The sequence below is a fragment of the Erythrolamprus reginae genome, chromosome 13 (assembly GCF_031021105.1).
Source record: "Erythrolamprus reginae isolate rEryReg1 chromosome 13, rEryReg1.hap1, whole genome shotgun sequence".
NCBI classification, from domain to species: Eukaryota; Metazoa; Chordata; class Lepidosauria; order Squamata; family Dipsadidae; genus Erythrolamprus; species Erythrolamprus reginae.
The window spans coordinates 7,032,473-7,086,995 of NC_091962.1; the positions used below are offsets into that span (position 1 = coordinate 7,032,473).

The 54,523-nt window shown below is 44.6% G+C and overlaps 2 protein-coding genes across 3 annotated transcripts; both read right to left on the reverse strand.

The window, feature by feature from the left end:
• Positions 1-4,936: 4,936 nt before the first annotated feature.
• On the reverse strand, positions 4,937-19,306 carry RNASEH2C (ribonuclease H2 subunit C). 2 transcript variants are annotated; one of them, XM_070766357.1, is made up of 4 exons: positions 18,541-19,306; positions 13,976-14,088; positions 10,400-10,519; positions 4,937-5,232 (listed from the first exon to the last, which is right to left on the reverse strand). In XM_070766357.1, exons 1-4 carry the CDS (start codon positions 18,878-18,880, stop codon positions 5,203-5,205), a joined length of 603 nt encoding a protein of 200 aa, XP_070622458.1. In that variant the 5' UTR covers positions 18,881-19,306; the 3' UTR covers positions 4,937-5,202. The 2 variants fall into 2 exon arrangements, with proteins under 2 accessions (XP_070622458.1, XP_070622459.1); XM_070766358.1 differs by lacking the exon at positions 18,541-19,306 and adding an exon at positions 16,743-16,947.
• AP5B1 (adaptor related protein complex 5 subunit beta 1) lies at positions 18,798-23,857 on the reverse strand. Its single transcript, XM_070766348.1, has 3 exons — positions 23,777-23,857; positions 22,714-22,874; positions 18,798-21,485 (listed from the first exon to the last, which is right to left on the reverse strand). Exons 2-3 carry the CDS (start codon positions 22,864-22,866, stop codon positions 18,915-18,917), a joined length of 2,724 nt encoding a protein of 907 aa, XP_070622449.1. The 5' UTR covers positions 22,867-22,874; positions 23,777-23,857; the 3' UTR covers positions 18,798-18,914.
• Positions 23,858-54,523: the final 30,666 nt, after the last annotated feature.

Sequence of the window (54,523 nt, forward strand, 5' to 3'; positions counted from 1 at the left end):
TCTCTCTTTCTATCCCTCTTTCTTTCTCTTCCTTTCTCTCTCTCCTCTTCCTTTATCTCCTCTTTCTCTCCCCCCTCTCTCCCCCTTTCCCTCTCTCTTTCTCTCTCCCTCTCTTGCTATCTCTCCCCCCTTTCCCTCTCTTTCTCCCTCTCTTTCTCTCTCTCCCCCTCTCTCTTTCTCTCTCTCTCCCCCTCTTTCTCTCTCTTCTTCTCACTTTCTCTCTCTTGTTTTCTTTCTGTCTCTTTTGCTTTCTCTCTCTCTCTTTCTCTCGTGTTTTGTTTCTCACGCTCTTTCTCTCTCTTGTTCTCTCTCTCTTGCTATCTCTTTCTCTCCCCCCCTTTCTCTCACTCTCTCTTTCTCACTTTCTCTCTATCTTGCTGTCTGTTGCTTTCACTCACTCTCGTTCTCTCTCCGTTCTTCTCAGCGGTGACGCGCGCACGCCCTGCCCGCCTCACATTTGCCGAGAGGACTTTCGCCCCGGGCTCTCAGCAAGGGGGTTTGCATGAGAGGCGGGGCCGGCGGAAGGTGATATTCAATGTCGGGGGCGCACGGGCGGTCTTGTGCGCGCTCCCTATCTCCCTGCTAGCCCACTCGGAATACGTATTCAAAATAAGAAAAGCCTTTGCCGGCGAAGGCTTTTCTTATTTTGAATACAGTATTCCGAGTGGGCTAGCAGGGAGATAGGGAGCGCGCGCAAAACCGCCCATGCGCCCCCGACATTGAATATCACCTTCCGCCGGCCCCGCCTCTCATGCAGCCCCCTTGCTGAGAGCCCGGGGCGAAAGTCCTCTCGGCAAATGTGAGGCGGGCAGGGCGTGCGTTCCGGGTGCGGGAGGAGCTGCGGTGAAAGGCAGGAGGTGGCAGAGGAGCAGAGGGGGCAAATCGGGCGGGCGGTGGGCAGCGCGGAAAGGCCGAGGGGGCCCTGGCGCCGCGGACCGGCTGAAAACCCCCAGCGGCCCGGTGCCGGTCCGCGGACCGGCGGTTGGAGACCCCTGTTCTAGAATTTTCTAAAATGTTCTAGAATTTTCTAAAATGTTCTAGAATTTTGTAAAATGTTCTAGAATTTTGTAAAATGTTCTAGAATTTTGTAAAATGTTCTAGAATTTTGTAAAATGTTCTAGAATTTTCTAAAATGTTCTACAATTTTCTAGAATTTTCTAGAATGTTCTAGAATTTTCTAAAAGTTCTAGAATTTTCTAAAAGTTCTAGAATTTTCTAAAAGTTCTAAAATTTTCTAAAAGTTCTAGAATTTTCTAAAATATTCTAGAATTTTCTAATGTTCTAGAATTTTCTAAAAGTTCCAGAATTTTCTAGAATTTTCTAAAAGTTCTAGAATTTTCCAAAAGTTCCAGAATTTTGTAAAATGTTCTAGAATTTTGTAAAATGTTCTAGAATTTTCCAAAATGTTCTAGAATTTTCAAAAATGTTCTAGAATTTTCAAAAATGTTCTAGAATTTTCTAAAATGTTCTGGAATGTTCTAGAATTTTCTAAAATGTTCTAGAATTTTCTAAAATGTTCTAGAATTTTCTAAAATGTTCTAGAATTTTCTAAAATGTTCTAGAATGTTCTAAAATGTTCTTGAATTTTCTAGAATTTTCTAAAAGTTCTAGAATTTTCTAAAAGTTCTAGAATTTTCTAAAATGTTCTAGAATTTTCTAATGTTCTAGAATTTTCTAAAATGTTCTAGAATTTTCTAAAAGTTCTAGACTTTTCTACAAAATTCTAGAATTTTCTAATGATCTAGAATTTTCGAGAATTTTCTAAAAGTTCTAGAATTTTCTAAAAGTTCTAGAATTTTCTAAAATGTTCTAGAATTTTCTAAAATGTTCTAGAATTTTCTAAAATGTTCTAGTTTTCTAAAATGTTCTAGAATGTTCTAAAATGTTCTTGAATTTTCTAGAATGTTCTAGAATTTTCTAAAAGTTCTAGAATTTTCTAAAAGTTCTAGAATTTTGTAAAATGTTCTAGAATTTTGTAAAATGTTCTAGAATTTTCTAAAAGTTCTAAAATTTTCTAAAAGTTCTAGAATTTTCTAAAATATTCTAGAATTTTCTAATGTTCTAGAATTTTCTAAAAGTTCCAGAATTTTCTAGAATTTTCTAAAAGTTCTAGAATTTTCCAAAAGTTCCAGAATTTTGTAAAATGTTCTAGAATTTTGTAAAATGTTCTAGAATTTTCAAAAATGTTCTAGAATTTTCAAAAATGTTCTAGAATTTTCAAAAATGTTCTAGAATTTTCTAAAATGTTCTGGAATGTTCTAAAATGTTCTAGAATTTTCTAAAATGTTCTAGAATTTTCTAAAATGTTCTAGAATTTTCTAAAATGTTCTAGAATTTTCTAAAATGTTCTAGAATTTTGTAAAACGTTCTAGAATTTTGTAAAACGTTCTAGAATTTTGTAAAACGTTCTAGAATTTTCTAAAATGTTCTACAATTTTCTAGAATTTTCTAAAAGTTCTAGAATTTTCTAGAATGTTCTAGAATTTTCTAAAAGTTCTAGAATTTTCTAAAAGTTCTAGAATTTTCTAAAAGTTCTAAAATTTTCTAAAAGTTCTAGAATTTTCTAAAATATTCTAGAATTTTCTAATGTTCTAGAATTTTCTAAAAGTTCTAGAATTTTCTAGAATTTTCTAAAAGTTCTAGAATTTTCCAAAAGTTCCAGAATTTTGTAAAATGTTCTAGAATTTTGTAAAATGTTCTAGAATTTTCAAAAATGTTCTAGAATTTTCAAAAATGTTCTAGAATTTTCAAAAATGTTCTAGAATTTTCAAAAATGTTCTGGAATGTTCTAGAATTTTCTAAAATGTTCTAGAATTTTCTAAAATGTTCTAGAATTTTCTAAAATGTTCTAGAATTTTGTAAAATGTTCTAGAATTTTCTAAAATGTTCTAGAATGTTCTAAAATGTTCTTGAATTTTCTAGAATTTTCTAAAAGTTCTAGAATTTTCTAAAAGTTCTAGAATTTTCTAAAATGTTCTAGAATTTTCTAATGTTCTAGAATTTTCTAAAATGTTCTAGAATTTTCTAAAAGTTCTAAAATTTTCTAAAAGTTCTAGAATTTTCTAAAAGTTCTAGAATTTTCTAAAAGTTCTAGAATTTTCTAAAATGTTCTAGAATTTTCTAAAATGTTCTAGAATTTTCTAAAATGTTCTAGTTTTCTAAAATGTTCTAGAATGTTCTAAAATGTTCTTGAATTTTCTACAATGTTCTAGAATTTTCTAAGTTCTAGAATTTTCTAAAAGTTCTAGAATTTTGTAAAATGTTCTAGAATTTTGTAAAATGTTTTAGAATTTTGTAAAATGTTCTAGAATTTTGTAAAATGTTCTAGAATTTTCAAAAATGTTCTAGAATGTTCTAAAATGTTCTTGAATTTTCTAAAAGTTCTAGAATTTTCTAGAAGTTCTAGAATTTTCTAAAAGTTCTAGAATTTTCTAAAATGTTCTAGAATTTTCTAATATTCTAGAATTTTCTAAAATGTTCTAGAATTTTCTAAAATGTTCTGGAATTTTCTAAAATGTTCTAGAATTTTCCAGAATCTAGAATTTTCTAAAATGTTCTGGAATTTTCTAAAATGTTCTAGAATTTTCTAAAATGTTCTAGAATTTTCTAAAATGTTCTAGAATTTTCTAAAATGTTCTAGAATTTTCTAAAAGTTCTAGAATTTTCTAAAAGTTCTAGAATTTTCTAATGTTCTGGAATTTTCTAAAATGTTCTAGAATTTTGTAAAATGTTCTAGAATGTTCTAAAAGTTCTAGAATGTTCTAAAAGTTCTAGAATTTTCTAAAATGTTCTAGAATTTTCTAATGTTCTAGAATTTTCTAAAATGTTCTAGAATTTTCTAAAAGTTCTAGAATTTTCTAGAATTTTCTAAAATGTTCTAGAATTTTCCAGAATCTAGAATTTTCTAAAATGTTCTGGAATTTTCTAAAATGTTCTAGAATTTTCTAAAATGTTCTAGAATTTTCTAAAAGTTCTAGAATTTTCTAAAAGTTCTAGAATTTTCTAATGTTCCAGAATTTTCTAAAATGTTCTAGAATTTTGTAAAATGTTCTAGAATTTTCTAAAAGTTCTAGAATTTTCTAAAAGTTCTAGAATGTTCTAAAAGTTCTAGAATTTTCTAAAAGTTCTAGAATTTTCTAGAATGTTCTAGAATTTTCTAAAATGTTCTAGAATTTTCTAAAATGTTCTAGAATTTTCTAATGTTCTAGAATTTTCTAAAATGTTCTAGAATTTTCTAAAATGTTCTAGAATGTTCTAGAATTTTCTAAAATGTTCTAGAATTTTCTAAAATGTTCTAGAATTTTCTAAAATGTTCTAGAATTTTCCAGAATCTAGAATTTTCTAAAATGTTCTAGAATTTTCTAAAATGTTCTAGAATTTTCAAAAAAGTTCTAGAATTTTCTAGAATTTTCTAAAAGTTCTAGAATTTTCTAAAAGTTCTAGAATTTTCTAAAATGTTCTAGAATTTTCTAATGTTCTAGAATTTTGTAAAATGTTCTAGAATTTTGTAAAATGTTCTAGAATTTTGTAAAATGTTCTAGAATTTTGTAAAATGTTCTACAATTTTGTAAAATGTTCTACAATTTTCTAGAATTTTGTAAAAGTTCTAGAATTTTCTAGAATGTTCTAGAATGTTCTGGAATTTTCTAAAATTTTCTAAAATGTTCTAGAATTTTCTGGAATTTTCTAAAATGTTCTAGAATTTTCTGGAATGTTCTAGAATTTTCTAAAAGCATTAAACATCCCGTCCTCCTTGGCCAGAATTACAATTCACACATTTTTCAAGTGAGATATTTGATGTTACAAAAACAAGAAAGTCAACAAGGCTAGGCTAATTTTTCATTAAAAAGATTGGGGAAGGGGGTTTTAGCCTCCCCCTCCCCATTCTGGCCTTGAAACAGTCGATAGGAAGAGCGTAAAGCAAGACCACCACTACTTTCAAAACAATGAAATGTTTTATTTGTGGGATTTTTTTGATTTTAAAAAAAATGCCAGAAGTAGTTAATTAAAACTCGGCCCGAGAGCCACAGAAAGCTGCAGTTGCACAAATTTCAAATAAGAGTTTGGAAGGAGAAAGAAGCGAAGGGATTTTCAGATGAGGCTGAAGTTTCGTTCCATGTTCTTTTCTTCGCCCCAAGTTCTGCATTTTAAGTCTCAGCACAACGTATTTTTTCCTCGAAGACGCCTTTGCTCGGCTCTTCCTCACTCCTCGTCGGTCACTGGGCCGTGGATCTGCAAAGGGACCCACACACAAAATCAGCACCTTCAGCCGTGCATGCAGGTAGTCCTCAACTTACGATCACCTGAATTCCATCACTGAGAAAAAGCCACTTAACACAGTCCTCACACTTATGACTAACACACCATCCCCTTAGTCGGGGGGGGGGGGGGGGGCTTAACCCGTTCCAAAGGAAAAAAACCCAACACAAAACCTGGGTGGGAAAAAAAAGAACACCTCGGTGTCAGGCCCAGGTTAATATGTAAATTCCCTGTAAGGGAGGGAGAGATAGAAAGGAAAGAAGGGGGGAGGAAAGGGAGGGAGAGATAGAAAGGAAAGAGGGAGGGAGAAAGAGGGAGGGAGAGATACAAAGGAAAGAAGGGAGGAAAGGGAGGGAGAGATAGAAAGGAAAGAGGGAGGGAGGAAAGAGGGAGGGAGAGATAGAAAGGAAAGAAGGGGGAGGAAAGGGAGGGAGAGATAGAAAGGAAAGAGGGAGGGAGGAAAGAGGGAGGGAGATAGAAAGAAGGGAGGGAGGAAAGAGAGAGGGAGAGATAGAAAGGAAAGGGAGGAATGAAAGAGGGAGGGAGAGATAGAAAGGAAAGAGGGAGGGAGGAAATGGAGGGAGAGATAGAAAGGAAAGTGGGAGGGAGGAAAGGGAGGGAGAAAGGAGGAGAGATAGAAAGGAAAGAGGAAGGAGGAAAGGGAGGAAGAGATAGAATGGAAAGAGGGAGAAAGGAAAGGGATGGGAGGAAAAAGGAGAGATAGAACGAAAGAGGGAGGAAAGAGGGAGGGAGGAAAGGGAGGGAGAGATAGAAAGGAAAGAGGGAGAAAAGAAAGGGAGGAAAGAGGAGGGAGAGATAGAAAAGAAAGAGGGTGGGAGGAAAGAGGAGGGATAGAAAGGAAAGAGGGAGGGAGGAAAGGAGGTAGAGATAGAATGGAAAGTGGGAGAAAGGAAAGGGAGAGATAGAAAGGAAAGAGGGAGAAAGGAAAGAGGGAGGACACAGAAAGGAAAGAGGGAGGGAGGAAAGAGGAGGGAGAGATAGAAAGGAAAGATGGAGGGAGGAATGGGAGGAGAGATAGAAAGGAAAGGAGGGAGAGATAGAAAGGAAAGAGGGAGGAAAGGAAGAGATATAGAAAGGAAAGAGGGAGGGAGGAAAGAGGGAGGGAGAGATAGAAAGGAAAAAGGGAGGGAGGAAAGGAGGAGAGATAGAAAGGAAAGAGGAGAAAGGAAAGGGAGGAGGAAGAGGGAGGGAGAGATAGAAAGGAAAGAGGGAGAAGAGGGAGGAGAGATAGAAAGGAAAGAGGGAGGGAAGAAAGGGAGGAGAGATAGAAAGGAAAGTGGGAGAAAGAAAGGGAGGGAGGAAAGAGGGTGGAGAGATAGAAAGGAAAGAGGGAGGGAGGAAAGGGAGGGAGAGATAGGAAGGAAAGAGGGTGGGAGGAAAGAGGGAGGGAGAGATAGAAAGGAAAGAGGAGGAAAGGGAGGGAGAGATAGAATGGAAAGTGGGAGAAAGGAAAGGGAGGGAGGAAAGAGGAGGGAGAGATAGAAAGAAAGAGGGTGGGAGGAAAGAGGGAGGGATAGAAAGGAAAGAGGAGGGAGGAAAGGGAGGTAGAGATATGAAAGTGGGAGAAAGGAAAGGGAGGGAGGAAAGAGGGAGGGAGAGATAGAAAGGAAAGAGGGAGGGAGGAAAGGGAGGGAGATAGAAAGGAAAGAGGGAGGGAGGAAAGAGGAGGAGAGATAGAAAGGAAGAGGAGGGAGGGAGAGATAGAAAGAGGAGGAGGAAAGAGGGAGGGATAGAAAGGAAAGAGGAGGGAGAAAGGAGGGAGAGATAGAAAGGAAAGGGAGGGAGGAAAGAGGGAGGGAGAGATAGAAAGGAAAGAGGGGGAGGAAAGGGAGGGAGAGATAGGAAAGAGGGAGAAAGGAAAGGGAGGGAGAGATAGAAAGGAAAGAGGAGGGAGGAAAGGGAGGAGATATAGAAAGGAAAGTGGGAGGGAGGAAATGGAGGGAGAGATAGAAAGGAAAGTGGGAGGAGGAAAGGGAGGGAGAGATAGAAAGGAAAGAGGAAGGGAGGAAAGGGAGGAGAGAGAATGGAAAGAGGGAGAAAGGAAAGGGAGGGAGGAAAGAGGAGAGATAGAACGGAAAGAGGGAGGAAAGAGGGAGGGAGGAAAGGGAGGGAGAGATAGAAAGGAAAGAGGGAGAAAGGGAGGGAGGAAAGAGGGAGGACACATAGAAAGGGAAAGAGGGTGGGGGAGATAGAAAGGAAAGAGGGGAGAGGAAAGAGGGAGGGAGAGATGGAAAGAGGGAGGGAGGAAAGGAAGGGAGAGATAGAAGGAAAGGGAGGGAGAGATAGAAAGGAAAGAGGGAGGAAAGGAGGGAGATAGAAAGGAAGAGGGAGGGAGGAGGAAAGAGGGAGAGAGATAGAAAGGAAAGAGGGAGGGAGGAAAGGGGGAGGGAGGGATAGAAAGGAAAGGGGAGGGAGGAAAGAGGGAGGATAGAAAGGAAAGAGGGAGGAAGGAAAGGGAGGGAGAGATAGAAAGGAAGAGGGAGGGAGGAAGGGAGGGAGAGATAGAAAGGAAGAGGAAGGGAGGAAAGAGAGGGAGAGAGAAAGGAAAGAGGGAGAAAGGAAAGGGAGGGAGGAAAGAAGGGAGGGACACATAGAAAGGAAAGAGGGAGGGGAGATCGAAAGGAAAGAGGGAGGGAGAAAGGGGGAGGAGGGATAGAAAGGAAAGGGGGAGGGTAGAGAAAGAGGGAGGGAGAGAAGAAAGGAAAGGGGGTGGAGGAAAGAAGGAGGGAGAGATAGAAAGGAAAGAGGGACGGAGAAAGGGAGGGAGAGATAGAAAGGAAAGGGAGGAATGAAAGAGGGAGGGAGAGATAGAAAGGAAAGAGGAGGAGGAAAGGGAGGAAGAGATAGAAGGAAAGAGGGAGGGAGGAAAGAGGAGGGAGAGATAGAAAGGAAAGAGGGAGGGAGAGAATAGAAAGGAAAGAGGGAGGGAGGAAAGGAGGGAGAGATAGAAAGGAAAGAGGGAGAAAGGAAAGGGAGGGAGGAAAAGGGAGAGATAGAACGGAAAGAGGGAAGAAAGAGGGAGGGAGGAAAGAGAGGGAGAGCCGAAGGAAAGAGGAGGGAGGAATGGGAGGGAGAGATAGAATGGAAGAGGAGGAGAGGAAAGGGAGGAGAGATAGAAAGGAAAGAGGGAGGAGGAAAGGGAGGGAGAGATAGGATGGAAAAGAGGGAGAAAGAAGGGAGGGAGGAAGAGAAGAGATAGCACGGAAAGAGGAGGAAAGAGGAAGGAGGAAAGAGAGGAGAGAGAAAGGAAAGAGGAGAAAGGAAGGGAGGGAGGAAAGAGGAGGACACATAGAAAGGAAGAGGGAGGGGAGATCGAAAGGAAAGAGGGAGGGAGGAAAGAGGGAGGGAGAGATAGAAAGGAAAGGGGGAGGGAGAAAAGAGGGAGGGAGAGATAGAAAGAAAGAGGGACGGAGAAAGGGAAGGGAGAGATAGAAGGAAAGGGAGGAATGAAAGAGGGAGGGAGAGATAGAAAGGAAAGAGGAGGGAGGAAAGGGAGGAAGAGATAGAAAGGAAGAGGAGGAGGAAAGAGGGAGGGAGAGATAGAAAGAAGAGGGAGGGAGAGATAGAAAGGAAAGAGGAGGAGGAAGGGAGGAGATAGAAAGAAAGAGGGAGAAGGAAAGGGAGGGAGGAAAAGGGAGAGAAGGAACGGAAAGAGGAAGAAAGAGGGAGGGAGGAAAGGGAGGGAGAGATAGAAGAAGAGGGAGAAAGAAAGGGAGGGAGGAAGAGGGAGGGACAATAGAAAGGAAAGAGGGTAGGAGGAAAGAGGAGGGAGAGATAGAAAGGAAAGAGGGAGGGAGAAAGGGAGGGAGATAGAAGGAAGAGGAGGGAGGAAGAGGAGGAGAGATAGAAAGGAAAGAGGGAGGGAAGGGAGGGAGAGATAGAAAGAGGGAGGGAGGAAAGGGAGGGGAGATAGAAGAAAGAGGGAGGGAGGATAGAGGGAGGGAGAGATAGAAGGAAAGAGGAGGAAAGGGAGGGAGAGACTAGAAGGAAAAAGGAGGAGGAAAGAGGGAGAGATACAAAGGAAAGAGGGAGGGAGAGATAAAGGAGGAGAGGGGGGATAGTAGCCAGTAGGATAGGGAGAGGAAAAGGGCTTGGAGAAAGGCAGGGAAGAGAAAGATAGAAAGGAAAGAGGGAGGGAGAGATAGAAAGGAAGAGGGAGGGAGGAAAGAGGGAGGGAGATTGAAAGGAAAGAGGGAGTGAGAAAGGAGGAGAGATAGAAAGAAAGTGGAGAAAGGAAAGGGAGGGAGAAAGAGGGTGGGAGAGATAGAAGGAAAGAGGGAGGGAGGAAAGGGAGGGAGAGATAGGAAGAAAGAGGGTGGGAGGAAAGAGGGAGGAGAGATAGAAAGGAAAGAGGGAGGAAAGGTGAGGGAGAGATAGAATGGAAAGTGGGAGAAAGGAAAGGGAGGGAGAAAGAGGGAGGAGAGGATAGAAAGGAAAGAGGGTGGGAGGAAAGAGGGAGGGATAGAAGGAAAGAGGAGGAGAAAGGGAGGTAGAGATAGATGAAGTGGGAGAAAGGAAAGGAGGAGGAAGAGGGAGGAGAGATAGAAAGGAAAGAGGGAGGGAGGAAAGGGAGGGAGATAGAAAGAAAGAGGGAGGGAGGAAAGAGGAGGGAGAGATAGAATGAAAGAGGGAGAAAGGAAAGGGAGGGAGGAAAGAGGGAGGGACACATTGAAAGGAAAGAGGGTAGGAGGAAAGAGGGAGGAGAGATAGAAGGAAAGAGGGAGGAAAGGGAGGGAGAGTTAGAAAGGAAAAAGGGAGGAGGAAAGAGGGAGAGATACAAAGGAAAGAGGGAGGGAGGGAGGAAAGAGGGAGGGAGACATAGAAAGGATAGAATTATGGATGCAAGAACTCGCTCATGTGTGATAGCGCACGCCCACACTTACTTACTTACTTACTTTATTTATTTATACATACTTATATGCCGCCCAGTGCCAAAGGGACTGCCGCTCAGACACTATACTTTTCCGCTTACCCCGAAAAAAAATTAGAGGGAACACTGGAGTGAACCCTTCAGCCAGAGCGGACTTCAAGTCCCAGAAATCTCAAATTTAGACTGAGGGAATCCTGGGAGTTGCCGTCTGGAGGAGCTTTCTGGACGCTGAAGTCAACCGACACTCACCCCTCGAGCGATCGCTGGCCAATCAAGCGCCATGACAATTTCGTCGCTGTTACTTGGCGCCCGTTCCAGGTTCCACACCGTCAGGGAATCAAAAGTCGACTTCACACTCACTTCCCGTTCCTGGGGGGGGGGGGAAAGAAAAGGGGATGCGGTTGGTGGGGAGCAATAGATTTATTTGCCCACCTTACCCCAGTGTGAGCTAATGACAACGAGATGAGCTCATTCTACATGGTAAAGCTACGTTGGAAGAATCGTGCGGGCCTGAAAGTACAAATCTCCCACCGTCTCCTCTACAGCCTGAGAATCTAGGGACGATCCCTTCCGAGCTCTTTCTCATCCATTATGCAGCTGAGGGCTAAGCTGCCTCTTATCTGACGGTTGCCTGATAGAATCTAGCACATCTGAAAATATAAATATCTACTGTAAAGCCTGATAAACTAGGGAGGGACCCTTCTGTTGCCCTGACTACAGTGGTACCTCGACATACGAGTTTAATTCGTTCCAGACCCGAGCTCGTAAGTCAATCAACTCGAATCTTGAACAAATGCCTTTAGACGTTGTTTTTCGCGCCGAGATAACCGGAAGCAAGGAGATTCTTGCGCCACCTAGTGGATGCTCGGCTCATATCCCGAATTTGAGCTCGGGTGTCGAACAGAAATTTCGCTCGTGTCGCGGCTCGTAACTTGGAATACTCGCATGTGGAGCAGCTCGTATCTAGAGGTACTACTGTATTTTTGGGTGTATAAGACGCACCCAGATTTTAGAGGAGGAAAACGAGGGAAAAAGCATTCTGAACCAAATGGTGTAATAGCATATTGTTTAATAAAATACCAGTGTAGCAGAACACTTTTTAAAAAAATGTATACTTTTTTTAAAACCACGTACACCTTTTACAAACTTCAAACTTGGCAGCTTCAAGACTTGTGGACTTCAACTCCCAGAATTCCTCCACCAGTCATGCTAGCTTACAAATGGGAGTTGAAGTCCACAAGCCTTAAACTTGCCAGGTTTGAAGTCCCTTGCTCCTCCTAAGTGCAAGTTGGGAGACTTAGGGGTCTTCCAACTTGCAGCTTTTAAGACTTGTGGACTTCAACTCCCAGAATTCCTCCACCAGTCATGCCAGACTCGGCTCTCCTCCTGGTTCCGCCCCCCCCCCCCATGACAGCTCCAAGCTCTGAAGACATAGCAGCTGTGAGTGGGAAGCCAAGCCCAGCTGAGGAGGATCTGAGGAAGGCTACGCACTGGAGTGTGAGTGCAGATGGGGGCGGCTAGCTTTGCACCTGGTTCTTTTCTTTTAAAGAGAGAAAGAGAAAACGGGGCGGGCCAATAACCAACTTCTCTAGAGAAAGAAATATGTATCTCCCATCAATTGCAGTGCAATTCTGTCTTTCTTTCTGTCTCTACACTGCAATTGATGGGAGATACACATTTCTTTCTCTAGAGAAGCTGGTTGTAAGAAAAGAACCAGGTGCAAAGCTAGCCACCCCCATCAGAACTCACACCCCAGCCGATCCCAGGTTCGTCGCCTTCCTCAGATCTTCCTTGCATTGCAAGTAGACCAATGGGGAGGGGAAAAACCCTGCGTAGACTTAGGGCTTATAAAACCTTCTTTGCAGAGAGCCACACCTTCTGAAGTCTCTCCATAGATTTATATCTTCCCCTTTTATAGCCTGAGAAATGGGACGGTGCCTTCGGAGCCTCTTTTCTCGTGTTATGCAGCCGAGGGTCTTGTCTGATGGGATATCCCCTTGGCAAGGTCTCCCCGCCCACTTCCAAAGGTCTTACCCACATAGTACAGTGATACCTTTGTCTTACAAAGTTAATTGGTTCCGGGACGAGGTTCGTAAGGTGAAACGTTTGTAAGACGAAACAATGTTTCCCATAGGAATCAATGGGAAAGCGATTAATGCGTTCAAGCCCAAAACTCACCCCTTTTGCCAGCCGAAGCACCAGTTTTTGCGCTGCTGGGATTCCCCTGAGGCTCCCCTCCATGGGAAACCCCACCTCCGGACTTCTGTGTTTTTGTGATGCTGCAGGGGAATCCCAGCATCACAAAAACGGGTGCTTCGCTGGCAACGGAAGTCCAGAGGTGGGGTTTCCCAGCGAAGGGAGCCTCAGTGAAATCGCAGCATCGCAAAAACACCGAAGTCCTCGAAACTCCACCTCCGGACCTCTGTGTTTTTGTGATGCTGCGATTTCACTGAGGCTCCCCTTGCTGGGAAACCCCACCTCCGGACTTCGGTTGCCAGTGAAGCGCTCGTTTTTTCGATGCTGGGATTCCCCTGCTTGGATTCCCCTGCAGCATTGCAAAAACACAGAAATCCGGAGGTGGGGTTTCCCATGGAGGGGAGCCTCAGGGGAATCCCAGCAGCGCAAAAACGGGTGCTTCAGCTGGCAAAAGGGGTGAGTTTTGGGCTTGCACGCATTAATCGCTTTTCCATTGATTCCTATGGGAAACATTGTTTCATCTTACAAACTTTTCACCTTACAAACCTCATCCCAGAACCAATTAAATTCGTAAGACAAGGTATCACTGGATTGTTGTGGTTACCTCTGGCCCAGCTCCTGCCCCAAGGATTGTGGGTGTGGGGGAGACATCCACATGCTGCAGGCCTGTTTTGCCCCCGGTGGAATCTGATGATGAAGACTCCTCTGACCAAGAAGACATGAGTGACAGGGAGGAGGAGAGTGTGGCAGACAGCTCAGAAGGAGATCAATTATCTAGCTCCTCCTTGGATTCGGAACAAGAGTTAATGATACAGCCACGCATGCGGAGAGCGATGCATAGGCAACAACAACTGAGAGATTATTATCAAAGAAAATGAGGCCACCTGTGGTTGGGTGGGGCTGTGGTAATTAGTGAGGCTGCTATAAAGAGCAGCCTGTGGGTTTGGCCCTTGTGGAGGGTTATCTGATCGTTGTGTTTCGTGACTGCTTTACCGATTTTGACTTTGTGTGTGCTGATTTTTCCCTGCTTTGAAACTAAACCAGAGCAAAGTGTTTCACTTTGTGAAAGAAGAAGGACTGTGAATTGCCTCACAGCTGCAAGCTAAGTATCACAGAACTGATAAGGGACTTGTACAAATTACCAGTTTGTTTGGAGACGAGTGCTCTTTGCTATACCAAAAGAGGGCTTGATTTAAGTGAATTTTCATTATAAAGAACATTGTTTTGAATTTTCAAACGTGTGTGTGTCTGAAATTTGTACCTGTGAATTTTTGGGAGGAGTCTACCAGAGAGCCCGACAGAACATGTATATTATAGCATCTCCTTTACAGCCCGAGAAACCAGGGAGAGTTTATTTTGAGCCTCTCGCCACGCCTTATACATCTGAGGGTTATGCTGCCTCTTATCGGGCAGGGTCTCTTTGGTCCTTCTCCCAAGGTCTTCCACACATATCCTTGCACAACCTGAACTCATTCCATAGATTTACATTCTCTCTTCCCACCCTCCTTTATAGGCTAAAAAACTAGGCAGGATCTCATCTGAAACGCTTTCTCCTAAGGGCTAAGCTGCCTCTTATCTGATGTCCCTCGGCAGCCCTTGTCTTCCCCACATGCCATTCCAGGAACAAACCTCGGATGTCGGGCCCAAGTTGGTCTCTTCCAGCACTAAGCCAACGTATCCTTTGGGAAGAGAGCTTTCCTTCCCCTTCAGGCTTCGGCCCCGGAAGGACACGGAGGCCTCACCTGGATGAGGGAGAGAGGTAGGAGAGAAACCACAGGGATGCAATTCAAACAGGCTGTGGCTGCGTTCACAAGACCCCCTCTCTTTCCCACAGCCTGCTAGCCACAATAAGAATACAAGAACTGAATCCAAACGCCCACAGTAAAATAGAAATACAAGCATACTAATTAAATTGGGGGGTATCCACACAAGATAGGGATAATGATGATAATTATTATTGTTGTTGTTTTATATTTGCAAAAAACCCAGTAATACACAGCAAATGAGATTGATATGCTGGATTTTGTATCACAATATCACAAGTCAAATTCTTTCCAAGCAAGTGTTGGTTATGACCTACAAAGCCCTTCATGGCATCGGACCAGAATATCTCCAGGACCGCCTTCTGCCGCACGAATCCCAGCGACCAGTTAGGTCCCACAGAGTTGGCCTTCTCCGGGTCCCGTCGACTAAACAATGTCCTCTGGCGGGACCCAGGGGAAGAGCCTTCTCTGTGGCGGCCCCGACTCTCTGCAACCAACTCCCCCCAGATATCAGAGTTGCCCCCATCCTCCTTGCCTTTCGCAAGCTCCTTAAAACCCACCTCTGTCGTCAGGCATGGGGGAATTGAAATTTTCCCTTCCCCCCTAGGCTTATAGAATTTATACATGGTATGCTTGTATGTATGATTGGTTCTTTAAATTGGGGGTTTTTAGATTATTTTTAATATTAGATTTGTTTACATTGTCTTTTTATATTGTTGTTAGCCGCCCCGAGTCTTCGGAGAGGGGCAGCATACAAATCTAATAAATAAATAAATAAATAAATAAATCTAGGACTGTGTGATGTATTTTTGTACGATGCGCGCAGATCCAAGTACAGTGGCTTTTTGCAACTGACAGATCGTGATTTCATCAAGGTTTGTTGTTTCCAAATGCCAGCAGAGGTCTTTTGGCACAGCACCCAATGTGCCGATTACCACTTGGGCCACCTGCACTTATTTATGCCAGAGTCCTTGTAATTCGACTTTAAGACCCTGATATCAGCTAAATAACAACAACAACATAACAGGGTGTCCAGGGGGAAAGCATTTTGAAATTCCCTGATGTTTCCCTCACAATTTCCTGTAATTTGCTATCTAATTAAAGCATGGTCCTGGATGACGTCATACCAAAGGGCTAAGCCATGGAGCTGAGGAAGCAAGTGGTTGCCACATTAATGCTCATTTTTGCTTGACTCTGCCAGGCAGCGCGATCCGTGTTTTTTTTTAACATGTTTTCCCCCTGACTTTTAAACATTTTCCATAGTTTGTTTCCCCCCCGATTTATTCAGTTTTTTTTCCACGAATTCCCTGATTTCCAGGTTAGCTGGACACTCTGAAAAACAACAATAATAATGATGATAATAATAATAATGATAATAATAATAATAAACAATCTCAAATAATTATCTGTCAGTTACAAAAATCCAGCATATCAATTGTTTGCTGTGTGACTGCTTTTTGCAATAATAACAATAATAATAACAATAACAACAACAATCTCAAATAATTATTATTATCTGTCAGTTACAAAAGGCCACCGCACTTGGATCTGCGCACATTATACAAAAATACATCACACAGTCCTAGATGCTTGGGAAGAGTTCAACTTATGATATTGTGATACAAAATCCAGCCTATCAGTTATGTTTGCTGTGTATGACTGCTTTTTGCAACAACAATAATAATAATAATAATAATCCAGAATGAATTGATCCTCGTTTTAGATTTGTATTGCAGACAAGGACTTGGGAAAAAGGTCACCAAATAAATAAATAAATAAATAATAAAACATAAATTAAGGTTAGCTTCAGCTATTGAGGATGTTGTGTGAATGCAGCTCCTAGGTTGCACCAGCCTAGGCCGTAACCTTCACTTCTGGTGGGCTTTTCCTTTCGGCTGGATGCTGGATATATTATTTGTAAAATGGGGGTGAAGTTGATGGTCATGTCTCAGGAACCCCCTTTTTAAAAAAATTAGGGCTCGTAGTTTTCAGGCAGGGACCAGATTCCACAGTGAGGGGAGAAATAACATCTCCGTAACTAAATAACCACCTTCAGGACTGGGTGGCATAGAAGTCTAATTAATTAATGGAATATTTAAAAGTGCCAGAGGTCAGCAAACGGGGAGGCATTTGAGAGACACCCCAAATGTTTCCAGGACACACAAGAGGTCCCAATTCTGAAAAAGTAAGCCAGGATTAAACCTCAAATCTGCATACAAAGGAAAGCTGCTGCCCCCAATAGTTTTCCTCCGGCTTGGCGGCTGGAAGAAGGGGGCACTTCAAGTCCCATTTGCTGGCTGGAGGATGATGGGAGTTGAAGTCCACCCACCGGCCAAACTGGAGAAACGCTGCACTAACCAACATGGAGGTCTGGTTCACACTCAGCCCAACAAGCTCAGATTCCCAAGGTGGATCCCCAGAAGGGCCCACATGGGTCTTGTAGTCCTCCCTGAACTGGGGAAGGCGAGGCGAGCGCCCGCTTGCAGAAACTCCCTCCCGGGCCTCTTTGCGCACTGCCCTCCTTCCCCCTCTGCGCGCAAGAGGGCGGTGTGGGTGGGGGGGCAGTGGGTCCAGGCTCGCAGCCTTCCCGCCTCCTGCAGCCCCGGCCCCGCTTGCAGCCCGCGTGCTTTTACCCTCGGGCGCCTCTGGGTCGCGGCGGACGGCGGGCGCAAAGTAGCGCGCAACGGCGGCGGGCCCGTCGTGACGGATGGAGCAAGGGAGGAGGTGCAGGGCGTCTCGGGGAGCCCCCGGCAGGGAAGCCAGCGCCAGCCGCCCCGGGCCCCGCTCTCCGCCCCCTCCGGCCATAGTGAGTCTGGCGCGCTTCCCACGCTGCACGCCGGCCCCGCCCTGGGCTCCACCCCTGCGAGGGAGGGAGGGAAGGAAGGAGGGATCCACCCCCAGGTGGGAGGGAGAGTCTCACCCAGAGATCCATCTCAGGTGGATGGGGAGATCCTGACCCAGGGATCCACCCCCACCTGGGAGAGTCTCACCCAGGGATCCACCCCAGGTGGGAGAGTCTCACCCAGGGATCCACCCCAGGTGGGAGAGATCCATGCCCAGGGATCCATCCCCAGGTGGGAGAGATCCATGCCCAGGGATCCATCCCCAGGTGGGAGAGATCCATGCCCAGGGATCCATCCCCAGGTGGGAGGGAGGCTGGCCCAGGGATCCACCCCGGCCCCGGGTGGCAGGGAAATCTTCACCCGTGGATGCACCCCTGGTGAGAGAGATCCTTCTCCTGGGGTCCACCCCCAGGTGGGAGGGAGGAAAGGAGAGATCCTGGCCCAGTGATCCAGCCCTGCCTGAAAAAGAAATTTCTCACCCAGGGATCCACACCAGGTGAGGGAGAAATCCTCATCCAGGGATCCACCCACAAGTGGGAGGGTGAGATCCCCATGCCCAGGTGGGAAGGAGGGAAGGAGAGATCCTGGCCCAGGAATCCACCTCCACCAGGGAGGGAGATTCTCACCCAGCGATCCACCCCCAGGTAGGTGGGAGGGAGAAATCCTCCCTTGCCAGGGATCCAGCCCCAGGTGGGAGATCCTCACCCAGGGACCCACCCCCAGGTTGAGAGGGAGAGATTTCCCTTGCCCAGGGATCCACCTCTCCCCACCCTTTGGGAGGGAGGGATCCTTAAGATAACATAGAGGAGAACCATAGGGCTGGGGGGAGGAGGGGGCCTGGGAGATGAAGTCCAGCTGTCTTACAATGATCTTATTTTTAAAATCCCTGTTGCGAACCCTCCAAGTCCTCAGAGAGGGGTGGCGTACAAATCTAATAAATTATTATTATTATTAAAATAAAAAAAACCCACCACTCTAAATCAAACTGATCGCTTCCCTTGGAACTTTGTTGGTGTGGTTTTGCAACACTAAGCAACATCCTGTGGTGTAATTCAAGCTGTGCCATCAACACACAAGTTTGTGGGTTTGACTGCCACACACCGCTCCGTTCCCCATTTATTTTCTCCCACTTATATCACAGGGATCCGATCTTGGTCATTTTTAAGACTTGTGGACTTCAACTCCCAAAATTCCCCAGCAGGCATGATGACTTCCTGCTGCTGCTGACTCCGCCCCGGCTATGCAGCCACGTCAGGAAATGCTCCCTCGGAATTCTGGGAGTTGAAGTCCACAGGCCTGAAACTAGCCAAGGTTCGACCCCTCCGGCCTATATCAAATTGAAATACAAAATGGCCTCCCCAAATATCTTATTTGTTTGTTTATTTAATTTGACTTCTATGCCGCCCAATCCCGAAGGACTCAGGGCAGCTCACAACAGTATAAAATTATAAATAACAGCAAGGATAAAAAGAAGTCAAGAAAAAAATGAACTAATTTCTAAAATCCTAATTAAAACTTGAAACAGTTCAACAGCATACATACTAGCCATTCATACCCATGGACAAGCTAGTGGTTAATTTAGGCCTACCGTCATAGCCAGGTCTTCGTGGCCTTACGGAAAGCCAGCAGGGTGGGGGCCATACGGACCTCGGGGGGGAGTTGATTCCATAAAGCCGGGGCAGCCACAGAGAAGGCCCTTCCCGGCGTTGTTTAGCTGACAGGACCTGGAGGAGGCCAACTCTGTGTACTCTTATTGGTCTCTGGGAGGTATGTGGCAGGAGACGGTCCCATAAATAATCTTCCTCTGTCCCTGTCCAATTTATCACACGGAGTTTGCAAAAGGTATATACTGTACTATATATATTTTTATTGGGAACATTTCTGAGAAGTTCCACCCAAAAGTTGGTGAGTGACAGCCCCATCCCCATCCATTCCCCCTTCACCCACAGGACCGTTGTGCTCTCAACTGCCCTTCACCAGACCCTGCAAATAGTGGTTAAGCGAGGGGAGGAGCTTCCAGTTGTCGGTGCGGATAGTCACCCGGGCCGCATCGTCCACACTCCGCACCCGTAAGAGGATGTGATCCCGAGGCGGTAAAGTCAGGGCGATCCCGTACTCATTGCCTTCCTCGGACAGGATGTACCTGCCGAATTGCTCACGCACTAAGCCTTCTAAGGATCGGGGCGGCAGGGGCCAGACGGTGAGGCTCTCGGCGTGCACGTCTTTGGTGTCAGGGCGGAGGCGCTGCCAGAGCACATCGAAAAGTTGCCGACGTTTCTCGGAAGACCAGTCGGGGATCGGTAGGGGTAAGAAAAGATCCGGAAAGGCCAATTCTAGGTTGTCGAGCTGACTCCAACGCGTCAACCCATCCTGCGTCGTATAAAGGGCAGAAACGTCCAGCCGTGTCGGGTACGGGCAATGCGGCCGTAGCGTTAGCCTCACCGTCGGGGACGGGCGATGTGCGGAAAGGCACGGAATGCAGATTTCGGGCACCGGCTCATAATGCCGGCTGGTGCAGGCGAATCGAAGCACCACGCAAAGGAGGAGATCGTAGGGAGGCGTGCCAGGCCCCGCGTGGACCAGCTGGTACGCCAAACTGAGCCACGAGGGAGAGCGGTCGGCCACCAACCACTGGCAGTAGCCGTCCAGCTCCCGCTCGGTGAGAGGAACTGCCGGGGCATCGCCGGTAATCTCAACACGCTGTAGCTTCAAAGGAGCCGGATCCACCGAGTGGACCGACAATGCCGTGACGAAGCTTTCGCTGTCGGCTACGATGGACGAGGACAGCGACCGTGTCTTGATGGGACCTTCGGGAACCAGCACGGATCTTAATTTTTCACCGGAAAGGTTGGTGAGCAAGGTGTAATAAAAGCCAGCACGGTCTTGGACATCGATATCGGTGTGGCTCTGGGAGATGGCATGCAGCAGGGCTGCCAACTGGGACAGGGCGGGCGAGGGGTCAAGCATCATCAAGTTCTGGCAAACGCTGAGTAAGATCTGGCCAGAGCGCCAGTCATCCAGTTTCCCCGAGCCAACCAGACGAGCTAAGAAGTGCATGGTGCTACCTTGAGGAACATCCTTCTCCTTTGCCAATCGGGCCAAAATCTTGAGATGCCAACTTAGGTCTTCCTCCTGCAAGGGGACGCTCACGACCAATTCTTGCAGGGCCTGGGCGAGGGTCCTGGACCAGCCGGACTCATCCAGCATCTTCCATGTCTCGTCCAAGAGGTTGATGACGTTTGGGGCCAAGGTGCAGTTGCGACGGTAGAGATCCAGCAGGCACCGGGTCAGTTCCGCCATGGGCTGCGCCTGCGAGCCAAAATATCGGGCGAAAACGAAGGCAGCTTGGAAGAAAAGACGCGTGGCATCCGATCCTCCGTCCCGGGCCACGAGGCCTCCGAGGGCCAGGATATGCTCCAGGAGGTAGCCCGCCCCACGCTCGGCACTGGGCCCTTCGTTCTCCACACACACGAGGCACAGCAAATTCATCCGGGCCAGGACGGTCCCCTGATCTTGGAAGAACCCGGGGAAGAGACCCGACGTAGCGCGGGGCGTGAGCAGTACCGGTAGCCGTTCGTCGGTTCCTGAGACCAGCGGGCGGTTTTCGGGGAAGTGCAAAAGACAATCCAGGTAGAAAAGCTTGACGGGATCCGGGAGAGCCGGGTGCTGCGCCAGTCCCACCAAGTGCCGGAGGAGGAAGGCCTCGTCCTCGCCGGTGAAGAGGCTATCAGTGAAGAGCGACTTCAGCTGCAGGATGGCGTGTTCCAGAGTCACGCTGGCTGTGCCGAAGAGACGGACCAGCTGGGCTTTGAAAATCGCCGGCGACTGGGTGCGCACCACGCTCACCGCCTGAGCCAGGTGGCACAAGAGGTGGCTCTGCGCCGCGGAGGTTAAGAGGTAGCTGCTCTCCAGAAGGGCCGAGAGCAGCAATTTGAGCTCCTTGAGGTCCGCGGCGGAGGGCAAGAGCACCAGCTGCTCGAGGGCCACCGGCGAGAGCTTGCCAACTTCCTTCGTAGCCTCCCACACCAGCTCTCCGTTGCTTGCCAGAAGGTCCCCCAGGCAGCCTTGCCCATCGCGGGCCAGGAGGAAGACGGCGTTCCGCAGCGCCACGCCGTACAGCAAGGTGTAACCCTGGTGGACGCTCGAGACCTCCTGCTGTTGCAGAGACCGGAGGATCTCCAGCCGGTGCAACAGGAACCCCGAGTAGCAGCTCTCCAGCTCTCGGAGGCACTCGCAAGCCGCGGCGCGGATAGGCCGCTCGGCGACTCCCCCGTGGCTGTCGTTCAGGTCGGACACCAGGTGGAGAAGCACGGAGAGGAGTTCGTGTGAGGTTGGGCAGTCTTCGCCCAAGCTGTCGGTCGCTACCAGCACCGTTTCCGTGGCGAAGAGTAGGGAGCAACGGAGGCCGACGTGCTTGGGGGAGAGGCTGAGCTGGGCGAAGAGGGAGAGGAGGGAGGCCGCGGCTTCCTGGCCTGCCTTGGCATCGGGGCACAGCAGGGTGGGGTATTCCAAGAAGAGAGACAGGATCGAAAGCTGTAAGGCAAGAAAAAGAAGGTGTCGGGGACGGTGGGGAAAGAATATCGAGGCAGCCAGAAAACGGTGAACCTCGAATGCAGTGGTTCTGAACCTCAGCCGCTTCAAGAGGGGAGGACTTCAACTCCCAGAATTCCCCAGGCTTTAATGTCTGGACATCAACTCCCAGAATTCCCCAGGCTTTAATGTCTGGACATCAACTCCCAGAATTCTCCAGTTAGTATGCTTTAATGTCTGGACTTCAACTCCCAGAATTCCCTAGGCTTTAATGTCTGGACTTCAACTCCCAGAATTCCCCAGGCTTTAATGTCTGGACTTCAACTCCCAGAATTCCCCAGGCTTTAATGTCTGGACGTCAACTCCCAGAATTCCCCAGGCTTTAATGTCTGGACTTCAACTCCCAGAATTCCCTAGGCTTTAATGTCTGGACTTCAACTCCCAGACTTCCCCAGGCTTTAATGTCTGGACATCAACTCCCAGAATTCCCCAGGCTTTAATGTCTGGACTTCAACTCCCAGAATTCTTCAGTTAGTATGCTTTAATTTCTGGACTTCAACTCCCAGAATTCCCTAGGCAATTTGGTTTAATGTCTGGACTTCAACTCCCAGAATTCTTCAGTTAGCATGTTTTAATGTCTGGACTTCAACTCCCAGAATTCCCCAGTTAGCATGTTTTAATGTCTGGACTTCAATTCCTAGAATTCCCTAGTTAGTATGCTTTAATTTCTGGACTTCAACTCCCAGAATTCCCTAGGCAATTTGGTTTAATGTCTGGACTTCAACTCCCAGAATTCTTCAGTTAGCATGTTTTAATGTCTGGACTTCAACTCCCAGAATTCCCCAGTTAGTATGCTTTAATGTCTGGACTTCAATTCCCAGAATTCCCTAGGCAATGTGCTCCGAGTCTTCGGAGAGGGGCGGCATACAAATCTAATAAATTATTATTATTATTATCATCATCATCATCATCATCATCATTATCTGGACTTCAACTCCCAGAATAAACCTCTGCATGCAAAGCCTCCTGCACATGTGCAGATCAGTTTAACCAGGGAGTGATGGGGGTGCGGATGTGGGCATAGCTCTCCCCTGTGCGCAAAATACATACTTCCGGTGTGACCCACGAAACCGCTAAGGGAAGTAAATAGGACCGGCCCCTGAAATCCACCTTCCTTAAAGTTTCTACACGTGTACTCTTTTTGTAACCTAGACGGAGGGCGTTTGCGTACCTTAACGGCTTCCCCCAACTTTTCGCTCCGCAGTTCGTTCAGCAGCTCAGCCGCCAAGGTGTCTCCGGCTCCACGGGATAAGAGGAACGCCGTGGGGGACGCCCGGAAAGCATCGATGGTAGCAGTCCAGCTCTCTCCGCCTTTTGACCCCATGGTGAAAACTGGGAGACCGACCAGGGGAATTAAAAAAACAATATCAGAGATTGTTACGGGAAGGAAGCCAGCAGATCTCTGCCGAAAGTGCAGCTAGTCCTCAGTGTACAACAGCCCATTTAGTGACCGTTTGAAGTGACGACACTGAAAAAAAGTTACGTACGTCTGTTTTTCATCATTATGACCTTTGTATAGGATCCATAGGATCACATTTTCAGACTGTCGCTGATCCCCTTTTGCGATTTTCAGAAAATGCGGGGGAAACCTGATTCACTTAACCAGGTTAAATCACGTCAACTGCGATGATTGCCAAAAAAGGGTCATAAAACTGGACAAAACTCAACCCACAACGTTGGGGGGGGGGTCCGTTGTGGTCGTAAGTCAAGGACTATCTGCGCTCGGGGTTTTTTGAGGGGAATGTGATCCAGAACAGTGGCAGGACCACCACCCCCCCCAAAAAAAAAACACGTCCTACTGGAATCTCGCTTCGGATTTCTTTGCAGGGATCGATCGCCTCGTTCTAGATCGCTCAAGGAAAGGGAGTCGATCGCGAGAAATCCAACTGGACACCCGCCCCCATCATCAGCCCGGGGAGGGGGCGCCCAAGGCTTCCCCTGCGCTTTCAAGCCAATGCAAACCAGGTGGAGCGGCTGATAGAAGCGCTAGGTGAGACCCCTGCCCGGTTTCAGACCCATCCCTCGCTTCTTTGGACCCCACCCAAGTTAACGGGGTTTGGGAGTCCCGGAGTGCAAATCTCCAAAGGTTGCAAAACACCCCGCTGGCCTTTGCAATGCAGCCGCCGGGCCTGGAAGACCCCCGAGGCCCTCAGAAGCTTCCCGGGCCTTTGATGCACCGAGACCCTGGCGCTTTCCTCGCCCCCCGCCCCGCAAAAGCCACGCATCGTCCTCACCTGGCCGCCTCGCCCCCTCCCCGCCGCCGCTCGCTTGCTTTTGCAAGACCGCCGCCGCTTCCGTGTTCCTTCGGCCGGCGATTCCCGCGGCGGCCGCTAGAGGCCGCGCGAGGAACGGGGAGCCGGCTTAAAGTCGGATTTCGCCAGGCGGGATTTTTTTTAAAAAAATATTTATTTATTTTGTCCAATACACAATGAGGGTTTTAGTGGGTATACACACACACACACACACACACACATAGTAAAATACATGATGAAGGTTATGGAGGAGATACTCATAGTAAAATATAGAAACATAGAAACATAGAAGACTGACGGCAGAAAAAGACCCCATGGTCCATCTAGTCTGCCCTTTTACTATTTCCTGTATTTTATCTTACAATGGATATATGTTTATCCCAGGCATGTTTAAATTCGGTTACTGTGGATTTACCAACCACGTCTGCTGGAAGTTTGTTCCAAGGATCTACTACTCATATATTTAAGAAAGAATAGAAAAGAAGGTATAGTAATAGAACATATCAATGAAAGAATAGAAGAAGAGATATAGGAATGGAAGAAAGGTATAGGAGATATAGGAGAGCAATAGGACAGGGGACGGAAGGCACTCTAGTGCACTTGTACTCGCCCCTTACTGACCTCTTAGGAATCTGGATATGTCAACCATAGATAATCTAAGGGTAAAGTGTTGGGGGTTTGGGGATGACACTATGGAGTCCGGTAATGAGTTCCACGCTTCGACAACTTGGTTACTGAAGTCATATTTTTTACAGTCAAGTTTGGAGCGGTTAATATTAAGTTTTAATCTTGTGTGCTCTTGTGTTGTTGTGGTTGAAGCTGAAGTAGTTGCCGACAGGCAGGACGTTGCAGCATATGATCTTGTGGGCAATACTTAGATCTTGTTTAAGGCATCTTAGTTCTAAACTTTCTAGGCACAGGATTGAAAGTCTAGTCTCATAGGGTATTCTATTTCGAGTGGAGGAATGAAGGGATCTTCTGGTGAAGTATCTTTGGACATTTTCAAGGGTGTTGATGTCTGAGATGCGATATGGGTTCCAAACGGATGAGCTGTATTCGAGGATGGGTCTGGAAAAAGTTTTGTTAAGTAGTGTGAGATTGCCAGAGCAGAAGCTACGTAGGATTAGGTTTACAACTCTTGAAGCCTTCTTGGCTATGTTGTTGCAGTGGGCTTTGGCACTTAAATCTTTTGTTGTTAGTATAGCAAGGTCTTTAACCGACTGGGGATTATCTGTGATAATTTGATTATTCAGTTCGTATTTGGAGTTCAGATTCTTCTTCCCAATGTGTAGGACAGAGCATTTGCTAGTTGAGATTTGGAGTTGCCGTGTGTTGGACCACTCAGAGACAGAGTTCAGGTCTTTTTGGAGAGTAGTTGTGTTATTGGTGGTGTTGAAGATTTTTACATCGTCGGCGAAGAGGACACAGTTGCTTGTGATGTAATCGCAAAGGTCATTGATGTAGAGAATGAAGAGCGTTGGTCCCAGTACACTACCTTGGGGAACACCGCTTTTAACTGGTGGATATGGTGCTTCCTATTTTGACCACTTGTTGTCCATTTGACAGGAATGCTGTAATCCAGCTGTGGAGGGATCCTGAGATGCCATAGGATTTGAGTTTTAGGAGTAGTTTGTTGTGGACCACTGAATCAAAGGCTTTGCAGAAGTCGATATAAATTGCATCTATAGATTTCCCTTGATCTAGATGAGTTGTCCATATATTTTTGCAGTTAATTCGGATTTTAAAATAATAATAAAAGACAATCAAGAAAATTGAGTGGTTCGCACGGCATCCGTTGCTTTTTGGTTTGGAGAGACAATTTTTAATGTTTGGATCAAGGGAGTCCTCGACTTGTGGCCGCAACTGAGCCAACGTTTCTGTTGTTCAGTGAAAACATTCGTTAAATGGGATTTGTACGGCTTTTCTTGTCGCGGTTGCTAAGCGAAATCTGCTGTTGATAAGTGAGTAACCCGGTTGTTAAGTGAAGCAGGCTTCTTCCCTTTTGATTTTGCGCCAAGTCAAAGGGAAACGGCGACCGACCGTCGTCAATGTGAACCGGGCAGCTGAGTATCCAAATTTGGATCGCATGGACCAAGGATTGTGCGGTCATTAAATGTGAAAATTATTATTATTATTATTATTATTATTATTATTATTATTACTATTATTATTATTATTATTATTATTATTATTAAGATTATTATTATTAATTAGATTGTTATTATTATTGTTATTGTTGTTGTTGTTCTTCTTCTTCTTATTATTATTATTATTATTAATTAGATTTGTATGCCGCCCCTCCCCAAAGACTCGGAGCGGCTGGTCGTAAGTCGTAAGTCCCTTTTCTCTCCCCCCCCCGGTTCCGTTGCAACTTTAAACGGTCACTAAATGAACTGTTGGGAGTTCGAGAACGACCTGTATTTCAGGCGGGGTTCTATAAATATTAATCGGTTACTTTGCAACTTCATAAGAAAAGGTTTCACGGCTCATTAAGAGGATAATGTATGTATGAAGCATTTTGGGAGAGTCATCTCTATGCTGGCCTAAAACCGTAATATTATTTATTTAATTTATTAATTGGATTTGTATGCCGTCCCTCTCTGAGGACTCAGGGAGGCTCACAACATATCAAAAAACATAACAATACATCTGGAATCCAATTAATATCACTAGACAAACTTTAAAAAATTCTAATATAATTTTAAAAAGCTTGTTACCACTCACTCTGCAGAGTGAATAATAATAATCACTTTATTCAACTGCTTCCCAATTTAAGAATGCTGTTTTTCAACGCCACACCTCTGTTTATTTCTCACTGGTGTATTTGGTCATACAGTGTTCCCTCGATTTCCACGGGGGATGCGTTCCGAGACCGCCCACGAAAGTCAAATTTCCGCGAAGAAGAGATGCGGAAGTAAATACACCATTTTTGGCTAAGGACAGTATCACAAGCCATCTCTTAACACTTTAAACCCCTAAATTACCATTTCCCATTCCCTTAACAACCATTTACTCACCATTACTACTGGTACTCACCATTGAATAAAACACTTAGTGATCCTGATATTTATAAACATAATTATTTATTAACAATATATTTTTTTTGTTATTTATTTGCAAAAATTATTAGTTTGGCGATGACATATGACGTCATCGGGTGGGAAAAACCGTGGTATAGGAAAAAAACCACGAAGTATTTTTTAATTAATATTTTTTGAAAAACCGTGGTATAGGCTATTCGCGAAGTTCGAACCCGCGAAAATCAAGGGAACACTGTATTTTAATCCATTTCAGATTTGCCCATTACGTTTCACGCAGAACGTAGTGGCTTTGCAGTTATGTTCTGCACAGGGGTGGGCTACTGCCCGGATTTGGGGGGGGGGACGCAGTGAGATAGTAAAAATGGAGCTCCACCCCAGAGCACCCAATTTACACTGAAATTTACACAGTGTGGTAGTAAAAATTTGGGTAGCCCTTCACTGCTTCTGCGGGAAACTGGACCAGACGTTGCTCTAAACCAGTGATTGCTAACCTTTTTTTTTGTGATATGCCACAACATGCACACATGACTTAAAATTGTTTGTTTAGCGATGGTTATAAGATATAACAACACTGGAAAAAGTTATTTGTAACCAGTCCTCACACTTATGACCATCGTAACATCTCCAGTTGCATGTTCAAACTTTCAGGGTTTGGTAACCAGTAAGTATTTTTTAAAACATACTTAGTTTTTTTTTTACCAAACTTATTTATTAGATTTGTATGCCGCTCTTCTCCGTAGACTCGGGGCGGCTCACAGCAACAATAAAACAATGTACAACAAATCTAATAATTTAAAAAACACTAAAAACCCAAGCAAAAATACGCACAACCATACCATGCATAAACTATATAGGCCTGGGGGAGATGTCTCAATTCCCCCATGCCTGACGGCAGAGATGGGTTTGCGAAAGGCAAGGAGGGTGGGGGCAGTTCTAATCTGGTTCCAGAGGGTCGGGGCCACCACAGAGAAGGCTCTTCCCCGGGTCCCGCCAAACGACATTGTTTAGTCCATACCATAATATCATAACATGCATCGTTATACATTTCTGTCCAAAATGCCGTAAACATACATCCTTAATTTGCTTCAGTTTATACTTTTATTTTCCTTCTATATTTCATACTACTCTCCTCCCTCTCTCATCTACCTTTCTACTTCCTCTTTCTCCCTCTTATCCTTCCCGGAATACATCTAATCATAATCCGTTTTATGGTTAACCGAGGAGCAATTCAGAAACCCTGACTCCATTCCAACATCGGAGCTATTCTTAAACATATCTTTCCCTTTATCTATATTTAAATACACTTCTCAAAAAAATAACCCATCCTAGATCTGAATGAATGAAATATTCTCACTGAATCCTTCGTTCTCTACAAAGTTGAATGTGCAGAACAGCAGGTGAAATTGAGTGTCAATCAGTGTTGCTTCCTAAGTGGACAGTTGGATTTCACAGAAGTTTGATTTACTTGGAGTTATATTCTGTTGTTTAAGTGTCCCCTTTATTTTTTTTAAGCAGTATATGTGTATATATTACATTCTTCTAGGTATATCTGCTATTATTCTAATGCTGCCTCCTTCCTCCTATTTTTGTCGCCTGGGTCTACCACCTTTAATTCCTCTTGCAAATTACATCGTTATAGCTTATTCTTCCAGAAACATTCATAGTCTCTTGTAACTTCTTAATTTTCGACCCTACTCCTCCCTCTCCTCAATTTATATCTTTACTCATCTCCCCCCCCCCTATCATTTCCCATCATAGCCCCAGCTGATGAATGAATTTACCTGTATGATTGCGTGACTGTGAGCGACTGGTTTTAAGAAATTGAGGGTTTTAGAATGTTTTTAAATTCAGATTTCTAGATGTTTTTGTATTTATTCTTGTTGTGAGCCGGCCTGGAGAAGGGCTGCATGGAAGTCAAATGAATGGATGAATGGATGAATGAATGAATGAATGAATGAAGGAAGGAAGGAAGGAAGGAAGGAAGGGAGCAACAAACAAAACCAAATAAACGAATGAACAAGCAATAGAAGTCAAACAAACAAACAAATTTCTAAAATATTCAAAAGCCCAATACAGTGTATTACTTAACTATACATATACTGACAGCTGCCCGACTAGCAATTGCATAAATGTGGAAAAACAAAAATATGCCCTCTGAAACAATGGTAATTAATAAACTATTGGAATGCACAGAAATGAGTAAATTTCACCTTAGAATTACAAAATGAGCAAAGGAAAGAAATATATATTATATGGGAGAAACTGTACATATGGCTTGAAAAGAGAAAAAAAATTATAAACTTAAAAACTATAAAACTATAATGAGGTATCTGTAATATGGTAAATGATTTAGCTTTACTAGATAAATGGTCAAAGCAATGGAAACTGCAGTTTAATGTTTCCAAATGTAAAATAATGCACTTGGGGAAAAGGAATCCTCAATCTGAGTATTGTATTGGCAGTTCTGTGCTAGCAAAAACTTCAGAAGGATTTAGGGGTAGTGATTTCTGACAGTGTCAAAATGGGTGAACAGTGCAGTCAGGCGATAGGGAAAGCAAGTAGGATGCTTGGCTGCATAGCTAGAGGTATAACAAGTAGGAAGAGGGAGATTATGATCCCGCTATATAGAGTGCTGGTGAGACCACATTTGGAATACTGTGTTCAGTTCTGGAGACCTCACCTACAAAAAGATATTGACAAAATTGAACGGGTCCAAAGACGGGCTACAAGAATGGTGGAAGGTCTTAAGCATAAAACGTATCAGGAAAGACTTCATGAACTCAATCTGTATAGTCTGGAAGACAGAAGGAAAAGGGGGGACATGATTGAAACATTTAAATACGTGAAAGGGTTAAATAAGGTCCAAGAGGGAAGTGTTTTTAATAGGAAAGTGAACACAAGAACAAGGGGACACAATCTGAAGTTAGTTGGGGGAAAGATCAAAGGCAACATGAGAAAGTATTATTTTACTGAAAGAGTAGTAGATCCTTGGAACAAACTTCCAGCAGACGTGGTTGGTAAATCCACAGTAACCGAATTTAAACATGCCTGGGATAAACATAGATCCATCCTAAGATAAAATACAGAAAATAGTATAAGGGCAGACTAGATGGACTATGAGGTCTTTTTCTGCCGTCAGACTTCTATGTTTCTATGTTTATAAAAAGATTGTAACAAAGAATGTATAATTCCGATATCAAGAGAAAAGGAAATATATTTATTTAGATATACGCAAAATGTATATTGACATAACTAATTACAGTCATATACTGATGTCAAACAAGCAAATATTAGTGATAAGTAATTAACAATGTTGGATATTGTATTGGTTTTTTTTGTTGTTTGCTTAGGTTTTATTTTTCTTTATTATTTTCTTTTCCCCCTTTTGTTATATGTATTTATCTCATTGTTTATTGTTTTTATGTATGTATGTAAAACTTTTCAAAACTCTAAATAAAATAAAAAATATATAAAAAATTATAAATACCCTAAATTTCTAATTTCTTTTAAGTTGGAAGCAAAGACCATGCGGGAGGCCAGATTCGTTTAATAAATGCACAATTCATTTAACAACTGCTTCGATTCGCTTAACAACTGTGCCAGCAACAGATCGATAAAACCATGGCTGTCTTTAAATTTTTCAAAATATCTCTTTGCTGACGCTGCTGGGACAGGACAAGATTCACCCGAGGGCGCCCTGCACATGTGCAGAGTGCAAACCACGGCCTGTTGGAGCCAGGAACGCTTGTCTGCCTGGGTTTGGGAAGTGGGGAGAAGCCTGGGAAAACGGTTTTGTGAACTGTTAGCAGCAGGCCGTACGCAACGATACTGCTGCAAGCCACGGCTTGTTCCGTCGTCACCTGCACCCGGGCCCAGGAGGCATGTGCCGGTTTTTAATCGACAGCTCCAGCCCGTCTGCCTGGCATCAACCTCGCGGCAAACGGGACTTCTGTTCCGCACAAAACGGCGTTTCCTAAAAACCGAGGACCGCAAACTGAGGTGTGGTTTCGCACAAGATGTCCCCGTTTTAGAGATAGTCCTCCACTTACAGTTGTCCGTTTAGTGAACGTTCCTTTTAGTGACCGGCACTGAGGGGGCAGGAAAAAGCGATTTACAATGGCTCCTGCCACTTACAACCGACGATCCTGTGATCAGAATTCACGTCTTTGCAGCCCGTTTCTATTTAGTGACGGTTGCAGGAACGCCTGGTTGCCAATGGCGGCTTTCACTCGTTGGGGCGAGTCTAGATTCATTTAATAACCGTGTGATTCCCTTAACAACGGCAGGGCTTGGCTGAACTCTGGCTAGGATGTTGTCGAATCAGGCCCGCCTCCCTTAACTGGCAGGAATTGCGATCTCAACACCGCTTCCCCCCTCACTGCAGCGAAAAAGACGGCCAAACAAGGAAACCGGAAATTCGGAAAAACGGACTTCCTGTTTGACCGTTGTGCTGTTTTTTGCCCTCAGGAGCCTTTCGGGAAGCTGCCCTGGAGCCTCTGCGGTGCAAAAAACAGCACAACGGGCAAACCGGAAGTCCGTTTTTCCAAACTTCCGGTTTGTCCCTTGCATAGGGAGTTTTTTTGCATCCTTCCCTGGGGCATCCGGAGGGTAAAATGGCCCTTTGCAAGGCCGAAAATCAGCTGTAGCTGCCATAGGGAGACATCTCGTGCGCTCTCTGATTATGACTCTGGGTGCCACCTATAGCATGCGTACCATAGGTTTCGCCATCCCAGATCTATACTAATGTCCAATTCACTCAAGTCAGGTGATTTGGCCATCTTTCCGCCAAGATACTTTGGCTTCATTATTATCTGTGAAATAAGCCCCCCCACCCCGATCTCAAAATCAGAAGCTACGGGCCGCGTTTGACAAACCCCAGAATATTTCCGGGACCGCCTTCTGCGGCATGAATCCCAGTGACTGGTTACGTCCCACAGAGTCGGCCTTCTCCAGGCCTCGTCGACTAGACCAGTGTTTTTCAACCAGTGTGCCGCGAAGCTCAGCAAGAGAGAGAAAGAGAGAGAGAGAGAAAGAAAGAGAGAGAAAGAAAGAAAGAGAGAAAGAAAGAAAGAGAGAGAAAGAAAGCAAGAGAGAAAGAGAGAAAGAAAGCAAGAGAGAAAGAGAGAGAGAGAGAGAAAGAGAGAGAGAGAGAAAGAGAGAGAGAGAGAGAAAGCAAGAGTGAAAGAGAGAGAAAGAAAGAAAGTAAGAGAAAGAGAGGCAGGAAAGGAGGGAGAGGTAGAAAGAGAGCAAAAAAGAGAGGAAGGAAGGAAGAGAGAAAGAAAGAGGGATGGACAGAGAGGGGAAGGAAGGAAGACAGAGAAAGAGGGAGAGAAATAGAGCGAAAGGGAGGAAGAGAGAGATAATTATTTTTGTCCAAACTTTTTTTAGCCCCCCCACTCCCCCCCGCTCAATGTGCCCCATGATTTTGTATACGTAAAAAATGTGCCGCAGCTCAAAAAAGGTTGAAAATCACTGGACTGGACAATGTCGCTCGGGGGGGGGGGGGCTAGAGGAAGAGCCTTCTCTGTGGCGGCCCCAGCCCTCTGGAATCAGCTCCCCATGGAGATTCGCACTGCCCCACCCTCCTTGCCTTCCACAAGAGTCTCAAGACTCACTTATGTTGTCAAGCTTCGGGCCATTAGATTCATGTCCCCTGGCCGATGAATGGACTGAGAGAAGCTGATTGAATGGGAATGACTGGATTTTTTAATGGTTTTTAGTTTTAGATTTTATATTTAATTACTGTAATTGGACTCGAAATGTTATGTATTATTTTTATTATATGTTGTGAGCCTCCTCGGAGTCCTCGGAGAGGGGCGGCATAAAAGTCCAATTAATAAATAATAATGAATAAATAAACCGCTGGATTTACCCGCTGCGTGCATGAGCCAACGTTGTTGTTTTTTTGTCTGTGACAACACAACCACACAAAGTTGCAATCTGGCTTTTTGTTTAATAGGCCGACCAACTCCTAAATGACTCAGGCCGCCTGAAAAACAACACCGCACAAAAGAATACAATCCACCGGAAGACTAAAACATCTAAACAAACCCCAAAAGAGATTACAGCTAAGCAAACAAAAACTAGCTGGCATTTAACCACGCGTTTTTCAGCTGAGCGAGTTGCATCAACCGAGCCCCGGTTAGTTTGTGGAGCCAATTATGGTTAAGGAGGCCTCACGGCGGAAAGTTCTTTGTGTCCTTTGATGCGCTGGGCTTACACAGCAAAGAAAGGGAATCAGCAGTAGCAGTTACCCGAAAGAGTTTAAACCCTGGCCACTTTTAAGATGGGTGGACTTCCCCAGCCAACAGGTTTTTAAGGTTAGATGGACTCCAACTCCCAGAATTCCGCAGCCAACAGGTTTTTAAGGTTAGATGGACTCCAACTCCCAGAATTTCGCAGCCAACAGGTTTTTAAGGTTAGATGGACTCCAACTCCCAGAATTCCGCAGCCAACAGGTTTTTAAGGTTAGATGGACTCCAACTCCCAGAATTCCGCAGCCAACAGGTTTTTAAGGTTAGATGGACTCCAACTCCCAGAATTCCGCAGCCAACAGGTTTTTAAGGTTAGATGGACTCCAACTCCCAGAATTCCGCAGCCAACAGGTTTTTAAGGTTAGATGGACTCCAACTCCCAGAATTCCGCAGCCAACAGGTTTTTAAGGTTAGATGGACTCCAACTCCCAGAATTCCGCAGCCAACAGGTTTTTAAGGTTAGATGGACTCCAACTCCCAGAATTCCGCAGCCAACAGGTTTTTAAGGTTAGATGGACTCCAACTCCCAGAATTCCGCAGCCAACAGGTTTTTAAGGTTAGATGGACTCCAACTCCCAGAATTCCTCATCCATCATGCTTTAACAACTGGACTATAACTCTTGTAGTTCCTACCACACCCCTGGTAATGCTTTAAAAAGGGCTGAACTTCAACTCCCAGAGTTCCCCATTCAGCATGTTATGAGATAGGTGGACTTCAACTCCCAGAATTCCCCAGCCAGCAGGCTTTTAATATGTTTGGTTTTCAACTCTCACTTAATTTGATTAAATTTGTTGCTTAAAATTAACAGAAAGTAAGCTGGCTGGGGAATTCTGGGAGTTGAAGTTCCTCATTTTAAAGCATGTTGGCTGGGGGATTCTGGGAGTTGAAGTCCACCCATCTCAAATCAAGCTTCCTGAGGAATTCTGGGAGTTGAAGTCCAAACATCTTAAAAAGGATGCCAGCTAGGGAATTTTGGGAGTTGAAATTCAACTATCTTAAAGTTACCAAGATTGACCAAAAAAACCCCCAACAACACCGTTAGCCCAAATGGTTTGTTAAGAATCCTGGTTGGTGTTTTGTTGTGATTTGATTTTTTTTAATAAATCCAGGCTGTGTTTTAAAGTCCTTTGGGCGACCCAACCAAGGCAGCTGTTGCCGAAGTCTGCCAGGGGCTGATTTGAGCTGGCGGCTGCACCCCGTTTGACCCACCTCCGTTTCGGATTCTCCATCGCCTGCTGGCGCGGACCCGCCTTGCAACTCATCCCGAGACCAGTTTTCCAAGCCTGTCCCCACCCATCCTGCCTCCAAGATTTCGGCTCCAGGCAAAGGCAAGGACTTCCAGCTTGACTAAACACTTCTGTCCATCAAAACAAATTTGCCTCGGAAACAGCCAGGAGGGCAAAATGGCGGGAGAGGGGGGGGAGGAATTCCCACTTTTCTGGGTTCTGTCTCCAGGATGGGGTGGACAGCCTGGTGTATTTTTATTTTTATTTTATTTTATTTTATTTTATTTTATTTTATTATTTATTTTATTTTATTTTATTTATTTTATTTTATTTATTTTATATTATATTTTATTTTATTATTTTATTTTATTATTTTATTATTTTATTTTATTTTATTTTATTATTTTATATTATTTATTTTATTTTATTTTATTATTTTATTTCATTATTTTATTTATTTTATTTTATCTTATTTTATTTATTTTATTTTATTATTTTATTTTATTATTTTATTTTATTTTATTTATTTTATTTTATTTTACTTATTTTATTTCATTTTATTTTATCTTATCTTATCTTATTTATTTTATTTTATTTTATTTATTTTATTTTATTTTATTTTATTATTTCATTTATTTTATTTTATTTTATTTATTTTATTTTACTTATTTTATTTTATTTATTTATTTATATTTTTATTTTATTTTATCATTTTATTTTTTATTTATTTTCTTTTATTATTGTTTTCTTTTATATTTTCTTTTTTTATTTTCTTTTATTATTGTTTTCTTTTATATTTTCTTTCATTTCATTTCATTTTTTCATTTTATTGTATTGTATTGTATTGTTTTACTTTACTTTTTACTTTACTTTCGTGCCTAAGGTGGGACTAGAACTCACCGTCTCCTGGTTTTTAGCCTGGTGCCTTCACCACTGGACCAAACAACTGGAAGAAATGCTGTCACGTGATTGGGAGTGAGCTTCAAAAAATGGTCCTAAGTACCTTTTGGGGATCTGTCATAACTTTGAACTGATTGTAAGTCAAGGACTCCCTGAAATCTATCATAGGAAGACACCACTCAGCTTCCCTTCCAAGATTTGGTGTCTGACAATGTCGGGAATTCCCCTCTGGAGCCAACCCTAAGCACTAACCCTGATTCGTGGTTTGGCTGAACCCGTCTTCCTTTTTCCTTGGGGGAGTTTTAATGGAACCAGGTTAGATTTCTACGTCCTCCTGTTGCCGTTGCTTCCTTAGGGGTTATGCAAAAAACAGCCTTTGGCTTTGCATTAACGCACTTACTCGGGGTTTGCTAACAGTGGTTCACTTTGCCAACGCAACAGCCTACGTTTGCACAATCGCACACAATTTGGGTTGACAAGAAAGACCAGACGAACGAAGCTAAAACGGTTCTAGTTGGCTGTCGGGGATACTTTACTTGTTTGGGCCCGACGGGTGGCGGGAGAGGGCGCCTCTGAGGATGTGCAGAGCGCTCTCTCTCTCTCTTTCTGCCACTAAAGCATGGCACACGTGCGAACCCCGAGGATTAGCCAATGGTCCTCTCAGGTGGCTGGGTGTAGGAGTCAAAAGGATAACATCAAGTACTGATATACCTTAATTAAGGCCAAACCTATTATTGTGTTTGTGAAAGCCGATTTGGGAGAGCAGGGATTGGTGCAACACAACGCCTCACCGGGCCCACAAACACCTGACACACGTCGAGGGACTTCGCTCGTCATCAATAAACCAAGATCAGACGGCGTCTTTGATCCAGATTCCCCACAATTGCGGTCCCAAGTTTCTAGTCCATAAGGCGACAAAAATACGGGTGGGCCCTCGGTTGACCACTGTAACGGAGTGCCGCATTTCCGTGGCTAAGGGAGTGGGATTGTTAAGTGCGTTTTCCCCCGTTTTACGACCTTTCTTGCCATGGTTGTTAAGTGAATCACCACTGTTGTGAAGTTAGACGCACGGTCCATCAGTCAATCTGGCCTCCGCCTCAACTTCGCTTGTCAGAAAGTCGCAAAAGGTCAAGGTCACATGACACCCCCTTTTCCCGGGACATGGTGACCATCTGAATTTTGATTCCTAGAGAGGCCCCACGGAGGCTTCTCCCCGCCTTTTCCGGCCCTGTTTCCTCCCAGGAGATTCCTGATGAAGTGGACAAGGCCATTGGAGCTGTGAGTTCCGCCACCTGTTTACTGGATCCGTGTCCCTCCTGGTTGGTTTCGGCTAGCAGGGAGGTGACACGGAGCTGGGCCCAGGAGATTACCAACGCTTCCTTGGGGAGGGGAGTTTTTCCATCACTCTATAAAGAAGCGCTTGTGCGCCCCCTCCTCAAGAAGCCCTCCCTGGACCCAGCCGTACTTAACAACTATCGTCCAGTCTCCAACCTTCCCTTTATGGGGAAGGTTGTCGAGAAGGTGGTGGCACTCCAGCTCCAGCGGTCCTTGGAAGAAGCCGATTATCTAGGTCCCCAGCAGTCGGGTTTCAGGGCCGGTTACAGCACGGAAACCGCTTTGGTCGCGTTGATGGATGATCTCTGGCGGGCCCGGGACAGGGGTTTATCCTCTGTCCTGGTGCTCCTTGACCTCTCAGCGGCTTTCGATACCATCGACCATGGTATCCTTCTGCACCGGCTGGAGGGGTTGGGAGTGGGAGGCACTGTCCTTCAGTGGTTCTCTTCCTACCTCTCTGGCCGGTCGCAGTCGGTGTTAGTGGGGGGCCAGAGGTCGACTCCTAGGTTTCTCCCTTGTGGGGTACCTCAGGGGTCGGTCCTCTCCCCCCTGCTATTCAACATCTACATGAAACCGCTGGGCGAGATCATCCAAGGACATGGGGTGAGGTATCATCAATATGCGGATGATACCCAGCTTTACATCTCCACCCCATGCCCAGTCAACGAAGCGGTGGAAGTGATGTGCCGGTGCCTGGAGGCTGTTGGGGCCTGGATGGGTGTCAACAGACTCAAGCTCAACCCGGATAAGACGGAGTGGCTGTGGGTTCTGCCTCCCAAGGACAATCCCATCTGTCCGTCCATCACCCTGGGGGGGGAATTATTGACCCCCTCGGAGAGGGTCCGCAACTTGGGCGTCCTCCTCGATCCACAGCTCACATTAGAACAACATCTTTCAGCTGTGGCGAGGGGGGCGTTTGCCCAGGTTCGCCTGGTGCACCAGTTGCGGCCCTATCTGGACCGGGACTCATTGCTCACAGTCACTCATGCCCTCATCACCTCGAGGTTCGACTACTGTAATGCTCTCTACATGGGGCTACCTTTGAAAAGTGTTCGGAAACTTCAGATCGTGCAAAATGCAGCTGCGAGAGCAGTCATGGGCCTACCTAGGTATGCCCATGTTTCACCATCACTCCGCAGTCTGCATTGGTTGCCGATCAATTTCCGGTCACAATTCAAAGTGTTGGTTATGACCTTTAAAGCCCTTCATGGCATCGGACCAGAATATCTCCGAGACCGCCTCCTGCCGCACGAATCCCAGCGACCGATTAGGTCCCACAGAGTGGGCCTTCTCCGGGTCCCGTCAACTAAACAATGTCGGTTGGCGGGCCCCAGGGGAAGAGCCTTCTCTGTGGCGGCCCCGGCCCTCTGGAACCAACTCCCCCCGGAGATTAGGACTGCCCCTACTCTTCCTGCCTTCCGCAAACTCCTTAAAACCCACCTTTGCCGTCAGGCATGGGGGAACTGAAACATCTCCCCCTGGGCACGTTTAATTTATGCATGGTATGTCTGTGTGTGTGACTGTTAGCATATGGGGTTTTTTAAATATTTAAATATTTTAAATTTATCTGATTGCTTATGATTTGTTTTTTACATGTTGTGAGCCGCCCCGAGTCTTCGGAGAGGGGCGGCATACAAATCTAAGTAATAAATAAATAAATAAATAAATTCCTAGAGAGGCCCCACGGAGGCTTCTCCCTGCCTTTTCCGGCCCTGTTTCCTCCCAGGAGATTGCTAAAGAGGCCCCAAGGAGGCTTCTCCATGCCTTTTCTGGTCACAGTTTCGGAGGCCCGGGTTTGTAAGTGGAAAACGGTTCTTGAGAAGAGGCAAAAAAAATCTTGTGTGCTGCGACGATCCTAAGTGTGAAAAAATGGTCGTAAGTCACTTTTTTTCTAGTGCGGTTGTAACTTTACACGGTCGTAGGTCGAGAACTCCTCATATGTTTGGCTGGAAGCATTTTTTTCAGGCCCAAACAAGATCCAATTTCTCCCTCTTAACGGCCCGGAGCAAACAGGAGCTGGGGATGATGGGTGCTGTGGTCCAACGCCTCTAAGGGGGCATGCCCGGGCGAGGCGGATGTGAAACGGGTCACCCTCCAGCTTTCTCGTCACTCCGTGCCGGATTTGGTGTTGAGCCCCACGCGGGGTGAAGGTGCTGAGCCGTCACTTCTTTGGCCTGTTGTTTTGTCTGCCCTGCCTCAGTTTCCCTCCTGCGGAGTCGAGGCTAATTGCACACCTCCCGTCCCCAAGGAGGGGGCGGCAGTTTCACTAGCCAACCCAGGCCAGGAGATGAAAGCACTTCGCGGAGACACGACGCGCAGCAGTGGCCTGTTATTAAATTAATATCCTTCGGGATGCCTGGATGCAGGGCGATGCCCTCGCCAAAGTCAGGCCCGGAGCGCCCAGGGAGGCTTAGAGGAGGTCCCGCCAGCTTACGGGGAAGGGGGGGGAGGGAGATTGGCAGGCACTTCCCCCACTCCCCCCCGGCTCCAAATTTGGAGTCGGTGGGTTGCAAAACTGGGGTCTCTCTTTGTGAGCTTGGACCGGTCCCCTTACTAAGCCTTTTTCTGTAGGAAAATGTGGAAATTGTAGTGGAGGGGGGAAGAGGGAGAGGGAGGAAATGAGAAAAGAAAGGTGTAAGGGTGGGTATAGAATAGAGAGAAGGAGGAAAAGAAAAGTGAGAGAAGGAAGAAGGAAGGAAGGGAAGGAAAGGAGGATTGATATAAGGAGGGAAGGTGGAAGGAAGGAAGGAAGGAAGGAAGGAAGGAAGGAAGGAAGGAAGGAAGGAAGGAAGGAAGGAAAAAGAAGGGAAGGGTAGGGAAGGAGAATTGTTATAGGGACGGAGAGAGAGATGGAGGGAGGGAGGAAGGAAGAAGGAAAGAAAGAAAAAGAAAGAAAGAAAGAAATGGAAGGAAAGGAAGATTGAGAGGGAGGAAGGAAGGAAGGAAAAAGAAGGGAAGGGTAGGGAAGGATAATTGTTATAGGGAGGGAGGGAGAGATGGAGGGAGGGAAGAAGGAAGGAAGAAGGAAAGAAAGAAAAAGAAAGAAAGAAAGAAAGGGGAGGAAAGGAAAGGAAGATGGATAGGGAGGGAGGGAGAGATGGAGGGAGGGAAGAAGGAAGGAAGAAGGAAAGAAAGAGAAAGAAAGAAAGAAAGGGGAGGAAAGGAAAGGAAGATTGATAGGGAGGGAGGGAGAGATGGAGGGAGGGAAGAAGGAAGGAAGAAGGAAAGAGAAAGAAAGAAAGAAAGAAATGGGAGGAAAGGAAAGGAAGATGGATAGGGAGGGAGAGGGAGAGGGAGGGAGGAAGGAAGGAGGGAAAGAAGGAAGGAAGGATTGCTAGAGGAGAGGAAGGGAGCAGGGGGGGGAAAAAGGAAGGTGAAAGAGAACCAAGAAAAGCAATAAAACACCTTTTGCCCTTTCAAAGTTTCTATGCCCCATTTCCACCCTTGATGGGAAACCTCCCCCAAGCCAAGACAGGGAGCACTTTGGGAGTGCAAAATCCTGTTAACTTCCCAGTTGTGCCTACAACCTCACACGCCAGCCCGGGTGTCATTCCTGTTAGTTTTCTCCCTTCCTCTCCTCCTCCTCCTCCCGGTATTTGGAAGAACCTGTTACTCTGGAGTCACAACTAAACCCTTCGGGCAGGAGCTGCGTCGCTTCATCCATCGACACTCCGCATTTCTGGCTGACGGGCCGGGCCAGGCTGGGCCAGGCCAGGCAAGGAAGGTTGTACACGGGGTGGGGAGGCTGGCGGAGTGGGGGGCAGATGGACAAGCAGAATGGAAGCTGAATAGCCCCCCGCTGCACCCTCCAAGTCCCTTGCCCCCCCTTCCCCATTTTAAAAAGTGTCCTGCCTGTCCTGAATTCATACGGGCTGCAAATATCCCGAGAACCTCCAGGGGGCACCAAAGTGGAGCGATTTTTGCCTCTCTATGGTGCCCTCTGGTGGCTGTCTGGAGTTTTGCAGCCAATATCTGTTTCTGAAATTAAGGATGAAGAAGCAAAACGGGACCTAACTCTCTTTGCGACAATCTCGCTCAATTCTGGCTCCCTTGCAATTGTAACTTGAGGGGCCCCTGTACTTCTAATCGGTATTCATAAGTAAACTGCTCCTAAACAAGGAGTCTCGACTAAGATGGAATGACTAACGGCTGACAATGCGGGCAGTCCTCAACTTACAGCGGTTGATTTAATGACCATTGGAAGTTATGACAACGCTGGGGGGGAAAAAGTGACTTGTGGTCATCTTTCACACTTAATGTCTCGCCCCGAGAGGGTTCCCTTTTGCGGCAAGCGATTGGGAAGCCAGATTCACTTAACAACCGTGGCAAGAAAGGCCGTAAAAAATTGGAGTAAGGCTCCCTTAAAAAAAGGCCTCGTTTAACAACAGAATTTGGGAGGGGCAATGGTGGTCGTAAAGTCGAAGACTACCTATATTCTGGAACAAAGAAACTTTCTTCTTTGAATTGGGAAAAGGGGGGGACATGATCGAAACATTGAAATATTTCCTTCCTTCCTTCCTTCCTTCCTTCCTTCCTTCCTTCCTTCCTTCCTTCCTTCCTTCCTTCCTTCCTTCCTTTGGAGTTTTTTTATGCCGCCCTTCTCCTTAGACTCAGGGCAGCTTAGTACATGTTAGCAATAGCAATTTTTTTTAACAGAGCCAGCCTGTTGCCCCCACAATCCGGGTCCTCATTTGACCCACCTCGGAAGGATGGAAGGCTGAGTCAACCTTGAGCCGGTGATGAGATTTGAACTGCTGACTTGCAGATCTAGCAGTCAGCTTTAGTGGCCTGCAGTACTGCACTCGACTCACTGCGCCACCTCGGTTCATCCATGTTAAAGGGTTAAATAAGGTCCAGGAGGGAAGTGTTTTTAATAGGAAAGTGAACACAAGAACAAGGGGCCACAATCTGAGGTTAGTTGGGGGAAAGATCAGAAGCAACGTGAAAAAATATTGACTGAAAGAGTAGTAGATGCTTGGAACAAATGTCCAGCAGACGTGGTTGGTCACTGAATTTAAACCTGCCTGGGATAAAACCTAGATCCATCCTAAGATAAAATACAGGAAACAATATAAGGGCAGACTAGATGGACCAGGAGGTCTTTTTCTGCTGTCAATCTTCTATGTTTCTATGATACTCTAAATTGTTTAAGACAAAAACGCCCAGCTAGATTCGACCGGCTTTTGTCATCCAAATAAAACAGAAAAAAATCATCTTTCTCATTAAAAACGAAGATGTGGTTTGTACCATGGGTGGAAGATAAGGGCTGAGTTGACACCGAACTGCCGATTGGGGCAAAAGTTGGCCTTCGAGTGATGAATCCTTTGTTCTTTCCCTTTGGAGGCTGGGAGGGAATGGCCACATCTTGTACCCATGAGTTCCGAAGATTAACAATGGGGTGAGTCAGGGCATGCCTTCCTTTGCTGGGGTTGGCTTGAGCAATCCAAGGTTTACGCCTAGCGCTGATAGCATCCAGGGAAGGTTTCTTTCGGATTTACAGGCAGTCCTCGACCTATGACAAGTCCGTTTAGGTTCAAACTTACAACGCCGGTGGTGGTGGTGGTGGTGGTGGTGGTGAAGGACTTGGGACTGCTTTTCACACTTATGACTGTTGTGGTATCCCCACAGTCATGTACAGGGAGGCCTTTACTCACAACGGTGCGTTTGAAGTTGCCACGGCGCGGGAAAAAGGGACTTGCGGCCATCTTTCACATTTACGACCGTTGCAGCCGGGATCAAAATGTAGAGGCTGGGCAACTGACTTACAATTGTGACCTTGGGACAAGCGGAGAAGACGGCCATCTTGTTTTTCCAGTGGAACGTTCAAATGGTCCCTAAATGAAACGGCTGTAATCCAGGACTGCCTGTATTTTAAACGCAACCGGCAAAGTTCTCCGAAATTCTACTCTTTAAAATATTCTTTGTGTGTGTGTGAATGGAGCAAAGCCTGTACAGGTGAGATTAGATTAGAGTTGGAAGGGGACCTTGTAGGTCATCTAGTCCAACCCCCTGCTCTAGCAGGAGTCCCTACACATTTCTGACCGAAGGTGGTCCAATTTCTCCTTGAAAGCCTCCAGCGATGAAATTCCCACAACTTCTGTTCCATTGTTCCATTGTTCTCACTGCCAGAAGATTCCTCATTTCCAGGTTGAATCGCTCCTTGATCATGTTGTTTTATTTGTTTGTTTGTTTTGTGAAGTACGTATTGGTGGTATACAAAGATATAGCAATGTTTATATACATGATAATATTAAGAAAGAAACATTAGGACAGGGGACGGAAGACACGCTGGTGCGCTTATGCACGCTCCTTACTGACCTCTTAGGAATCGGGAGAGGTCAACAGTGGACAGTCTAAGGGTAAAGCCACCCCCGAGTCTATGGAGAGGGGCAGCATACACATCTAATTAATAAATTAATAAAATAAAATAAAATAAATAAAATAAAAAAAACAAAACAAAATAAATAAAACAAAACAAAATAAATAAAATAAATAAATAAAATAAAATAAAAGGTTATCACACTACAGGTAGTGAGTTCCATGCATCAATTACTTGGTTACTAAAGTCGTATTTCCCGCAGTCGAGTTTGGAGCGTTTTACTGAAAAGTTTGTATCCGTTGTGTGCTCGTGTGTTGATGTGGATGAGGCTGAAGTAGTCGTTGACAGGAAGATACGTTGTAGCAGATGATTTTATGGGCTATTCTTAGGTCGTGTTTAATGCAACGTAGTTCTCAGCTTTCTAAACCTAGGATTGCAAGTCTAGCGTAGGGTATTGGGTTGCGAGGGGAGGAATGGAGGGCTCTTCCATCCATCTTCCTTGTCTGGACTTAAGGGCTTTGAAAAATAGCTTGAGCCCCTTCCTCCTCTCTGTGGCAGCCCTCAAATACTGGAAGTTGTTATCTCCTCCTCCCCTTCTCCTTCTCCACTCCACAATCCCCATTGCCTTTCAACATTAGCTGGGTCATGGAACAGCTTTGTGATCCCGCGGTATAGAGCGCTGGTGAGACCACATTTGGAATAATACTGTGTTCAGTTCTGGAGACCTCACCTGCAAAAAGATATGGATCAAATTGAACGGGTCCAAAGACGGGCTACAAAAACGGTGGAAGGTCTTAAGCATAAAACTTACCAGGAAAGACTTCATGGACTCAATCTGTATAGTCTGGAGGACAGAAGGGAAAGGGGGGACATGATAGAAACATTTAATATGTGAAAGGGTTAAATAAGGTTCAGGAGGGAAGTGTTTTTAATAGGAAAGTGAACCCAAGAACAAGGGCCCACAATCTGAGGTTAGTTGGGGGGAAGATCAGAAGCAACGTGAGAAAATATGATGTGACTGAAAGAGGAGTAGATGCTTGGTAAATCCACAGGAACTGAATTGAAACATGCCTGGGATAAACATAGATCCATCCTAAGATAAAATACAGGAAATGATATAAGGGCAGACTTGATGGACCAGGAGGTCTTTTTCTGCCCTCAGTCTTCTATGTTTTTATGTCTGAAAAGATATGTAATATAATAATGTATTAAAATGTATATGCCACCGGACTGCAAGCAACTCGGTTCCATTATATTGTTTGTTACCCATTAATTCTAGCTCAAAGTGGGAAGGGGAGAAACACGCTAACCCAATTCAGGATTGTGTGACCTAAAACTAGCCAACTCCAGATGTGAAATGCCTTGAACTGTTTAGCTACGTTTTCATCCAAAGATTTATTTTTTTTTTAAAAAACCCAGCCTGTTTTATGTAGAAAACCTTTGCTTTTGCCAAACCGCCAAACCAACAAACACTTGGCTCTATTTCTTTATGAGTTGGCATCTCTGGGCCCAGTTCCACGGAGCCACAAAACCATTATCACTCCTAATGCCTAAGTGAAGGTGAAACCGAAACATAGTTTTGTGGGTAGCGGGTAACTTTTCCGGGGAGCCGTTTTATAGCTGTCCCTGTTATCAGCCATTCCTTCCATCTGGCAAGGCTTCGATTCCCAGCCTGGATGGCCTGCTTCTCCCATTCAGACGCCGAGATAGATGGTCAGATTTCACAAAGTTGGAAGGGACCTTGGAGGTCATCTAGTCCATCCCCTACACTCAAGCAGGAAATCCTACACCATTTCTGACAGAGGGTAGTCCAGCTTCTTCTCCTAAGCCTCCAGGGATGAAAAGCTCCCATCACTTCCAAATACAACTTCTGCTCCTTCAGTTTGTCTGTCTGTCTGTCTGTCTGTCTGTCTGTCTATCTATCTATCTATCTATCTATCTATCTATCTATCTATCTATCCATCCATCTGCCCGCCCGCCCACCCATCCATCCATCCATCCATCTGCCCGCCGCCCGCCCGCCCACCCACCCACCCACCCGCCCACCCACCCACCCACCTATCTATCTATCTATCTATCTATCTATCTATCTATCTATCTATCCATCCATCCATCTGCCCGCCCACACCACCCACCCACCCACCCATCTATCTATCTATCTATCCAACCACCCACCCACCCATCCACCCACCCACCCACCCCATCCATGGTTTGGTAGGGAAGGTTTGCCTATTTGCCGATGACTCTAAAGTGTGCAATAGGGTTGATATTCCTGGAGGGGTCTGTAATATGGTAAATGATTTAGCTTTACTAGATAAATGGTCAAAGCAATAGAAACTGCAGCTTAATGTTTCCAAATGTAAAATAATGCACTTGGGGAAAAGGAATCCTCAATCTGAGTATTGCATTGGCAGTTCTGTGTTAGCAAAAACTTCAGAAGAGAAGGATTTAGGGGTAGTGATTTCTGACAGTCTCAAAATGGGTGAGCAGTGTGGTCGGGCGGTAGGAAAAGCAAGTAGGATGCTTGGCTGCATAGCTTCAGGTATAACAAGCAGGAAGAGGAGATTGTGATCCCCTTATATAGAGCGCTGGTGAGACCACATTTGGAATAATACTGCGTTCAGTTCTGGAGACCTCACCTGCAAAAAGATATTGACAAAATTGAACGGGTCCAAAGACGGGCTACAAGAATGGTGAAGGTCTTAAGCATAAAACGTATCAGGAAAGACTTCATGAACTCCATCTGTATAGTCTGGAGGACAGAAGGAAAAGGGGGGACATGATCGAAACATTTAAATATGTTAAAGGGTTAAATAAGGTTCAGGAGGGAAGTGTTTTTAATAGAAAGTGAACACAAGAACAAGGAGACACAATCTGAAGTTAGTTGGGGGAATGATCAAAGGCAACATGAGAAAATATTATTTTACTGAAAGAGTAGTAGATCCTTGGAACAAACTTCCAGCAGACATGGTAGGTAAATCCACAGTCACTGAATTTAAACATGCCTGGGATAAACATAGATCCATCCTAAGATAAAATACAGAAAATAGTATAAGGGCAGACTAGATGGACCATGACGTCTTTTTCTGCCGTCAGTCTTCTATGTTTCTATGTTTCTATTAGATTTGTATGCTTATAAAGTCTTATAAAAAACTCTTGTATTGAAGTCCACCCTTTGTAAAATTGCAAGATTAGATGATCTTCGAGGTCCCTTTGAGGGTTGGCATTAACCTCGTTTAGATATCCAGCGATCAACTTTGGCATGTGTAGAAAAACCAGCTCAGCTGACCAATTTACAATTTCACAATTTTGAGAGATTGTGTAAAGTCTGGAAAAAAAAAAGGGGGTCACCGTATTTCAGGGCGAACCCAACGCCAACGGACACCGCCTCCCATCCTCCTGACCAGGAGGATGAGTCAGCCGAGATGGAGGCTGGTTGCATTTCGGACATTATGAGGAACACGTCATGGGTTTGAAATTTTGAAACGATAAAATGTAAACATCGATCGACACAAATGTTGAACTACAAAGAAACTGAATGAATAAATTTATAAATCGCTGATAAATGATGACACTAGCAACTACGTCAAATACATATGGATAAAACTTCAGGAAAATCTATACCACCTATATGCTTAAACTACAGGCCGCAAAACATAGAAGCCCCAGCATCAAACGCTGCCCCCCCCCCCCCCCACTCCTTTTACTCCTCTTTCCTTGCTTTATTTTTCTATTCTTCCTCCTCTTGTATTTCTTTCCTTTCTTTCTAAATCCCTTTTCCTTTCTTTCCCTCTCCTTCCCCAATCACGCATGCTATATAAGTAAACTATAATTGCTAGAATGTACATTATATATATTCCCTTTACTTTTCTGTACCCTGTTTTTAATGTATATAACCAATAAATATTTTATTTATTTATTTATTATTTAGATTTGTATGCCGCCCCTCTCCGCGAACTCGGGGCGGCTCACAACAAGGCGTAACAAATCGTAACAAATCCAAATAAATTTAAATATTTAAAAAGTTTAAAAAGAACCCCAATATACACTACTAACAAGCACACACACACACATGCCATACATAAATTGTACATGCCCGGGGAGATGTTTCAGTTCCCCCATGCCTGATGGCAAAGGTGGGTTTTAAGAAGTTTACGGAAGGCAGGGAGAGTAGGAGCAGTTCTAATCTCCGGGGGGAGTTGGTTCCAGAGAGTCGGGGCCGCCACAGAGAAGGCTCTTCCCCAGGGGCCCGCCAACTGACATTGTTTAGTTGACGGGACCCGGAGAGTGGGACCTAATCGGTCGCCGGGATTCTGTGCGGCAGGAGGCGGTCTCGGAGGTATTCTGGTCCAATGCCATGAAGGCTTTAAAAGGTCATAACCAACACTCTGAATTGTGACCGGAAATTGATCGGCAGCCAGTGCAGACTGCGGAGTGATGGCGAAACATGGGCATACCTAGGGAAGCCCATGACTCCTCTCGCAGCTGCATTCTGCACGATCTGAAGTTTCCGAACACTTTTCAAAGGTAGCCCCATGTAGAGAGCATTACAGTAGTCGAACCTCGAGGTGATGAGCGCATGAGTGACTGTGAGCAATGAGTCCCGGTCCAGATAGGGCAGCAACTGGTGCACCAGGCGAACCTGGGCAAACGCCCCCCTCGCCACAGCTGAAAGATGGTTCTCTAATATGAGCTGTGGATCGAGGAGGACGCCCAAGTTGCGGACCCTCTCCGAGGGGGTCAGTAATTCCCCCCGCAGGGTAATGGATGGACAGATGGAATTGTCCTTGGGAGGCAGAACCCACAGCCACTCCGTCTTATCCGGGTTGAGTTTGAGTCTGTTGACACCCATCCAGGCCCCAACAGCCTCCAGACACCGGCACATCACTTCCGCTGCTTTTAAATATAAATTTTTTAAAAAGAAAGAAATTTTAAACGTGCCCGATCTTGATTTTTATCCTCCTCGGCTGGTTTTGTAAAGGCCGCCCGCTTGACCGCCGTTGGTTGAACTCGGCCAGTGGGGATGTTTTGCGAGAAATCCGGATGAAGCAAACTGCGGACTCGGTTGCATGTGTGCGTGTGTGATGCAACTGAACCTGTGGTTAGCTTTGATTGCGAGAACAAAGCGGCCGTCTTTTGAAATAGCGGCTGGTCTTCAAAAATCCCCTGAAGGGAGATGTCCAATTTCTAAGTGCACGTGGGCATCGATTGCGTTGGGCAATCGGTGGAAGGAAGGACAGGTATGCTGCCTCTGGAACACCTGTGGCCTCACCTGACCTGCCGCCCATTCGTACGGGGAGGAAATACAAAATGGAAACACACGTAAAAGTTTAAAATGCAAGTACTGGAAGTCAAGATTTAAATATAGCAGATAGGAGACTTTGGAAAAGTTTGGGTAAAAGCTAGAGAAACATTTTAATCTGTTATGTAATGATGATAGAAACATAGAAGACTGACAGCAGAAAAAGACCTCCTGGTCCATCTAGTCTGCCCTTATATTATTTCCTGTATTTAATCTTAGGATGGATATTATGTTTATCCCAGGCATGTTTACATTCAGTTCCTGTGGATTTACCAACCACGTCTGATGGAAGTTTGTTCCAAGCATCTACTACTCTTTCAGTAAAATAATATTTTCTCGCGTGGCTTCTGATCTTTCCCCCAACTCACCTCTGATTGTGCCCCCTTGTTCGCGGGGTTCACTTTCCTATTAAAAACACTTCCCACCTGAACCTTATTTAACCCTTTAACATATTTAAATGTTTCGATCATGTCCCCCCCTTTCCCTTCTGTCCTCCAGACTATAGAGATGGAGTCCATGAAGTCTTTCCTGATACGTTTTATGCTTAAGACCTTCCACCATTTTTGTAGCCCGTCTTTGGACTTGTTCAATTTTGTCAATATCCTTTTGTAGGTGAGGTCTCCAGAACTGGACACAGTTTGTTTTATGGCTGCAATTGGGGCCATTGTTAAGCAAGGCGGGGGTTAAGTCAGTTGGATTTTGTGACCTCTTTCCCCCTCCCCCCATCGTTGTGAGTTGAATCCCTCAATTGTTAACTTCCCTGTAGCTCTCCAGAACTGGACACAGTATTATTCCAAATAGGGTCTCACCAGCGCTCTATACAGCGGGATCACAACCTCCCTCTTCCTGCTTGTTATACCTCTAGCTATGCAGCCAAGTATTCCCTACTGTCTTCCTTCTAGGATGATAGAACTATCCACTTAACGAAGGATTTAGATAGATAGATAGATGGATGGATGGATGGATGGATGGATGGATGGATGGATGGGTAGGTAGGTAGATAGGTAGGTAAATAGATATATAGGTAGGTAGGTCGGTCGATCAGTCGATCGATAGATAGACGATAGTTGGATGGATGAACAGATAGATGGATGAACAGATAGATGGATGGATGGATAGATAGATAGAACAAATTAATTGGGTGGGGCAACTTGTCTCCAGAAGTTGTGATTGCTCCATCACTGGAGGTTTTTCAAGGTTTTCGATTGGACAATACTTTTTATCTTGAGAGGCAGAGGAAAATAAAATGGAATGGCCGGAGGAAAAAGTAGAATACAGTAGGGGGTTTGACTAGAAGACCTCCAACTCTGTTATTGTGTATTTTTGTATTTAGTTTTGGGGAAACCCACCAATTCTGGCTCTGCAGAGTGGCTAGGGATGGGTTTATTTACTATTTGGACTTTATTTATTTATTTATTTATTATTGGGACTTATATGCCACCCTCATTCTCAGAGGAATCTGGATTGCTTCTATCCAACCCCTCTTCGGAGCCAGTTTAGCATGGCATCACCTGTCTTTCTGAAATGGCCAGAGAGGGGGGAAAGACGCTAACCAAGCTCAGGAGCAAGTGAATGAAAACTCAGGGGGGAGGAGGGGCAGTAGAGAGAGAGAGAAGGAGAGAAGGAGAGAAGGAGAGAGAGAAAGAGAGATAGATAGAAAGGGAAAGAGAAAGAGAGAGAGAGAAAGAGAAAGAGAGGGAGAGGAAAGAGGGAGCGAGAGACAAAGAAAGAAAGAGGGAGAAAGAGAAAGACAGAGAGAGAGAAAGAGAGAGAAAGAAAGAAAGAAAGGGAAAGAGAGAGAAAGAGAGAGAGAAAGAGAGAGATGAAGAGAGAGGGAGAGAGGGTGGAGAATTTAAAGCGGTTGTATGCAACTTCTGGAAGAAAAAATATATATATACACACACAGACGACAAAGATCTGTGTATCCTTAGGAAAGAGAGAGGAATCCGAAGGGCCACACCTAGGTGTGCGAGTCGAGTGTGCAAGAAACAGCATTTCAAAGGCAGCAGGGCTCCTTGCAAACCCACGCAGAAGACAGGAAGGGCTACCTCTTTTTTTCCCCTCTCTCTCTTTCTTTTTATCCACCCCGGCTGACTTAACACCTGGGATACGCTCCTCCGCCAGCCGCCTCCAGAAAGGGGGGGGCACCACAAGGAGAAGACATTCTGAGTGACACACCTTTCTCCCTTTCGTGGTCCCTCCTCCCCTTTCTCTCTCCCCCTCCACCCTCCCAAACCCCCGGGAGAAGTGGGTGTGTGTGTGCGAAGTTTACAGAGTTTGCTCCTTCTCCCTGGAGGCCCCATACCAACACACACACACACACAAACACACACCTGGGGCTGACCTGAGCCAAAGGCTCACCTCCAAGCAGCCAGCCATGCACCTTGGCAGCAGGTGGGGAGTTTGAAGAAGGCAGTGATTCTGGGGGGGTGGGGGGGGAAGGAAACTAACCTTTCTAGAAAAATCAGTCGGGCTATTCAAAGGGATGACAAAAGGCTTCTGAATTGCACACCGACACACACAAACACACACACACACACAAACGCACGCACACCCAGGCTGAGGAAGCTGTGGGGTGGGGGAATGCTTTTTGCGTTATTTGCAAAAATATATATACACTGCTCGGGGGAAAAATTAAAGGGAACGTTAGTCTTCGGAGAGGGGTGGCATACAAATCTAAATTATTATTATTATTATTATTATTATTATTATTATTATTATGTCAATACAACGCAGCAAACTAGATCACTATGCTGGATTTCGTATTTCATCACCAGTTGGGCACTTCCCAAGCATCATCATTATTATTATTATTATTATTATTATTATTATTATTATTATGTCAATACAACACAGCAAAAGAGATCACTATGCTGGATTTTGTATTTCATCAGCAGTTGGGCGCTTCCCAAGCATTATTATTATTATTATTATTATTATTATTATTATTATGTCAATACAACACAGCAAAAGAGATCACTATGATGGATTTTGTATTTCATCACCAGTTGGGTGCTTCCCAAGCATCATCATTATTATTATTATTATTATTATTATTATTATTATTATTATTATTATGTCAATACAACACAGCAAACGAGATCACTATGCTAGATTTCGTATTTCATCACCAGTTGGGTGCTTCCCTATTATTATTATTATTATTATTATTATGTCAATACAACACAGCAAAAGAGATCACTATGCTGGATTTCGTATTTCATCACCAGTTGGGCACTTCCCAAGCATCATTATTATTATTATTATTATTATTATTATTATTATTATTATTATGTCAATACAACATAGCAAAAGAGATCACTATGCTGGATTTCGTATTTCATCACCAGTTGGGCGCTTCCCAAGCACCTAAGACTGAGTGATGTAGTGGCGAATTATGTTTGCCGATCCCAGTAAAGCGGCCTTTTTAAAAATATTATTATTATTATTATTATTATTATTATTATTATTATTATTTATTAGATTTGTATGCTTCCCCTCTCCAAAGACTTTTGCAATTGACAGATGGAGATTTTGTCATTATTATTATTATTATTATTATTATTATTATTATTATTAAACACAATATAACTCCAAGTCAATCAAACTGTCCACTTAGGAAGCAACACTGATTGACAATCCATTTCACAGGCTGTTGTGCACATTCAACTTTGTACAGAACAAAGTATTCAATGGGAATATTTCATTCATTCAGATCTAGGGTGTGTTCTTTGAGTGTTCCCTTTAATTTTTTGAGCAGTGAATATACTCAAATAACGCATCCTGGATCTGAATGAATGAAGTGTATTCTCATTGAGTATTTCATTTGCACAACTATTCCATTTGCGCAACAGCACGTGAAATTGACTGCCAATCAGTGTTGCTTCCTACATGGACGGTTTGGTTTCACAGAAGTTTGATTTAGTTGAAGTTATATTCTGTTTTGTAAGTGTTCCCTTTATTTTTTCTCCAGGACAGCCCCTCAAATAATGGAAGACTATTATCATGTGTCCCCCGGTCCTTCTCTTGTCTAGATCAGAAATGCCCAGTTGTGTGAGCACAACCCATAACCAGATCCGACAAAACAACAAGGCAAGGCACTTCTTACATTCCGTAAATCCGTAATTGCCTTAAACTATGGCATTTCTGCATTTAATAGTCTTCAATTATGTCTGGGTTTAATGGTCTTAAAACATTTTTGCCTCCTCTATTTGGTTTGTGACTGGGTTCACAGCACACACTAAACCCTGGTTAGCAGAGGCAGCGTTAACCATGATTTGTCAGTCATCAAGACTGCTCACCCAACATGGCCACCAATCTAGTTGTGCAAACACATTGTGTTGTATGGAATTTATGGTATTTATTTCGTCATGCTGTGTGCAATGCAAATACATTTTAACATATGCTGATTAGTGTACAATCAAAGGGACAATAAAGTTACTATTCTATTCTATTCTTTATTCTATTCTATTCCTTATTCTATTCCCTATTTTATCCTATTCCCTATTCTATTCTATTCCTTATTCTATTCTATTCTATTCCTTATTCTATTCCTTATTCTATCCTATTCCCTATTCTATTCTATTCCTTATTCTATTCTATTTCTCATTCTATTCTATTCCTTATTCTATTCTATTCTATTCCTTATTCTATTCTATTCCCTATTTTATCCTGTTCCCTATTCTATTCTATTCTATTCCTTATTCTATTCTATTATATCCTATTCCCTATTCTATTCTATTCATTATTCTATTCTATTCTATTCCTCATTCTATTCTATTCCCTATTCTATTCTATTCCTTATTCTATTCTATTCCCTATTCTATTCTATTCCTTATTCTATTCTATTCCTTATTCTATTCTATTATGTTCCCTATTCTATTCTATTATATTCCTTATTCTATTCTATTCCCTATTCTATTCTATTCCTCATTCTATTCTATTCTATTCCCTATTCTATTCTATTCCTTATTCTATTCTATTCTATTCTATTCCTTATTCTATTCTATTCCCTATTCTATTCTATTCCTTATTCTATTCTATTCCTCATTCTATTCTATTCCTCATTCTATTCTATTCCTTATTCTATTCCTTATTCTATTCTATTCTACCCTACCCTACTCCACTCTACATACCCAGCCAATGATGGCTTGTTTGGTCAACTCAGTTCAACAAACCACAATGTCACATGGACACCACCCAAAACATCTAGGAAACGAAGAGAAAAATTAAAAGATTTCTCTCCCTGGTTTCAAAGCTCTCCGACTTTTAAAGTCAATCTCTTAAGAAGTCCCTGGTCATTTTGGATCATCCATCTAAAAGTTTCCAAAAGAAGTCCGCAGACGCCAAGGAGGAAGAATGAAGGACTACTGCAATGCTCTCTACATGGGGCTGCGTTTGAAGGGTGTTTGGAAACTTCAAATCGTGCAGAATGCAGCTGTGCGAGCGGTCAAGGGTCTTCCTAGATACGCCCATGTCTCGTCATCACTCAACAGACTGCATTGGTTGCCGATTGGTTTCCGGACACAATTCAAAGTGTTGGTGATGACCTATAAAGCCCTACATGTCATCGGACCGGATTACTTACGGGATCGCCTCTTGCCGCATAAATCCCTGTGGCCAGTTAGGTCCCATAGAGTTGGCCTTCTCCAGGTCCCATCAACCAAACTATGTCACTTGGCAGGGCCTAGGGGAAGAGCCTTCTCCGTGGGGGCCCCGGCCCTCTGGAAACAGCTCCCCCCAGAGATTCGTACTGCCCCCACCCTCCTTGCCTTCCATAAGAGTCTTAAGACCCATCTATGTCGCCAGACCTGGGGCAATTGGACCTTGCCCCTCTGACCAATAAATGTAATGTATGGTGTGATTGGACTGTATGATTGTATATTGCATTAGGGGTTTTAGTTGTTTTTCTAAATTATTAGATGTGTGCTGTAAGTTTATGTATGTATCTAGTATTTGGAGAGGGGCGGGATACAAATCTAAATAATAATAATAATAATAATAATAATCATCATCATCATCATCATCTATCATTTATATTTAGGGGTAGTGATTTCTGACAGTCTCAAAATGGGTGAGCAGTGTGGTCGGGCGGGAGGAAAAGCAAGTAGGATGCTTGGCTGCATAGCTAGAGGTATAACAAGCAGGAAGAGGGAGATTGTGATCCCGCTATATAGAATGCTGGTGAGACCCCATTTGGAATAATACTGTGTCCAGTTCTGGAGACCTCACCTACAAAAAGATATTGACAAAATTGAACGGGTCCAAAGACGGGCTACAAGAATGGTGGAAGGTCTTAAGCATAAAACGTATCAGGAAAGACTTCATGAACTCCACCTGTATAGTCTGGAG

What these genes read in the sequence shown, in the direction of transcription:
- RNASEH2C (XM_070766357.1), bottom strand. Translation starts at nt 18,880, where the DNA reads ATGGGGATGGGGCTGTCACTCACCAACTTTTGGGTGGAACTTCTCAGA. An exon ending in ACGAAGACCTGGCTATGACG is followed by an intron (nt 14,089 to 18,540) that starts GTAGGCCTAAAT and finishes TCCCTCATCCAG; the next exon opens with GTGAGGCCTCCGTGTCCTTC. An exon ending in ACTTGGGCCCGACATCCGAG is followed by an intron (nt 10,520 to 13,975) that starts GTTTGTTCCTGG and finishes CCCCCCCCCCAG; the next exon opens with GAACGGGAAGTGAGTGTGAA.
- AP5B1 (XM_070766348.1), bottom strand. Translation starts at nt 22,866, where the DNA reads ATGGGGTCAAAAGGCGGAGAGAGCTGGACTGCTACCATCGATGCTTTC. An exon ending in AGTTGGGGGAAGCCGTTAAG is followed by an intron (nt 21,486 to 22,713) that starts GTACGCAAACGC and finishes CTTGCCTTACAG; the next exon opens with CTTTCGATCCTGTCTCTCTT.